Source organism: Panthera uncia, chromosome B1 (assembly GCF_023721935.1).
Source record: "Panthera uncia isolate 11264 chromosome B1, Puncia_PCG_1.0, whole genome shotgun sequence".
Lineage (NCBI taxonomy): Eukaryota > Metazoa > Chordata > Mammalia > Carnivora > Felidae > Panthera > Panthera uncia.
This window is the reverse complement of record NC_064811.1, coordinates 98,357,419-98,418,366: the sequence shown is the minus strand read 5'-3', so window position 1 is coordinate 98,418,366 and position 60,948 is coordinate 98,357,419. Positions and strand designations below refer to the sequence as shown.

The window sequence follows — 60,948 nt, the reverse complement described above, 5'->3', positions numbered from 1 at the left end:
TCTACTTAAGTATCTCTCAAATCCACTCCTCTTCAATCTTCACTCTCACTGTCTTAGTCCATCAAGTAATTAACACCTCTCCTGACTCATCTTCCTTGGACAATTGCAATCACTCATTATTTCCCACTCCAGTCCAACCTACATGCTATTAATAGTTTTTCTAACATGAAAATATGATCACAATATTCCTCTGCCAAGATTTTTTCAGGGACTTCCCATCACCATGGGGACCTTTCATGATCTGGCTCCAGACTGTTAACATCATCTGCCATTTTTGCCCATTTACTCCACACTAGCCACACTGAACTCCTTGCTTTTCTGTGATCCTACCAGGTTCTTTCAAGATCCTTCAGGTCTCATTTGAATTGAACACTTACCTCCTCCATTGAATTTTTCATAACTTTCTAAGACAGACTTGCCTTTCCTTCACCCGTTTTGGACTTACTTCTATGATAACAATTATATTGTACTATCATTATTTGCAAATGTAACTGACAGGGCAACCCCTATCTCCACTCTTAAAAAATAATTTGAACTGTGGATAATAAAGTCTCATACTATCTCCTTTCCTCACTTAGAGATTACAGAAGAATGCCCTTTAGTTCACCCTGCTTGAGAGTTTGACTAAATCCTGAATGAACACTTTTTTAATCCTGTAAGTTCAAACTTTCTACCAGTTCTTGGCATATCTAAGAACTGAGTTTTAAATTATAGGCTTGTAATAGGTCACAAGTTAAGCATCAAGAGAGCAGTCTGAAGCAAACAGATGAGAAAAAGGAAAACTGACATTGCACCACATATCGCACCCAGAAAACTTTGTAGCTAGGAATGTCTTCTCTTGTTTTTAATAATAACACACCCACAGGTTTTAATAATAACCACAGGGTGGGCATAGCTCCATGTCGGGCATTTTGCCTTTTCTAGCCCAGTGATTGGTGTATGGGTTGTTCAGGTTAATCAGCATCCTTTCCAGGAGTTTCAAACTGGATCTTTTCTCTGGTTGCAAAGCTGTAAAGATGGGAGCTGAGAGCTGCTTGTAACAATGTGTGTTGCCTTTTAGAGTCGCTGGTCTGAAAGAATAATGTAAATATGTAAATAATGTAATGTAAATATGGGAGAGAGAGAAGAGAGTCCCTGAAGGTCCTCTATCCTCTTCCAAAATAGGGAATTAAGGAGTTAAGTGTTCACTGGATTCCTCAAAGGTCTGCAGCATGACATTTTGTTAAACATCAGAAGATCAAATTCAATATCCTTAGTATCACAGCCAGCTCTTCCTTAGCCAAAACTTTACTAGCCCTACATCCCCATCCTTTTAGATCTCTGCTATACCAGAGTCAACATTTGCCTCCTTAATTTTTGCTGAGTTACTACCAGCTTAGGCAATTTCATTATCCTTGTATATTATTTCACCTTGAAACATTCTAATTTTCTTATCTGTAAAACTGTGATGAGAAATAATACTTATATACGATGTCTTTTGATACTGACACAGATAAAAGCAAGTAAAGTACTGTACTGTGTTATTATGGCCATTAGTGCTATTATTATGATTACCAATACTGTTATCATCAATGTAATGTGATGCTATAAGAACCTATATATTGTTTTTCTTGCTGCCTTATGTATTTCATTACAATCTCAAAGATGTGGGAGGCATTAGATTACATCTGGCCCAGCCTCCCACTCACTGAAGGATCATCCCCACCAGTGGTTGTCCAAGTTCTGTTCAAATATAGTAACATGATAAAAAATGTGATGCTTTGTGGGACAGCCTATTCCTTTTTAAGACTGTTAAGAACTTTTCATCACAGGGAATTGAAATCTAAATGTAATTGAAATCTACCTGTAATTTCCATACATCTGTCCTTTGTAGCAACAGAAATCTATATTATCTTTTCCATAAGACACTGTTTAACTTTGAAAACACTTGTTTTTTCAAGGTAAATATACTCAGTTCTCTCAATAATTTTTTGAGGGCCTAGTAAATATTAAGCTAATGAATTCATTCATTCACAATATTTGATATCATCCTACAAAGGATTTAAAATGAATTCTAAAAAATAATAATAATAAAATGAATTCAAACATATAACATAATGATCAAATATAAATAATAAGAATCAGAGCTATGAGATTGTAATACCAGTAGAACATAAAGAATGAGAGCAAAAGAACAAAAATATGCATGAGTCTGTACCTTAAACTTGTTTGGCTCCAATCTAAAAATCAAAAGTGGGTATGATATGGAAGTTATCAGTAACAGGAAAACATTTTTCTGTCATCATCTGCAATGTTTTTCCCCTCATGTGGGCCTTCATCTAAGGAGGCTCTTATCTATGTTCATGGGCAATGGACTCATCAACATGTCCCTGGAAAATGCAGTAACAGATTTCATATACCATCCATAAAACTGAATTCAGGATGCACTTTTGGTGTTAACTTCTGAAAAAAAAAAAAATGTGATGCCCAAAAATTAAAACAGATTTTTTCAATTAGCCCAATCATGGTTTGTGTGTAAATATAATTTTTAAAAATTTTTTATAAACAAGTTTTATAACATGTTTTACTTGTAAGTTTCTTTAGATGGAAAGAATAAGTCTCTTAGAAATGGAAAGGATCTGGAGCACTTGGGTGGCTCAGTCAGCTGAGCATCGGGCTTCAGCTCAGGTCATGATCTCATGGTCCTTGAGTTCGAGCTCCACTCCAGGCTCTGTGCTGACAGCTCAGAGCCTGGAGCCTGCTTTGGATTCTGTGTCTCCCTCTGTCTATGCCCCTCCCCCACTCCGCTCTGGCTCTCTCAAAAATAAAAAAAATAAAAAATAAAAAAAAAGGTCAGAGAGGGAGAGACCCAAAACATAAGAGACTCTTAAAAACTGAGAACAAATTGAGGGTTGATGGGGGTGGGAGGGAGAGGAGGATGGGTGATGGGTATTGAGGAGGGCACATTTTGGATGAGAACTGGGTGTTGTATGGAAACCAATTTGACAATATATTTCATATTTTAAAAAGCCAATAACCCAATAAATAAATAAATAAATAAATAAACATTAAAAAAAAAAAGAAATGGAAAGGATCTTAGAGATTACTTTGTTAAAGTCTCTCATTGTACAGATGAGAAAACTTAAGCTCAGGGAAGTAAAGTTACACAAGCTCACGCTAGATGCTGGTAGAACCAGGACCGAAACCCAATTCCTAAACACTTGGAATTGGTCTGGTGTGAAATATTTTCCCTGAAATATTCTGAGGTTTCATAAGAGATAGTACTCTTTTGTTTCTTAAAGTGCAATGAAATTTCTTCTAAATTCAAGTATGGTGATAAATATACTTGGCATCTTTGTACCCTTTTGAAAGACAAGGGAAGGGGCATATAAGAAGGAAGTCAAGAGCATTCCATAAGATTTTCCTTTTCTGAATTGTGGTATCTATGCTAGTACTCTGACTATGAAAAACACTAAGATGTTTGGAAATTTACCAAATTTATTTTCTCACCCCAGGGAGAAATCCAAGCCATGTATACACACACACACACACATACACACTCACACACACACACACACACACACATACACTTTATATCTTGGACTGACTGTGTTTAAAGTAGTTCTTAAAGAAATACAATAGTAGGATAACATTGTGTCTTTTGCTCATAGCATATTGGCTGAAGCACTGAACCCAAAGGAAGTTGCCCTGGAGAACACTTTTCTTTGTAAAGATGACAAAAATATTCAGGGCACCGGTGTTTTCAAGTTGAACTTCCTTATTGAAATTCACTTCACAGTCAAAAGAAAAAAGGAAATAAAACATTTTTTAATAGAGTAATAAAAATTGTTGGAAAATATTCAGTGATAGAAATACTTCAAAGAATTATAGGTATATCTAAAACAGAAAATCTAAAGTACTGAAATTATTTCTAATTCTCAACTATTATTGTTCTTGAGTCTTTCATTCTCTTATCTCTAAAACAAGCCCTAAAACTGAAAGTGTCCTGGGGAAAAACAAACAATCTAGCTCTTGGCAAATAATATCCCAGGAATGTATGTTAAAGACTTTGTACATTTTAAAATCAAAGTTTTCTGATTAAATTGTTTTCTACACGTTTGTTCTATTACTGTTTCAAATTCTTTTAATTCTGAATAACTCTCTTTATCTAATTAGAATACCTCTCTTTATCAAATTAGTATAATAGTTTTAATATGACAAAGAGAAGTCATTTCAGTTGTCAAAAACTGTGCTGACATTTCAGTTTCAAACGGCAGCTAGCAAGAAGTAGAACTGTAGGTCTCAAACACTGTGGACTGCAGCAGAGAGAAAGCAGTATATTTTACACTATGATTCAGTTCACATGGATATATAGAAAACAAAACCAGTAGGTTTTTTTTTAATATATTTTGATAATAAAAGTTTTTATTTTTTATTTTTTTTTTATTTTTTTTAATTTACATCCGAATTAGTTAGCATACAGTGCAACAATGATTTCAGGAGTAGATTCCTTAGTGCCCCTTACCCATTTAGCCCATCCCCCCTCCCACAACCCCTCCAGTAACCCTCAGTTTGTTCTCCATATTTAAGAGTCTCTTATGTTTTGTCCCCCTCCCTGTTTTTATATTCTTTTTGTTTCCCTTCCCTTATGTTCATCTGTTTTGTCTCTTAAAGTCCTCATATGAGTGAAGTCATATGATATTTGTCTTCCTCTGACTAATTTCACTTAACATAATACCCTCCAATTCCATCCACGTAGTTGCAAATGGCAAGATTTCATTCTTTTTGATTGCCAAGTAATACTCCATTATATATATATATACCACATCTTCTTTATCCATTCATCCATCAGTGGACATTTGGGCTCTTTCCATACTTTGGCTATTGTTGATAGTGCTGCTATAAACATGGGGGTGCATGTGTCCCTTCGAAACAGCACACCTGTATCCCTTGGATAAATGCCTAGTAGTGCAATTGTTGGGTCGTAGGGTAGTTCTATTTTTAGTTTTTTGAGGAACCTCCATACTGTTTTCCAGAGTAGTTGCACCAGCTTGCATTCCCACCAACAATGCAAAAGAGATCCTCTTTCTCTGCATCCTCGCCAATATCTGTTGTTGCCTAAAACCAGTAATCTTTTAAAACAAGATTATTACTATGAGTGACGCACTCTGATATTTTATTCTCTTCTATTTCATTTGAAAAGCTTCTGATCATAACCAACTAAATTGATTCCCAGACCGCCTAACAGACACAACTATAGTTTGAAAGCTGTAACCAAGAGGGCTTTAGTAGAAGGAACAGTTTATTCTTCAATATAGTGTGGAAATTTACTCCCATCTGGTTAGAACAAATATTCATTTTTGTTTGATATTACCACATCAACAATTTTTCACTGATTAAAAACTTCCTAACATTGTAAAAAGGCCGTTACTCTTTGGCTCCACATTTTACTAACATTACCCCTATTCACAGTTTTAATTCTCTGTGGTTAATAAATGAAATGTACAAATTATATAAGGCTGTATCTATATAGTTATAGATCAATATGAAATTATTTACAGTATGCTGCCAGAAGGTGTGTGGATGATGTCTATGGATTGTATTCTTAACTGAGATAGTAGAGAGAATATGATAGTGGAAGGAACGTGAGATCAGAAGCAGGATTCTTGGGTCCAAATTTTATTTATTTATTTATTTGTTTGTTTGTTTATTTTAAATAAATTCATTTTTTAATGTTTTTATTTATTTTTGAGAGAGAGATAGTGGGGGAGGGGAAGAGAGAGAGGGAGACAGAGGATCCGAAATGGGCCCTTCACTGACAGTAGAGAGCCCAATGCAGGGCTTGAACTCACAAACCATGAGATCGTGACCTGAGCCGAAACTGGACGCTTAACTGACTGAGCCACCCAGGTGCCACTTGGGTCCTAATTTTAGATGTGCAATGTGAGATTGGGCTAGTTTCTTAACTTCTCTGATCTAAGTTTCCATTCTGTAAATGAGGGAATTGATCTAGAATATTTTAAGACAGCGTCTAAAGTTCTTTGATGGTTGTTTATTAAAACCAAAGAGTGTTTTATTATGCTATTAACATAGAACTAGTGGATTAAATTTGGCAAAATAACAACTTGTTCATTGCTTATTCTTATTATTGTATCTAAAATATTAATATTCCTTTGCTATGCTAACAAGAGAACACAAGTAAATATCAAGATATGGAATTATACAAATGGCATAGTCTAATACATTCCAATAATTATGATCATTAATCATAATTGATACATTTATACATATATGCATCTGAAAATGTGATAATTTTTCTGTGTTGCTACACGTGTTAGTGTGTTTGGACTACTATAACAGAATATCACAGACTGGGTAGTTCATAAACAACAGAAATTTATCTTTCAAGTTCTGGAAAATGGGAAATCCAAGATCAAGATGCCAGTAGATTCAGTGTCTGGTAAGAACCCGCTACCTGATTCACAGATGGCTGTCTTCTCACTGTGTACTTACACAGGGGAAGAGGTGAGGGAGCTCTCTGGGGTCTCTTTTATAAGGGCACTAATCCCATTCATGAGAGCTCCACTCTTAAGATGATCCAATCACCTGCCAAAGACCCCACCTCCCAATACCATCACAATGAGGGTTAGGATATTAGCATATGAATTTTAAAGGAGACACTTACATTCAGTCTATACCTTAATAGGTTTGGTAAGTTTATGTTAAGTTTGGTGTGTTTTTATTATTTTGATCAGTTTGTAAGAAAACTGTAATCATATACTGTGTTCACATCTCTTTCTATATATCATAAGTAAAGAATATTTTTCTTAAATAAATGTGGCCCATGTTCACATTTGACTCTATGTTCCAAAGTAAGTGCTGAGCCTGGAGTGCTGTATGGCCCAGAACAGAGTCTTACTGAGGAGGCCTGGGACCTAAGGCAAATCAGCTATGTTGTAGAGTCTTCATTAGTCCCAATTTTTCACATAGGTGGAATTAAGGTAAAATAGATATTAAAAAGTGACTTTTAAAATTAAGCTTGACAGTGGAAATTGGAAAGTATTCCTGCTTGCTTTTTCAAGGTAAGGTGGAAAAGAAGAAAAGGTTATTTCAGGTAGATTGCATTTAGGTGAATTTTTCATTATTTTAGCATCAGCTCATAGGGGAATTAACTCCTTCCCCTATTTATGACCTCCAGATGCCTAATTTCTTTGAGCAAGACAGACTGTCTCAGCCCCCAAAGGGACTTGGGAGTGATTATTTTTATTAATTATATTCTAGAGATAATTGTGCCAAAACATTAGAATCCAGGGGCAATATGGCTCTTTTTTTTTTTTTTTTTTTTTAATTCTGTTTTTATTTTTAGGTAATCTCTACACCCAACATGGGGCTAGAACTCAGAACGGTGAGATCGAGTTCCAGGCTCCACCAACTGAGCCAGCCAGGCGCCCCAGGGGCAATATGCTTCTTTCTTTGAATATTCCAAACAAGAATTTAAATGAAAAACTCATTTTAGTTGGGGGTGGGGGGAAGGGTTATGTAGCCATCAGATCCATGGGAACTCCTTTTTGATTACGTAATATGTTTTCTGAAGAGGTAAGAAAGTATCCACCATATTGATATTTAAAAATTAATAATAGGCAACCTGGGGCCATAGTGAGGCTTTGCTGCCTGGGATGAGGACATTTCTCCCTCTTTTTTCAGCAAATTCGCTGGTCCCAGCTATCAGCTTACCCCCCACCCTGAGTGGGAGTGCAGCACAGAGCAGTCTCAAGATTCTACCAAGAACATTTTGCCATGATTGAATAGGAATCCCAGATAAAAATGTAAACCATCGACCTGTTCACTCTGATATCCCTGAAAATGAATCACCATTGAAGCAAAAGCTAAGAGAATTAAGGCAAGAAACAGAAGGATGGAACCAAAAGTTCTGGGCAAACCAAAATCTGACTTTTCGTAAGAAAAAAAGAACTTGTTCACTCAAGACCAAAAGCTTAAGGCCTGGGAACTGAAGCAGAATCGGGTCAAACAGCGACATTGAATGAGAGAGAAATGGCTGACTTTTACAGGAATTTTTAAGTAAAAATTTTCAGAAGCACATGTATTATAACTGAGACTGGTACAGCCCAATTTTGCCATCACCTTCTTCATGGGGAAAATAGGTGATTTGGAACAAGCTTAGATTGAAATAAAAAAGAAGACCAGAGCCTACCCTGACCCACCCATCCAGTGTCCGAGTTTCCACAAGAAGCAGCTGGTTTAGGAACTCACATTATGAGGGTTCTAAAAATCTGTAAGTGATCTGTGAAAACCTGTAACCCCCACACCTTCGTCATGCAGGCCCTGTGTCTTATGTCAGTGAAGGGTGGGCTGGGAGAAAGTGGGTCCTGGTGAGCCGTGGGCCTTCTGGCTGTGTGCTGACTGTGAATTCCAAGCTGCCTCTTGGTTACTGATGTGATATTAAATAGAGCCCAAGCACTGTGAAAAAAAAATCTTAATTGACATACAAAATATGTGAAGGATCACAGGAAATAAGACTACTCTATAAAGATCCTAAAAAAAAACTATCTCATCTGCAATTTTGAGTCTAGAGAATTGAGCTAAAGCTCATGCTTATCTTAAAAAGTAGTCAGGCCTATTTACTGTTTCTGACTATGTCTATATTTAATAAATTCCTTATTTCAACATATATTAGTTCCAAATCAGAGCCTACTCTATTTATCCCAAAGAAGTTTCAATGTAACCTCTAATCTAACTTAGTTCTAAATGCCTTTGATTTCTTAATGCATGATGTTGATAAATTTTTATATTCATAACAATAGCTAACGTTTATTGAGCACTTACTGTGTATGTGGTAGTATACTTTATAATGCATTTATTTTAATATAGATTCTAATATTATCCCCATAATTCAGAAACATTTATTCATTTAACAAATTTTTATTGTTCTGTACTACTCACCAGGCATAGAGGGTAGAGCAGTTAAAAAAAAAAGAGGAAAGTCTCTACCCTTGGAGAACTTTCATTCTGGTGGACGAGATAAACAGTAAAGGAACAAATACATATATTATATGTGGTGGCCATAAGAACGCTCCTTGCAGATCTCCAACAACATTACTGACCAAGGGTTCCAGTTCTGGTGCACTGCAACCCCCATCACTACATTTGTGCCTAGGCTGCTTTCCATGGTCGGCTGCCAGCCAATGACTGACTGTCACAGTGACACTAAAGTGGAACTGTTTCAGGGAAACACAGGGCCTCTCTTGCAGGTGACTTTGACTCCAGGATCTTCCAACAGCTTTGCTGCATCTTCCCTAGACTGTATGGCAGTGTGGGGCAAGTCCATGCACTTCCATTTGAAGTCTCTTCGCTCTCCCAGCCTGCTACACTCCTTCCCCTTCTTCACTCTTTTTTTTTTTTTTAAGTTTATTTATTTATTTTTGAGAAAAAGAGAGAGAGAGAGTGCAAGCAGGGGAGGGGCACAAGAGAGAGGGAGAGAGAATCTCAAGTAGGCTTAACACTCAGTGCAGAGCCTGATACAGGGCTCAATCCCATGACCTGAGCCAATGAGTCTGAGGCTTAACTGCCTGAGCCATCAAGGTGCCCCTGCCATTTTCACTTTTGAGGGCATTTTCCCATTAAATTCTTTCAGATATAACCCCATCTTGGCATCTGCTTTTCTGAGGCCCCAGACTAACATGTTATGTTAGGGGGTAACAAGTGCTATTAGAAAAAATAAAATAATAAGGGTTAGAAATAGATGCTCTTAAATAAGGATGGCAAGGGAAGGTCTCAGGCAGAGAGGTAGCACTTCAACACATAAAGAATTGGGGAAAACTGATGCACAGAGTGAAGTAAATTGCTTGAGATGACATCACTGATTGGTGGTAGATCAGTAGATAGCTAGCACCTTCAAACAACTGCTTTTGTATGTTATTTGTAGGTAAGTGATGATAAAGAAAGTGTAATGGGAGCATCAGTTTAGATGACATTTCACATTACACAATTGGTACATGCAGAATCAGAATCTACTTCCAAAGATATGAGGAAAATCCTGCAGAAACCACAGCATAACACAATTAATTCCTGTACAGGCTAGCCCATATTTCCTTTCATCCTGCTTCATTCTGGTGTTCCCATTTTGCCCTGTTCCTTTGTATTTATTTTGCTAGTGCTGTAACTTCTATACTAGTTTTTTCAATCAACAGTTTTAAAATAGGGTATGACATTGAGTTTATCTTTTTTCCTTCTTTTTCCGGTCTTGTTTCCTGAAACATCTCCATCTCCTTCAGTGCCTAAGTTGGCACTGAAATGTGTTTCAAAATATAACACAAGTTAGAAAAATAAGCACATCCTTTTTGGATCTTAGCTATATAACATCTTAAAATTAGCATATTCCCCCTTTTTGCCCATATGGGCCAAATCTTCCTATTGATGTCACATTATATTAAGAAAGCGGAAGAACTTTCTATTCTAGGTTAAAATCTAGCCCTTCCATCTAAGGAATTCTAAGAGACACACCCTTTTATTTATCTAATAACACTCCAGCTTAAGCCAGGGAAATCTTGACACAGTTTTACTTACTTTTTTCTTAGTTTTTGAAAGTTTAACTTTTTTATGTATTATAATTTTCTAAATATTCTTTGATATATTTATGAAGTGCCCTGATCAGTTACTTCAGAATCGATTCCCCTTGCTTGCTCTTTCGGCAAAAGCTGGCACTCTTCCATCTTTCATAGAAAGCGAAGTGCCCTTCTTCCTACAGAGTAGAGCATGTGGAGGTTGAAAGTATTTTTCATAAGAAAAGAATCGTTCAAAGCAACACTTTCCTAAGCTTAATAAAAAGCAGTCGTAGCTGAGAAACTGCAATGATGTCATGCAAGTTTTATCTTGCATAAGCAGCAGAGTGAGGAAATTCCAGAATTAATAAGTCTGCTGGTACAGCTGTGCCCTGAGTTGGAAAGTTCAGGATGTTCTTTTCATACTCACGACTGGACATTTTGCTCCACATTAGCCTTTGTGAGAATAATTGGCTCTCTCCATTTCCAAGCTGCTAAAACATTTATAAATGGGCCTATTTAGAAAATGTAAAAGTTTAAATGGATTCAATAAATGGTCATTCTGACTCAAAATGATTGTTTTTATTTGCCTTGATTCTGTAATAGCCAGTAATTAGTTATTTTAAATTATCAAGTACTTTTGAATATTGAGTTAAGAAATGCAAAATCCTGACTTTGAGAAATGATTGAAGAGAGTGGCCTTTTAACGATAACTCTAGTTATTAATGTGGCTGTAGTTATTATCTAGAGAACAATTGGCCAGCTGATCATCAGGAAATTGGCTTACATAAAATAGGAGATATAATTTCATGATCCGGAAGTCTGTTGAACAGTATAATGGAAATTGAGTGGGTTCCCTCTAAAGTTTTGAAAAGCAGAAAATATTTTCATTTAAAGGAATGGCTTTGGCGTATTATCACACTAGATGACTTCTTTCAACCTTATGGTTTCTTAGTGTCCTGCGTTTCTTTCCTCTTTCTTTCCTCCTTTTTTTGCCTTTATAGGGGAAAGAAAAGGAAGATGACACAGATTAAAAACAGAAATCAGCAAATTTAATCAGAATGCACTTTTGTGTTTCTCAAATTTCAGAATTAAACATGCATGTTGCTTGTTTTATTTAGTTCACTTTCAACACAGTCTGAAAGCTCAGCTTCCTCTGATCATGAGTGCCTGAAGGACTTTGGAGGGATACTTGGAAATTGCTCAATTTATAGCTATATTTTCCCCAATTGAGATAATGGAGATTTATTATTATTTTATCTAATGTAATAAAATAGTTTAAGGCTGAATTTTATTCTGAAAGACAAGACGAACAATGACTTTTTAGAGCATATATTTTAGAGCCAGACTTATCAAGTTCTCTCCCTTTTGAGCTAGAATTAAGCAAATCATCTGAGTTCTCTAAGACTTAATTTTTCTATATACAATTAAGATTACTTATAATACCTTTCTCACAGGATAATTATGCAAATAAAATATTTCGAATATATGTTAAAAAGTCTTTATAAAGCCATGAGTATAGTACCTGGCACTTAGTAATCTATCAATAAAAGTTATATTTATTCTTTTACTTTTTCTTTTAATTTTCTTTCTCCTTTCTTCCGTTTTTCATGTATACAAATCTGGCTGGAAAAGATGCCACAGTCTTTTTGCTGTTCTAAAAAGACTATTCTGTTTCTTCAGACTTTGAAATATTTAGCTGTTTTTCAGGTCAGTGGAAACCTAGTCAAAATTGCTTTCAAATTCTCGATTGTGTAGCAACCAGAGTGTGAAATTTTGGCATTTCTAAAGGTGTCAGACAGCTGAACTAGAATTAACAGATACTTCCAGGAAAGGAAGAAATACAATAGTGAACAGAGTTATTCCATCATTTTGTATCCAATCCTAAAAAAAATATTTAGGATTTTCCCTTTTTAAATATTCCTTTATGGTACTGGGGGGTCGGTACTGTTATCGCTGGGCCCCTTTTGGTGGTTGACAGAATGGGGATACTGAACATAGAGTTTAGTTATTTGGACATAGCTGAAATCATGCAACAAAATTTCAATTTAATGAAAAATAGTAACTCATCTCAAACTACTAATAAAAATTAAACCATTTCATCATAATGCATCATAGAATATGACTCATTTTTATTTTTTAAAACATTAAAAATGGACAAAAAATGGTATGGTGGGAGCCTCACATCTAGCTTATCACAGATGCCAACATTACTATTTTAAAACAGGTAAACACCAAGACATAAGTAAAACTAAGTTATATTTTAAATACACATTTAAAGATATATTTTAAATTATACAAATTCTCTACAACTTCGGTATATGTAAATACAATACTTTGATATTGCTACTTTCTAGGGATTGCATTTTTTCATAAGCAATTCAAAAAAAAATTCTCTGCCTTCAAGTCTAAAGGATGATTAAAACAAGCACCAATTCCAACACCGCATACATAGATTCTTTTGTAAATATGTAATGTTGTTAGGTGGCATTGCTTTGACTATGCACTCTCCTGCCTAAATTTAGTCTGGTGCATAGTTTTCTGTGGATGAGACATTCCTTCTTTGGTATAAACATCTATTACAGAACTCTTAACTAAACTAAAATGACAATTGATTTTTATTTCTTTTTAAAATTTTTTAATTTTTAATTTTTTAATGTTTTTATTTTTTGAGACAGAGAGAGACAGAGCATGAGCAGGGGAGAGGCAGAGAGAGAGGGAGACAGAATCCGAAGCAGGCTCCAGGCTCTGAGCTGTCAGCACAGAGACCAACGCAGGGCTTGAACCTACAGACTGTGATATCATGACCCGAGCTGAAGTCAGACGCTCAACCAACTGAGCCACCTAGGCGCCCCTGATTTTTATTTCTAAGTAGCTCAGTCTTATACTCTTCCTCTATCATTTTTAAAAAAATTTTTTTGATGTTTATTTATTTTTTTCAATGTTTATTTGTGTGTGTGTGTGTGTGTGTGTGAGAGAGAGAGAGAGAGAGAGACAGAGAGACAGAGACAGAGACAGAGCGTGAGCAGCAAAGGGGCAGAGAGAAAGGGAGACACAGAATCTGAAGCAGGCTCCAGGCTCTGAGCTGTCAGCACAGAGCCCAACGCGGGGCTCAAATTCATGAATCACAAGATCATGACCTGAGCTGAAGTCGGATGCTTAACCAACTGAGCCACCCAGGCACCCCTCCCTCTAAAATATTTAAGACACATCTATATATTAGTTTGAGCCATTCATACCAATATGTTCACATATATCAAGATTGATACGTTACTACATTGCTTTCAGATACTTTTGTGCTTATCCATTTCTTGTTTTCATTTGTGTTTTATAGCATATACTCCCTAGTACTTAAGGACTGAGTAGAATTTAAAGATTCAAGGAAAAAAAGTCACTAATTCTAATTATATTTTCTTCCTTTGTATGTATGTGTATATATATATATATATACATATACATATAGGCATATATATATATATATATAGGTATATATAGGTGTATATATATAGGTTATATAGGTAACCTGGTGATTCAAAGCCAGTCAAAAATTACAAGGTAGTTTAGAAATTTTAAGAATGACTAATGAAAAGACTTCATCCAGATGTGCTATTTTATCCTGGTCACCAGAAAGGAAGAACCCAACCCTTTCCTCCATAAAAAATGTTTGTGCATTGTCTTCCATAGCTTTCATCCATTAAATAAAACTCCAAATGAGTCTAAATATCTTGCACTGCACTTTGATTCTACATCATTTTGAAAATTTGTTCAGGAATAGCAAATATTAAAGGAAAAAGAGATGAAACCTTTTGTTGTCAGTTACTCTTCTGGACTTTCTCAATGAAAAGGCCGGATTATTTAGACCGAGTGAAAACAACATTATGAATGAAGACAAGTGAGTTGAAAGTTTTTAAAACAAGATTTCAAATTGTTTATTAGTGTTTGAGATGAGATCGAATTTAAATGTCATAAAAGGAAAATTGCTAAATTGCTATTAAATTATTGCTACTAATGAAGAGTGTAAGTGGCTTTGCCAGTAGGTAGAATAATAAAACAGCAACATTTATGGTTCGAAGTTTTTGTGGCACATACAACTTTCTTTTCATAGGTCTTCTGTTTCTGGTACAGTGGTATCCTCTGTAGGTTCAGTTGTTATCACTATAGGAATATTCTCAGATATCCATCCCTTAGGAGTCCTATTAAAGGACCGTCTGCCAGAAAGAGGATTGGCAAAACCCATAAACCTGGGATCTGTTAGGAGTAGTAGCTCAAAATCTGGAACCTTGAATTTAACCATCTTTGATGCTTTTTCAAAACCTCCAAATGGGGTAGCAACTCTGTGGGAAGTGAAAAGAAAAGGATATGTTAATTAATTTTCAAATTCACTTGCCAATAAATAGAAAACAATTTAATTCATGATTTTATGGGCATGTCGTTATGTTATATTCTTTGTATGATTTTCAGGTTTTCACCTCTGAGGCAAGCATTTTTTTTTAAGGACTATGCTTTTAAGATAATAAATTGGTGTAAATTCCTTTGTATGTACTTTTAGTTGATGACTAAATCATCTATTCCTTACACCCTGAACTCCCTGAAAACGTTTCTTGCCTTTGTGCCTTTGCTACCAGTGTTTCCCCTGCTTAAGATATTTCTTCCTTGCCTTCTCTCCACCTGTGTCCGTCTTGTGCCCTTTAAGTTCCAACTCCCTTCCAATTATTCCAGCCCACACACCCTTCTTTAGCCAAATTCCTGTAGCATCCATTGCTTTATGTCAGTTATTTGGTGCTTACGATATGGTACTTTGTATTGTTAGCTTTTTTTTCATCATATGATTTGGTTTGAGTTTGGGTTTTAATAATATGGTTTGGTATAATTTGTGAATTATAAACTCTTTGAAGACAAATAGTATGTCTTTTGTATCTTTCTAGCTCTACCTCAAAACTCTCAGTATTCTGTTTTTATTTTGAATAAAGACCAACTTCTTATCTTGGCATTCAAGGTCCAACATAAAATTCTAGCTGTGTTTGATTTAGCCATTAATTTATTTATTCATTTAGTGCCAGGCACATTTTCAATGTTAGGGGTATAGCAGTGAACATTGTAGTCAATGTTTGAGCCCTTATATTCTAACAAAGGAGACAGACAATAAAAAAATAAACATATAGACAAAACATTCAAGACTAATGAGAGCTATGCAGAAAATTAAGGTAGTATGATATAATAAAGCATAAATGAATGACTAGATAGTCAGGGAAGACTTCTCTGAAGAGGTGACATTTAAACTGTCATCTGAGGATGAGAAGTTAGCCATGGGCAGTACAGCTGAAGCACATCAGCATTTCAGGAAGAGGGAGTAGTTAATGCAAAGAATCTAAGGCAGAAATAATGTTCGGGGAAAGAAGGAAAGCCTACATTGGTAGACCAGTAGGTAAGGGGTTGGTAGAGAGAAGAGAGGACAGAGGGGTGTATTGTACGGGACTTTGTCCAAGTAAGGAATATGAATTTCATTGTCAGTGTGAAGGGAAACACCGTAAAATGTTAAACAGGGAGTAGTGTAACCTGATTACATTTTTGTAAAGTTTACTCTGGCTGCTCTTTCTCTGCAAATAGATTATAGGAGGACAAGAGTGAAAGGAGAGAAGACATTGTGACAATTCAAGTGAGACATGATGGTGGCTTGGATTTCAAGTGTTTTCCATGAAGATGTAAAGAAGCAGGTGGTTTCAGGATGTGTTGAGCAGAGTCAACAGGATTTTTTGATAAAATGGATAAAAATTGTGGGGGAAATAAAGAAACCAAGAATTGGTTTTGTGTTTAGAGTTTTAGCAACTGGCTGGTGGAATACAGAAAGGAACAGGTTGGGTGTGTGGGTGGAAAAGAATGTTGACATCCTAGTGGAAGGTCAATCATGCTGGTTTGCCCTCTTCTCTTTCATGCACCCTTTGTTCCAGCCAAACTGAATGCACAGCTTGCTCTTCACCTTATTCTCTCCTACCTTTACTCATACTCCTTTTCTTTGTTGGTATACTCTTACACTTCATGCTACATTTCTAAATCTCCATTAGGTTATAACTGTAAATTCTTTTTTTTTTTTTAATCTTTTTTAACATTTATTTATCTTTGAGAGAGAGAGAGAGAAAGAAAGAGTGCAAGAGGGGGAGGGGCAGAGAGAGAGAGGAAGACACAGAATCTGAAGCAGGCTCCAGGCTCTGAGCTGTCAGCACAGAGCCTGATGTGGAGCTCAAACTCACGAACCGTGAGATCATGACCTGACCCGAAGTCAGATGCTTAACTGACTGAGCCACCCAGGCACCCCTATAACATAAGTTCTAATCTGCACTTCCAAATTATCTAGTTCTTTAGTATGTTATTTAAGTAACATACGTAGCTTTCTTCTGGAAGCTTTCTCTGATCTCCCACAGCCAAAAGTAGTTCTTTCCCCTCTAAGTTTTCATGGATTCTATCTTTACCTCTCATCTCACCCCATTTCCTATTTTCCATTATATCCATTGATATATCTGCTTTATTTTTTGCCAAACTGTACTCCAGGAGGACTGGAATTCTCTCTCATGTATCTTTGTAACTCATTACAATATACTTGTGTAATGCATTGTACCTAGAAGATCCTCATACACATCTGGACAGTGCAACTGGCAAGACTATACAGATTCTCCAATAATGTGGAAATTATTTTAAAGCCTGGAAGAGATCTGATTTTCTTTATAGCTCAGTCACTCTGTGATCTTTCTTGAATATCTTAATTTCTGTGTGGCAATAGTGAGGGGCCATGGACTCTAGTTAGGTAAGGAGAAAGTGGTTGATGGACTTTGAGAGATGGGATGGCTTTAACGTGTGGGGCTAAAGTATTATTGAAGGAAAGATGAAGAAGTGAAAGGTAAAATTACAATGTGATAGAGAGTGGAATGCTTGAAATTGAGATTTTGAAAGAGACACAGGTATTGGTGATGACAAACTTTAAGAAAAACCAAGAGTGACTGAGGTGGGATTGAGAAAGCTATCCTTAAAATGAAACAAAGTCTTGAAAGGGAGGAGAGTTCAGTGGCTCGTACATGGATCCTGAAGCCACAAAGAAGTAAGACAGGAATAGTACTGGGGAGGAAGACAGGGAGCCAGACACTAAAATCTTCAGTGAGGGGAATGTCTACAAAATGAATAGATCACACTCAGATATCACCTCACACCAGTCAGAGTGGCCAAAATGAACAAATCAGGAGACTATAGATGCTGGAGAGGATGCGGAGAAACGGGAACCCTCTTGCACTGTTGGTGGGAATGCAAATTGGTGCAGCCACTCTGGAAAACAGTGTGGAGGTTCCTCAAAAAATTAAAAATAGACCTACCCTGTGACCCAGCAATAGCACTGCTAAGAATTTACCCAAGGGATACAGGATTACTGATGCATAGGGGCACTTGTACCCCTATGTTTATAGCAGCACTCTCAACAATAGCCAAATTATGGAAAGAGCCTAAATGTCCATCAACTGATGAATGGATAAAGAAATTGTGGTTTATATACACAATGGAGTACTACATGGCAATGAGAAAGAATGAAATATGGCCCTTTGTAGCAACGTGGATGGAACTGGAGAGTGTTATGCTAAGTGAAATAAGCCATACAGAGAAAGACAGATACCATATGTTTTCACTCTTATGTGGATCCTGAGAAACGTAACAGAAACCCATGGGGGAGGGGAAGAAAAAAAGAAAGAGGTTAGAGTGGGAGAGAGCCAAAATATAAACTGAGAACAAACTGAGGGTTGATGGGGGGTGGGAGGGAGGGGAGGGTGGCTGATGGATATTGAGGAGGGCACCCTTTGGGATGAGCACCGGGTGTTGTATGGAAAACAATTTGACAATAAATTTCATATATTGAAAAAAAAATGAATAGATGACCTCAACAATGGCTGAACAGATAGTACATGGTGTCACATGGTATAGAATCTCTGTCTTGTTTCCCATAATTTTGTCTTCCAGTAATTTTCTCCTCTGAAGAGCAGCATGTTTTATTTTCTATTGCATCTATATTCAAGATGACTCACCTTATGATATTTTCCCCAAATTGCTGTGGAAGATATGGATAACAACAGGTCACTGATTGGTTCAGTAACCTCAGCCTAAGTTAGTACTCAGCAATCATATCAGTATAGACTTTCATGTCCAGAGTAAAACTGTTACTCTGGAGGTATAAGAGAGATCGGTTTAGAAAGAACTTGAAGAACTTAGATTATCATTCAGGTCCTTTATGATTATTGAACTTCAGAAGGCATAGTGATGATGCAAGCTAATATTTATTGATTGAGTACTATATACCAGACACTTTTTAAAGTGCTTCTCAAACTCTCTTGGTAGGGGAGTCACATTGGGATCTTGTTACAGTGCATCCACTAATCCAGTCAGTCTAGTGTATATCCTGAGATTCCACATCTCTAACCAGTTCCCAGGTAATGCCATTGATACTGGTCTGTGGATCATACTTTGGGTACAAAGACTTTACATGATTTTTTCATAAATCCTCACAACCTTATAAATTGGTTCTACTTCTATCCCTATTTAATAAATAAGCCTGAGACACAGCTAAGCTAAATGACTTGCTCAAAGTCACTTTCTATTAAGTTATAGAACTAGGATTTATACCCAGGCTGCCAGACTCATGGGAGGCCTGCTTTTCTAGTCACTATCCTATACCACACCTTGACAAGAAAATTCTTAAGGAAGATTGGGCCTTCTGAGATCACTTTCTAAGTAGAGATGTGTGTTTAGGAATGTCAACCTACCTGGGCTTTGTCTAAGTGATATAAAACCAGGTTGCTGTCACATTCACGATGCAACTAGCTGATTCAATATCCCACATTTTGTCATTTGATTTACTAAACTGAAGGGTCTTTATGACTCAGATTTGATTTAAACTTCTTATTCTTGGATGTCCAAGATGTCCAAGACAATATTTTATCATTTTAGAAGCTGGCTATTATATAGCAATAGTTTGTTCATTTGAGATTCATTCATTTATTCATGCAACAAATTACTGATGGTTTATTATGTCTAAACACCCTATCTGTGCTAGGAGTTCAAGGATGGAAAGATTACCATAGGTCTTACAGACAAGTAAAAAGTGAAACACGGGGAAGAAACAACACATCATTGAATATGACAGTTGCTCCAAGGGAAGAGTATCTATGCAGAGAAGCTTAGGGTAAAAGCACCTTAGTCTGCCTGGTTGGTCAGTAACCACTTCTTAAGAAGCCTAGGGTAAGGACCAGCTACATTAATTTGTATGGTCCAATGCAAAATAAAACCTTAGAGATTCTTATTAAAAAAAATTGTTAAGAATTTCAAGGCAAAGACAGCAAAGTACTGAAACCCAAGCAGAGCCCTTCAAAGCGTGGGCACCCCAGGTGACTGCACAGGCTTCACATCTATTCCTGGGAGTTTGAGAATATGCACATGCTCACAAAACTTAATGGGTAATCATTTCACAGTATATACACATATCAAGTCATTATGTAGTACACCTAAAACTAATGCAATGTTATGTGTCAATTATATCTCAGGAAAAAAAAAATGATTAGCCATGAGTTGACTGTTTAAGCAGAATGGCTGTTACATAGAGGTTCATTATACCATCCTCTCTTCTTTTGTATATGTTGCATATTTCCCATTACTAAGTTGTTTTGCTTGTTTGTTTAAAAAAATATATATGTTTATCCATTGGATGCAAGAGGCTGGAGTTGAACATTTCCAGAATTAGGCTGAATTTGGCCAATTCTTAAAAAACCTTAATTTCAGGGGCACCTGGGTGGCTCAGTCGATTAAGCCTCTGACTTCGGCTCACGTCATGATCTTGCAGTTCATGGGTTCAAGCCCCATGTCAAGGTCTGTGCTGACAACTCAGAGCCTGGAGCGTGCTTCACATTCTTTGTCTCCCTCTCTCTCTCTGCCCCTCCCCTGCTCACACTCTGTCTCTCTCTTTCTCAAAAATGAATAAACTTAAAAAAAATCTTAATTTCAAATCTTAATTTCAGAATGAATTTTGCTAACATTTGAGTTTGACATTTAATGCATCACTTTTTACCTTTTTATTCAGTTCAGTTTTGTTTTTCCTTCCCAATTTGTAGGTCATTTTCTTCTGTTATAAATGAAAACATTCCATTCTGGTCCACCACCCATCTCCTACCTCCTACCAGTGATCCAGTGAAAGATTGTTGTTTGAAAAGCTGCGTTTTCTTTTCTTTGGCACCAGAGAGACTGTATCCTGTTTGTTTGAATGTTTATTGCCCTCAGCATACAAAGTAAAAAAAAAGTCTATCAACAGAGATGTTAAAGAGTCAATGTGAGAGATCATTTGTAAGATTTTTTTTTTTTAATTTTTTTTTCAACATTTTTAATTTATTTTTGGGACAGAGAGAGACAGAGCATGAACGGGGGAGGGGCAGAGAGAGGGAGACACAGAATCAGAAACAGGCTCCAGGCTCCGAGCCATCAGCCCAGAGCCTGACGCGGGGCTCGAACTCACGGACCGCGAGATCGTGACCTGGCTGAAGTCGGACGCTTAACCGACTGCGCCACCCAGGCGCCCCTCATCTGTAAGATTTTTAAGATATCTGTAAATAGTGTCAAGTTTTAGTCAAAGGTAGTGAAGCAAAAATTTGCACTTAAAGATTTGGAATATTCTATTAAAAGATGACTGTGCACCTCTATAATTCTTGTAACATAAATTCTTCAAACATAGATCTGACTTAAAAATGATTTTTACACTTTGTCATCTGTGCAGTGAATAATAAGCATGTTTCACTCAGATTCACAGTTAATAGATGCTTTCTTGATTATTTTGATCGATCAGTAATAGGGTTGCATTTGTTAAGACTAATAGTGCTTGACATATAATATGCCCATAGTAATTACTGATTATTCTATAAGGTAAAGAATTATGTAAAATGGTTGTATAGAAATTAAAATAAATATTCTACTGAATACACATGCATGTAATACATTTAAAGCCACTTCTATAATCATAGATATATACAGATGAGGAAACTAATATAAGGAGGGTTTAAGTGACATACTCAAAGTCATACAGCTTTTTTAAGAAGAGCTGGAAAGCTCCTTGTTCCTAGTTTACTTTTCTTCACATGTTAAGAAAGCTTAACATAGTATTACTTGAATAAAGCATAATATTTAAATAAACTAAAAATGAGTACAAGAATACAAAGTTGTTTTAAACCATGGGCCATTTTGAATATATGATTAGACTTCGGAGCCAATTCTTACCCAGTTCATTATCACTGCTGAATGATGTTAGACTGTGTCTTAACCTTATATGCTTTATTAACAATATCCAGGGATTGAGCCCCACATTGGGCTCTGTGCTAAGCCTCTCCCTTCATGTGGCCCTTCCCTGCTCTCTCTCTCTCTCTCTCTCTCTCTCAAACACACACACACACACACACACACACACAATATCTAACAATTATGTATAATAATATGGTGTTACCAAATAATATTATTTTACTCTTTGCAAAGGAATTAGGGAATATTTGGAGACTGCTTATTTCCCTTCCTTCCTGTTGCTCTATTTTATTTTTGCAAAAGTGAAAGAAAAGATATATTAGAAGTCTTATAATAACATTTAGTTAAGAAACAGAAGGGAAATGATATATCTTATTACATTTTATTTTTAAATAAATGTTTTTTTTTCTCATAATCTTGAGTTTTGTTAAAATAAAGTCTTGGTAAATAACCTATAATAGAAAAGGTATTAACCCAATTCGTACCTGGAAATTATTTTAACCTCTCTATTACATGGCTGGAATGTGTTCTAGACTAATTTGATGAATGGCTTTTATCACATCTAATTTATAATAGATACCTATTGAGATTATTTTGCCTATGTGATTTTTAAAATTTAGTTGAAGTGTAAGATACACTAAAAAAAAGTATACAGATCATAAGGCAAAATTTAGTGAATATTATTTATTTTCTAATTATTTGATAGTAGTATAAAAATATAATTTTTATGTTGACCTTGTACTCTGTGGTTGTACTAAATTTATTTACTAATTCTGATTACTAATCTGCTGCTTTTGAATTTCCTATGGACATAATCCTGCCATTTGTGAATAAGGATAGTTTTATTTTTCCTTTCCTATTCTTACACCTTTTGTTTATTATTATTATAATTTCATTGTCTAAAAAGTGTCAAAAAACAACTTTTCTGTCTGAAAATGTGTATGTAAGTGTGTTTTTTATTTTAACTTTTACCTTTAAAGAATATGTTCACTGGAAATAGAATTATAGGCTGGCAGTTTTTTTTTTTTTTTTTTTCATTTTTAAAGTGTTATTCCATTGTCTCTTATAATTCCAGTTGCCTTATTTTTACCCTATCTGTACTATCTGTGCAAAGCCTGATGTGGAGCTTGAACCCAGGAGCCATGAGATCATGAGCCAAAGTCAGACACTCAAACAACTGAACCACCCAGGCGCCCCCAATGTTTTGTATTTTTAAGTAATCTCTACACCCAATATGAGGCTTGAACTCACAATTTTGAGATTAAGAGCTGCATGCTCTACCAACTGAGCTAGCCAGGCTTCCCAATTTTGAAAACTTCTTAGCTATTAACTCCTCAGATGTTGTTCTGGCTTATTTTCTCTCTTATTCCCTCATAAGACTCTATTGGCATTTTTTATTACTGTCCCAAGTGCATCTTCTGCTATTTTACTGCATTTTGAGTCCTTTTGATCATTTTCTGTATCAGTTTATGAATCCACTCTTCAGCTGTGTTTCATCTGCCATGAAGGCTATTTGTTTAATCTTTAAAAAAATTTATCATTAAATATAATGCAAATATAGAAAACTGATTAAAATGTACAATAGCTTATTATAAAGCAAATAACCTTGTAACTACTACACATGTGAAAAGTTTCTCCAGAAGCCCACATGTGCCTGCTCAATCCCAATCCTCTCCGGATGCTAGTAGTAGTAAATGTTTTGACTTTATGGTAATATAAGTTTATAAAATATAAAAAAAACCTTTCTTTATATGTTAATAACCCACATCTGTATCTCTAAATACTCATGGTTTAGTTTTGCCTGTCTTTTTAAAATGTCTTTTAAATCATTTTTACATATGGGATTTTTCTTTAATCTGTTCCTTGCATTTATTTATTGAAAATACTGGATCATTTGTCCCATAGAGTTTCCCACAGTCTGAATTTTACTGATTATATTCCCTTGGTATTTTTAACATGTTTGTTCTTTGTATTTCCTATAACTTTTATATGGGGCAGAGGGAGGAAGAGAGAGAGAGAGAGAGAGAGAGAGAGAGAGAGAGAGAAAGAGACAATCTTAAACTATGAGCTCAGCACAGAGCCTGATTCAGGGCTCAATCTCATGACTCTGATATCATGACCTGCGCTGAAATCAAGAGTTGGGCGCTTAACTGACTAAGCCACTCAGGCACCCCAGTCCTTTGACTTCCTCATTTCAGTTATTATATGAATACTTCATTTTATTTTGCTTCATTTTACTGAGCTTTGCAAATATTGAATTTTTACAAATTAGAGGTTTGTGACAACCCTGTGTCAAGAAAGTGTATTTTTCCAACAGCATTTGTTCATTTCATGTTTCTGTGTCACATTTTGGTAATTCTCACAATATTTCGAACTTTTCATAATTATTAAACTTGTGGTGATCTGTGATCAGTGATTACGACTTGCTGAAACCTCAGATGATGGTTAGCATTTTTTATCAATAAAGTATATTTTAATTAAGGTAGTACATGTTGTTTTACACATAATGCTATTGCATGCTTAATATTTCATAGTATAGTGTAAATATAATTTTATATGCACTGGGAAAACAAAAAATTCATTTGACTCGCTTTATTGTGATAATTTGCTTTATTAACAGTGCTCTAGAACTGAACCCACAATATCTCCAAGTTATGTCTGTATATTTTCACTTTTGTAGAATTTCCATTTGATTCTCTTTTTAAAAACATTTCCAGTCTGCTGATATTCTTTGTCTTGTTATCTATTTTCTTGAACATATTATTCACAATTATTTTAGAGTATCCAACATTCCAATAATTGGATCTTTTGTGTGTCTGTTTCTTTTGTTATTATTTTTCTCTTTATTTTTAGTCATTTGGTCTTGTCTCATAGTATGCTTGTCTCATACTATGTCTCATAGTAATTTTAATTGACTGATAAGCATGTGTACAAAAATTGTAGAAATAATTTGAGTATTGGAATGGTGTTCTCTTCCCTCCAGAGATGATTTACTTTTGTCCATGGCAGGCAGTTTGACATAAAGGAATTGATTTTTATCCAATCTAGGATAGGATATATATCTTATATCTGCTAGGCCTCTCCCCCTAGCAGACCCTATATTCCTATTTTTGGCCTTCCCAGATTCAAGATTGATAAAGGTTTGCTCACTATTTCTGCTTCTTCTTAGTTGTTGCCAATAAATCAGCAAATGCCTTAAGAGGAAAAGTGGTACCAAATATTGGGTTTATATCTCTAAATGTCCCTCATATCTAGGATTTTGGCCTTCAAGTCCTTACTTCGTTGGTAGCGCTTTTTTTTTTTTGTTTTAATGTTTATGTATTTTTGAGAGAGAGAGGCAGAGCACGAGCAGGGGAGGGACAGAGAGAGAAGGAGACACAGAATCCAAAGCAGGCTCCAGGCTCTGAGCTGTCAGTACAGAGTCCGACATGGGGCTCAAACCCATGAACTGTGAGATGGTGACCTGAGCCGAAGTCAGACGCCCAACGGACTGAGCCACCCAGGCTCCCCTCTTGGTAGCTTTTTAATCACTTTATAATAACTAGATTTTCTACTTATTTTTATGAAGTTGTTCTAATATAAACTAGTCTTCCATAGCTGGAAATAGATTTCCACTTCCTACCTATGTAACTTTTTATACTCATTTATTTAGCAAACATTTAAGACAAAGATCATGATTATGTTGTTTGTTTCTTAAGTAGGCTTTTCAAGCAATGTGTGAAATAGACAAGGCCTTAAACTTGTGTAGCAAGTTACATATACTTTAAGGACAAAAAGAATCTTAAAGCTACCCGTTAGGGATTGCCTACATATCATCCTATTTTGTTTCATCTATTATTTGACAGTAATAAAGAATCTAAGAATATTGCAGCATTATTTACAACAGCCAAGATATAGAAGCAGCCCAAGTGTCCCTCAATAGATGAATGAATAAAGAAGATGCGGAATAAAATATACACAAAGGAATACGACTCGGTCATAAAAAGGATGAGATCTTGTCATTTGCAACAACATGAATGTGCCTAAAGGGTATCGTGCTAAGTTAAATGAATCAGAGAAAATTCACTTATATCTGGAATCTAAAAAAACAAAACAAATGAATAAACAAACAAACAAAAAGCAGAATCAGACATATAAATACAGAGAGCAAACTGATGGTTGCCAGAGAGGAGGGAGGTTGGGAGCATGCGCAAAATGAGTGAAGGAGAGTGGGAGATACAGGCTTCCAGTTTATGTAATGAATGCCATGTGAATAAAAGTACAGCATAGGGAATATAGTCAATGGTATTATAATAGCATTGCATGGTGACAGATGGTAGCTATACTTGTGGTGAGCATAGAATAATGTATAGAGTTGTTGAATCACTATGTTATACATGTGGAATTCACATAACACTGTGTATCAACCATGCTAAAATTAAAAAAAAAAATTATCATTACTTATTTTCTATCTCATAAAATCAGTGAAAGTGACTAAATATTGGCATATGTGTATGAAATGACATTTGTACACATTAAAATGATGTAGATGCACATTTACTTATATCAAATTATGCTCATAAAAGAATCTAAGAATACAGTAATATTAACATTAAGCTGTAAAGTTTTTATTTCTATATTGATGTATATATAACAAAATAAAATTTTCTCAAGTAAAGGAGAAATATTAAGAGGTTCTCTCTCTCTCTCTCTCTCTCTCACACACACACACACACACACGCGCACACACACAATGTTACATTTACAAAAGCCTTGATTTAACACAGGAAACTACAGTTCGTAATTGGATGGTATTGTGTTCCCTGAAATAGCATTCACTTGGTATTTATACAATCAGTAAGCATCTGTTTATAGCCAGCCCAAATGTACCAGTGTGTTTGTAAAACTGGAAAACAAACTGTTCAGCAGGCATGGGGTGGTAAAGCCACAAAATACACCAGAAGTCACACAGCATCTCTAAAGCACTAATCTCAAAAACAAACCTCAATTATTTCATTATTTTCCATTTTCCCTTAGTGTTTTACTTTTTATAATTTTCTACCCTCCCATTTTGGAAAAAAGTTATATCATTGATTAGAAAGGGCCTCCAATCTCCTTTCCTTGATACATCTCAATCCCTCCTTAAATTCTATGGTATACCTCATTTATGCAACAGAAATATACTACCTACTATTAGTAACATATATAATACTATTAGTATTACTAATAATGCTAATAAGTATTAATAATGGTAATAATAGTAATAGTAGTAATAATGCTAATGTTAGGTGTAATCCTAGTAGGTCTATTACTAATAATAGGCATAATATTAACACCACTATTATAGTAGTGTGTGAAAACTAAGTATAATTTATAAGTACTGAGGAAGGTCACTAATTAAATGCAGGCTTTGTGGTATTCTTTTGTAAATAAAAAAAGTTACTCCTTAATTTATTAATTTTCAAATGAATCGTCATTAAGCAGTCTATTAATTGGTTCTACTTTTCTGTGGGTCCAAAACAGCATACTGGATATATTTTACTCTAAAATGAAAATCAGGGGCACGCTCAGTCGATTAAGTGTCCGACTTCCGCTGGGGTCATGATCTCACGGTTTGTGAGTTCAAGCCCAGCGTGTGGCTCTGTGCTGACAGCTCAGAGCCTGGAGCCTGCTTCAGATTCTGTGTCTCCCTCTCTCTCTGCCCCTCCCCCGTCACACTCTGTATCTGTCTCTCTCAAAAATAAATAAACGTTAAAAAAAACTTTTAGACAAAAATCAAATGATCAAAGAATGGATTATAATACCATTAAAAATATATCTAAAATAGCCATGGGAATTATTAAAATTGGGTAGCAGGGAGAAATAAATATCTATTGTGAATACTATCATGCAGATATTATTTGGCAATAATTTTGGTAGCATAAATTTTGGTTTATCCATGTGCTGGAGTCTTGAACCACAAATCCTTAAGTTACCTTTAATCTGGTTTAAAAAGTGTAAATTGGGACCTAGAGTTACACAGTAATTCTCATTGTCCTATATGTAATTTCTGAAATTCTTGAATAGCATTGTCATTTGAAACAACACATAAACACTAATATCAACCTTTGAGTGAGAAATTATTAGTTTTTGGAAAAACTTTTTAATAAAATTATGTTAATAAAATTTTTTTTAAAAACATTCTATAATGTGGGAAATAATCTTGATGTTGTAACAGTGATAGTTTCTGAATCACTGCCTTCATTTTTATAGTAAAAAACCAAGATTTGCCATATTAATAATATTGCAAAAATGAGTCCTTGCCTAGGCTTAGGAGTTACCCTATATTGCCATTTTGAGTCTCTTCTTAAAAGAAATTTTCTTTTTCTACTAGAAAATTCAGTTCTCCATACCATGATATAAAAGCCTTGGTGTTACACGCCAACAGCGTCACCCAGGATAATTGGATTACCTGTTAAAGCTCCTGTAATCAGGCAGTTCTGCCTTTCCTTCAGGCTTGAAAAATTTAGGGTATAAAGCCTCTAAAAGCTCCGGATCACCGCTAATGGCTTGTTCCCAGGGAGACTGATAGTACTTAGGGACAGCCGTGGTGTTGAACTTTTCAGGAGGAATTTCCTTCAGTGGTCCAGAATATCCTTTGGAAAAATATAGCAAGAATAAATAAACACCGAGTGCCTAGGATTACAGAACTCCACCTAACATTTTACCATGTTTAATTTTTCAAGCGGGGGTGAATTTACGAAGAATGCGTCCTTTTTATGATCTCTCAGACAACAGTCTGAAACTGTAAGACATTTTTAACCCCTTTAAATTTGTGGAATTTTCAGAAGAAACCACTTTTGTCAACATTTAATTATACCAAATCATACAGTTATTTCTTTCTTGATTATCTTTAGTATGTATTTGTTCAATGAAACTATTCATTTAATTTTAAAAAGTTGTTTCCCTTACATTAATTTATAGTAGGCTTTAGTTACCACAGTGAATGAATTAAGTTAAAGTTATATATATTGAGTGCCTACTGTGGTTCAAGTGCTGGGGAAATAGCCGTGAAGAAAAAACCTCCCTCCTCTGGGAGCTGATTCATTAGAGGTAATACTTAGGTCTTGTCTATCTTAAATCGCTGAGTGATCTGCAAACCGTTTAAGGTTCAGAATGGTGAAGTAATTTGTTTTCACCATCTTAGTCAGACCCTGATCTTATTCCCTGAGGAGTCCATCCCATGATTACTTTGTTCCTCAAGATTTCTTACGTAACTTTTCTGCTTCCGGTCTCACTTCCTCAACTTCTCGCGGGAGCTGGACATTTTTTATAAGTGCCGTTTAAAAATCACACGAATTTCTGGCATAAACTTTAAATCATGTTCACATGCATCAAGTGACATTCTTCAAGTTATTCAAAGGCAGCTGTGTACTCTCCATCTACACTACCATACCACCTCATTGTGTCGTTTGCATAATTCTCTTTTCCACTGTCAAAACCCTTTACCATTTGGTCACTCTTACTTTTTTAAGTTTCTCTGATTCTCTTCTCTAAAATGTTTTCTATTTTCTTCTGTCAAATCACACCTATCCTTTCTTTACACTAAAGAGTTTATCTCCTCCAACAAATCTTGCAGTTATTTGTTTGCACTATTAATTTTCTTCTGATTGCCTTCAGTATCTCATGATAATCTCTTCTAATAATCTTTTTTTCTGCTTGCCACTTAGTTACTCAAAGCTCTTTTCTTATATTATCCATGCTGCCTAAAAAAATTCCATTTATATTCATGGCTTTGTAGCCTACATATTGATGATTGCACATTTTTAAATCCCCAAGACTTTCTGTTCAACCACCCATTACATTTGTCCAAACAAATATTCCCCTGCCATCCTTTATAACCTGTCTAGACCTATATGTGCCTGTTTCTAATATATTTAGCTTCTTCTTCTATACTGGTTACCTTAATGCTATCACTACCCTCAGATGCCCAAGACAGAAGCATTATGCTAAACTTTCCCTCATTCCCACAATAAATCACTAAGTATTACCATCTGTGCTTTTTAAGGACTTCTAAAATAGTGGCTCTTAAACTTTGTTGCTGAATAACTTTGGGCACATATTTAAAATGTGGATAGTGGGCTCTTCCCTCCAGAGATTTGATTTCGGTAAGTCTCAAGTATGGCTTACAAGTCTTAGGGAAGGGATTTGCAAAAAGAACATTGGGAAACCTTGCTCTAGAAAATTCCCTCTATCTTCTTCATTTTTGTTACCACTGCCTTGGTTTAAGCCTTGACCATCTCTTGCCTGGGCTTTCACAATAGCCTTCATACTAATCCTTTAGATCCCAACCCTTCCCCCATGTCCCACACTGCTGCCTGACTGACCTTTCTAACTGGAAAACCTGATCCTGTCACTGACTTCCCTTTCTCAGGGTGCTAAGATGGCTCCCCATGACAAAAGTCTAAATTACTCAGCATTGCACATGTGGCCTTAGCCCCATCCAGGGTAATGTCCTGCCATTCTCTTGTCCCTTTAATGCTCCAGAACTTGGGTCCACTCTACCTGAAGCTTGTTGTGTCCCCGTATGATTCCCTACTTGTTCCATTAGTTCCCTGTGCCTGGAATGTTTTTCTAATTCTTGCCACCTGCAAATTCCTATTTTAAGCCTTAGCTTGAAGTTACCTCTTCTATCTAGACTTTCCTGTCTCCCTCAGAAAAGGAGAGTTACTTTCCTGGCATTTTGCATTTGTATTGTAAACATAACTCCATTATCATAACTATTACATTTTAATGTCCTCTTCCTTTCCTAAAAGTGATCAAATGTCAGCCATCTAGAAACTGGAAATTTTAGAATTTTATATTTTTAAAAATTCCTTGAAATCCCACTACCCCAATACAGTTATTTTATCTGTGTGTATTTTGTCTCAGTATTTTTCCACCAATAAACATAATGATCACATAACTATAATTCTAGTGTACATTCTAGTGTATTTTATTCCTAACCAACTTTGCTCAGGATACTTTTGAAGTTTCTACATCATGTTTGTAATAATTTTAAAGGTTTTATAACCTTTATTACATTGAAGGATGACAAGGGGTCTAATCTTTTCACATTTTTTTAATATTCCAAGTTTCCCAATTTCTTTTTATAAATAGAATTAACTAATAACTCTTTTCTGATGTGCTGATTTATAGGAAAGAATGTGCATATGTTTAAGCTCTCAGATACATTACATTTCAGCAATGCTACACGATAAAATTTCTTGTTTGATTTTAAAATAATGTCTTTAAGATAACATTTCAGTTCAAAGGAACTTAATTCCTGCAGTATTATGGCACTGTAATACTCTTATTGATTCATGTTTGAGAAAAGTTAGATTTTAGATACATGGCATGTTAACCAATAAATCTTTTTGCTAAATTAGGATAAACTGAAGTTTGCTTCCTCAATTATCAACCAAGGAGGAAGGATCCATTACTCTTGCTTCAGGACAAACTATCTGATAACTTCCAAAATCCTCCTTTTCTTAGTCTGTGTTAGATAGACATTTCCTAATATTTAATAATTGGATATATAGATTTAAAGAGCTCTATGAGTTTATACTTTTAAACTTTCTCTTTATATTTATTTATATTTATATATTCATATATATATTTCATTTATTTTGAAATAAATAAAATGCATATATGATATTGAATTATATATGCAGAGGCAAAGTGAGACCACAAATATAATGTGAACTTTTTCCTGTCTCCCTATGCATGAATTCCTGGAGGGTAGAGACGAATTTTTTTTTATTCCCTTTGTAATTACATAGTTTATAAAGATGACCACATAATAAAAGTTCTAACTTCGTGCTGAGAGTACTGGATTGAACCAACATAATAAGCCTTTCTATATGTCTTCTCTTTGCTATTTAAAAAAATAAACAAAAAAACACTCCAAACATTAGAAGGCAAGTAGTTGCCACATAGTGGTTGGAGCTAAAATAATATGTATGTATTCTATTATGTTTTAAGGATATAAAGTTGATAAGGAAAGGATTAACTTTAGCTAAGTACAATGGTACCCCACTTATCCTTTGTTTCACTTTCTGCGGTGTCAGCTAAAGGCAGTTATCATGGTCCTATCCTGTCCCCAAGCGGGTGCTCCTCCTTCTGATACATGGTCAGAAAGTCAATAGTAGCCTAACACAAGGCCTGCTTCACTCACCTCACTACACCTCCCCATGCAAACATTTTATTATCTCACATCATCACAAGAAGACAGGAGAGTACAGAATAATAAGATATTTTGAAAGAGAGACGGAGACCACATTCACATATGTTTCATTATAGTATATTGTTATAATTGTTCTACTTTATTATTGTTGTTGTTAATCTCTGACTGTGCCTAATTTATAAATTCAACTTTATAGTAAGTATGTATGTATAGAAAAAACCATTGTATACATAGAATTCACTACTGTCCACAGTTTCAGGCACCCACTGGGGTCTCGGGCATATTCTTGTGGAAAAGGAGGACTACCATACTTTATTATATGTTTGGGACTATACTTATCAAACTTAATTCTCACAGCCCTGTGCAGTGAGATTTGTTTTCCTTATTTTACAGATTGAGGGAACTGAGATTCAAAGAGATTTACTTTATTTCCCAGCACAATTTTAAAATAGGCGGGGATGGAAGGAGCTAGGAGGCTGAACCCAGGTCTGTCTGATTCTAAAGCTTGTTTTTCTCCTGTGTGCTTAATGCTGTATATGTAAATCTGTTACCTGCTTTCCTACCATGAAAAAGGCTACTGGAAAACTAAGAACTTTATCACGATGCTTTACTTCAGAATTCTATGCATTCTAATTGTGTATTTGGTCTCCTTCAGTGTTATTTTATTGTATATATCAATACTTTTTCTCATTGTGGTGTTCAATAAGAGTGTCAGTAAATCTAAGGTCATCAATGACTGGCATTCAATTTACTTTTAAGTAAGATTAAATGTGATACAGTTGCTTTACTTACATATTTTCAAAAACTATTGCTGTTGTTTGAGGAGAATTCTAGAATTACTTTTCCTAAATTTACTGTTTATAAAAATATGACATAAGTATTGCTAATTTCAAGATAAAAGTATTTGAACCTTTAAAAAATCTATACATTCTCTTGAGGAAATACTTGAAGGTACTTGCCATCAATTATTTTGAAAAGATGTTGTCTAAATAGATAATTTTTGTGATAGATTTAGTATTTCAAAATCTAACAGAATTTCTAAATAACATATACTGACTGGATAAGGATTTGGTTCTCTTTTAAGATATTAAACAAATATGCAATCTTAAAGAATTGCATTTAAAGTCCTCTAAGAAAGCAGAGAATAATAAAAGCAATCTCCACAAGGTCACCTTACAAGAGGCATCTGTAAATTTGGTGTCTGGATTTAATTGTTGATCAGTCAATATGAGCTTATAGCCATTCATAACCTCAGTTTCTTAATTTGTACAATGAGGATTGTAATAAATGTGTCAGAGTTATTTTGAAATTAAAGAAGACAATATATATCATAGCCCTTGATAAATTATAGTCCTATACAAATAGAATGTCAATATCATTACAAGTGATTCAATTTTTAATATAACAGATGATTGCCAACAAATACAACAAAACTTTTGAAAGAACATAGGAAATGTTTTATATGACTTCTTAGAACTAAATCTTTATGTTCATATTGAACTTAACCACAAAATAGACATATGATAACCAAAGCCATGTCATTTAGATACCATTCATTAAAGGGTCCAAATGACCTGAGTCATATATTTAAGTACACACCAATTTTATTCTATTTATTTTATTTATTGTCTGTAAGGGGACAGTTACCTGGTGCAATGTTTTCTGGATTTGGGGGACTTCGTGGATCCGGGGTGTTGGGAGGAGTAAATGGGGCTTGTTGTGAGCCACCTTCCAAGTTGCTTCCATCCAGTTTCCCGTTCTGCATGGCAATGTTGTGCTGTATTTGATCAAAAGTAAACTCTGCTGAAAACTCAAAAATGTTGGACACACTAATAGGAGATACTGTATGTGCAAGACTCCATTTATATATTTAAAACTTAAATACAGTGCCACTTTCTTGTTTCTTGGGGCTTCAATAATTTATATGTAGTTGGTTAAGTTATTGAATGAGAAATTTGACTGACACTAACCTAGGATCCGTTTTATCACAACACTTCAGTTAATAATAATTAATTGAGGGGTGCCTGGGTGGCTCAGTCGGTTAAGCATCTGACTTCCACTTGGGTCATGATCTCTGAATTCGTGGGTTTGAGCCTGGCCTCGGGCTCTGTGCTAACAACTTAGAACCTGGAGCCTGCTTCAGATTCTCTGTCTCCTCTCTCTGCTCTTACCCTGCTCGCCCTCTGTCTCTCTCTCTCTCTCAAAAATAAATAAACATTAAAATAATTTTTTTGAATAATTAATTGAGCCTCACTATGTGCCAGACACTGTGTCTAAGGCTTGGTATCACTTATTTAATGTACTATTCACAAAGTCCCTATAAGGTGAATCTATTTCATTTTTAGGTCTTACAAATCTAATATTATAGAGCATACCGGCCAAAGATTTGGCTTAGTCACAGTTACATTACTATTTTGTTTATACTGAGATTTAATTATATTCTTTAATTTGTCTTGTTTAAAAATTTAATCTAAAATTTGAACTCTAGTTGTGTATAAAGAATATACTTGGAGGAAGGAAGAATCTGGGATTTCTAGGAAGTAAAATGCTTAAAAGAGATGTTCATCTTTTAAGTTTTAGGTGAATTTGTTTTACTATTATAATTTAGGATTTATTCTATGGCACTAATATAGCACCTTTAAAAACAGTTAATTTGCATTTTAACAGAGAAAAAGACATTGTAATAGGTGATGTCTTCAGAAGCAAGGCTAGGCATTATCTCTATAATAAAGCATTGTTGTAATTTGATATGAGAAATATGTGTGTTTTAAGAAGAAGCCAATCTAAGAAGTACCTAGTCATTTTTTTTAACTTTAGAAAGAAAAATTTAGTGAAGAGCATAGCAAATAAAAGCCAATTTTGATTTTATGTGACAGAGGCAGAAAACCTTTTTAAATGCTTTTTCACTTTTACATGTATTTCTAAGATGATCTGGTGAAAAATAATTTTACACTTTAGTACTTAAATAAATTTTATCTTCGTTTTCAGGCTTTCCCCACCCACAGCCACTCTCCAGGTGCCTTTTACATTCACCTTACTCTCTGCAACACCGTGGATAAAGCTGCTGTGGAAATGAATAGGGCACATATTAGCAATGGGAAGCTGGCTTGTGGAAAGGAGCAAAGACATGAGAGATAATGTTTATTAGGTGAGCACAGTGTCTTGATTACTGAGCAGAAGAGTTGGCATTTTATTCCATAGGCAACAAGGAACAATTTCTAAAGACTAGAATAATGTTATACTCAGAAATATCAGTATTTAGCTTTTTGAATGTAGCAATTATCTTAAGTGTTAGACATTTAAGTCTAGACTAGACTGGTATCTTTTCTCACTTCTGAACCTACATCACCTCTCAAAACTTTAATTATAAATAAAAAGCCAACTGAGATAAATATAGGAACATCACGAATTTAGAATTCTTTTTCTAAGTACCTGAAATTTGTCCATGAGATACATTTCACCTAAACTTGCAAACCATTCTACCTACAGTAATTTAGGAATCATAATACTGATGTTCTTTGAAGACTTCTTCCTGGGGATTATTGAACAGGAAAATCAACTGTGTCTAGCTAGTCATTAATTATCAGGCGACATCCAGTACCTCTATTGTCATCGTTAAATATACAAAGAAAGCCTAATAATAGTTGAGTAGCAACTTACTTTAGTTATGATATAAGCCTTAAATTACAGAGTTCCATCCTGTGTGATTCCCTTCAGGAGAAGTTGAAAAGATAAATGAAAATCTGTTTCTTTTTATTTCAGTTAAGTTGACCCTAAACAAAGTAAAACTAGAGCAGCATCTTACGGGTCATAAACATAGAAGTTATAAACACATGGATAATGTCTATTACATGATTTCTGTTGAAATATCAGTAGAAATAAAAGGTATTTAAAAAAAACATGTTTCTATAATTTTTGCCAAATACATAGAAGTTATTTTTTGCACAAAATAAATATATGTGAGGAATCTCAGTATATTTAGTTTGGTCTTATTTCAGAATTATTTTTTATTGTACACTTCCCCTTTCCCCAGTATTATTTAAGATTTCTAAGGATTTAAAAAAGTCCATAGTTACCAAAAACATATGTAGTCTTCACCATAAAATGGAGATTGTTTTCCTCAATATCATTTTATAATGATTTATAGAAGTTAATTTTAATTATCATGAATCATTCTTCTATTTTATTTTTCCTTAAATGCTTGTTTTCTTCATCCATTTCAGTTTTTGCCTACTGGTGTAAGAATTTTATCAATTCATGAACTAGGGTTTCAAAATTGGCTTTGTAGCAAGGAGTGTATTTTCATTTCTTTTCAAGACAGCACATTTTCTGCTGTTATTTATGTCATAAGGTTTGTGTGGCTTAATTCTGACGGTTTCTTAGCAGTAGAGTAAGCTCAAAGCTGCCGTTCGCTTTTTCATTTTTAAAATGGTACTTAGAATTTGGACAAATGGCATTAAATTACCAGGGAGTTGGCTTATATTTTCATCTAATGATGTCCTAAAGATTATAATAAAATAAGACATTTATATAGAGTTAAACAATTATTTTGACAATATTTATTGCTTGAGGGAACCAGTAAAAGTAAAAGCTCATTCCAGAAAATGTAGTTAATAAATTAGGAAAATGTGATATAAATCATATAAAGATGATTCAAGAAGTAGATTATAAGTAATAGCTGTTTTCTTTCAATGTTACTTTGTTTCTTCTTCACTACACAAAGGCTGTATTTATTTATCTATGAGTTCCCAGCATAGTATCTAGAACACAGTAGACATTCGTTAAATATTTGTCAAAGTATAAATAAATGAATGGAAATAGACCTGAGCCTAATATTGTTTTTAAATTCCCATCATATGAACAAGGCTTGCTCCAAGTTGCAATTTAGTGCCTTGATTAAGCAAATATATCATTATATAATGTGGCTCACTCTCTCTTCCTCAATGATTTATTATGCAGGTCATTTTTAGAATTAAATACAGATCATTAAAGAATGCACTTTAGAGAACATTTTAGTCCATTCTCTTATTTTCTAAATGAGAAAAGAGGTCCAGGAAAGCTAAAAAAACTTTTAAGTGGACTCCAAATTGCACAGCTTGTGGGACAGCCAGGACGGAACCCTGGTCTTCTGGTTTCTAGCCCAGTTTCCTTTAATTACACCATGATAAGTGTCAGTGCCAAGAATTCTAAAATTCTGAGAGCTGGATTTCAATCTTATTTATTATAGTGTTGCTTAAGACAAATTAATATACTTCCTTGAACATTACTTTCCTCATTTAGAAAAAAGAGAGAGTAGATTTCAACAGACTTTGGAGTGGGTTATGTAACTCAATGACATACTAGTTCATTGCATACGTTATTATTGTTTATTGCTCTAAGTTACTTATTGGCATTTGATTGTTTATTTCAATATGCTTGTTATAGACTATTTTATTTATTTAATGTTCAACCTTTTAGGAATACTGAAAAACTATCAAGGCATATTCTTACCTTTTATGTATAATCAAAACATTTGGCTACAGGCTATTGTCAGTAATTTGAGATACTAGTGATGAAAGACTATATTGTGTTCATAAAGACATTTAAAAACTCATTGTGCCTTCCTCCAGGATTGTAGTTAAGGCATGGACTTAGAGATGTAAGTACAAGTTACGAAAACTGGATTTATTCATTTATTCAGGTGCCTAGACTTGTAGATGACTTTTCGAAGAATTTCCTTAAGCCACCTCATTTTATACTACTCTTTAAAGCTGCTCCTCTGTTGTCATGAATGAAAGAATATGATTATATAATTAGACATCATCAGCTGTGATAGGGATTATTTTAGGCTCACACTGTATTACATCCACATTTTTGGATGTAGATACTGGACATAATTATAGGGTAACATAACATTATATTTATCCATGACTTCAAGTGAAAAATCATCCCTCACAAATGTAAACATTATAGTTCAGTAAGATTTGATGTCTAACCAAATTCATAGTTATAACTAGACTTAATCCATGGATGTTAAATGATGCTCATTAATGTGAAAAAGAATTTATTTTATTTAAGAAGTCCCCTCACATTTATTGTTAACCAGGGAAATAGAAATTTCAGGAATGAATAAAATTTTAGTGTTTGTGGGTGTGGATGTTAGTTCTGTAATGTATTTTAGTAATTAAATAAAAGATCTCAGTGAAACCAGTCTATTTGTTGTAAAGATGTGAGATGTCCATTCAAAACAACTTATTAGTGGGGGCAGCTGGCAAATGTTTGGGTTGAAATGCACAAGTAAACTTACAGACTTCCCATAGTTACAGGAAGAAACCTTTAGAAAATAAAACGTATTTATTGTAGTCTCCACTACTTCTTCAAATTTAGAACCAATGCTTTATTCCTTTTTGATTCTTCATGACTGGTATTTTATTTTTAAAGCCATTTTCCCAAAGCTAGTTGTTTTCCTACTATGAACTTCTTCCTCTATAATCTCCCCATAGAATATATTGTGTTCATAAGGACATTTAAAATATATATAATATAATAAATATGTATATATATATGCACACATAATATAAATATATGGAATAATGTAATATTAATATAATACATAAAACATAATTTAAGTCATTAGTTTGTTCATTTGTTTATTAACTTTAAGCTGAGGGAAACTTTTGCCTGAAGAGTTTTGTCTACCTTGGTTTGTTGTTAATAGGAATCAGACTTCCCTACACAATGTGGAATAAATGCTTTGAGTGAGAGGAGCTCAACTGTGTCTGTAGTCTTCAGGCGCGTTTCAGTGCCAGGATGTATTCAGCCAATAAAATGCTTATACTTACTTTGTGGAGTGCTGTGTGCTTTGGAAGTGTTTCCATCCCAAGCATTTAACTAGCAGTGATAAGACCATGGAAACTTTTAGTTACACCAACCTCCACTCCCTCTCCCTCTCCCTCCTCTTAGTGAGCAGACCAGCTTTTCAGTGCCAAATTTACAGGTTTGCAGTGTCCCTACTGAACTAAAAAGATACTCATAACATATACAATGCTTCTTTTGTTTATTCACCTCAACTATTTATTATCATGAGAAAAAAAAAGTCTAACAGCATCAATGGGAAAATATGTCAAATAAATATGTAGAACACTTGTTTGGGAATCTAGTGATACATATACACTTAGAAATGCTGCCCATTTATTTAGATACCACACGATCAGGTTATACCTACATTTATTTGTGCTTTAGATTCATACTGGAAATTTTCAAATGTGTATTTATCAGATCTTCTTTGTCGCATCTTAAATAGTCTGGCACCACGGTTACTGAGGTGGGATAATTCTTCCAACATGATGTCTCTGGGGATGCTGACTTTTTTGCCCAGGTGCATGCCATCTACATCTGTAAAACAACATTCATGTGTATGAAAACCCCAAGGTAAGCATTTGTAAGTGCTTTGCTAAATTCCATAATTTATTGCCTGCTATGTAGTGGCTTAAATAAAGACTCTTTATTCAAATTGCTTTAGGTTGAATCCTGGCTCCCTTATTTTCTAACTGTATGATTATGGATATGTTACTTATTTTTCTAAGCCTTGGTCTCCTCATCTGTAAAGGAGGGCTAATGGTAATAATACCCACTGAATAGGGTTGATAGGATTAAGTAAAATGCTTCATATAAATCACTTAGCAATGGTAACTGGCACATAGAAAGAATGACTGAAAGTTAGCTAATAACACTGTTATTATTTAGTGTTTCCAAATTTAATGAGTTTTCAAACAGCACTGCTTATAGTTGTTTTAATAAGTTTTACTTGGCACTCCACATTTTTATGTGTTGGTTTGAATTATCCCTATCACTAGAAGGCCTACCCTTCCACTCATGCCATCCATTTCCCCATCACTGTCAAAATACCATTCATTCTGCAGCCACTACCAAGGAGCCTAGTATAAAGTAGGCAGGTGGTGAGTATTGAGTGAAGAATCCTTCCCAACCCAGCTTAAGTGCTATTTATGTGAATTCCTTCACTAAAATCTGTGTTCATAATTATTCATGCCTTTTCTGTATTCCCATCACACTGAATCACAATTACTTGATTCCATTTTACTGATTTAATAGTTTGCAATTTTTGTTTTGTTTTGTTTTAATCTTTGTGTCTTCCATGCCTTAAATATGGGAGATGTCCAGTAAATGCCTGTTATTTTTTGTTTCTAGTACTGGATTTTTTTAAAACTCAAAAGAGATCAAACTTTTCTCTCTACTTTCTCCTTTAATCAAGAATATATTTCTGTGTCACGCACAGAATACTCTTGCCACTGTACACTGTTGGTAAATGCACAGGAAGAAAAACTGGGCCACTAGTAAAATAAATAATTATGCTGATTGATTGGGATGACATTCTTTGACAATGGGACAAATTAACCTTAGTAGTTGGGCTTTTGGTGGTATTTAAGGATGAAACAACAGAATTACTTAAATTTTCTCCTTATTTTACTTTGGAAAAAAAATCAGTTTGTTTACATATTTTGATGTTACATGAAGAAGAGCTCCACTAATCATAAAACTAATAATATAAAGACTTCTGTTTCTGAGAAAGTGGATATACTTTCCCTATACCTCTGCTAAATACAACTAAATATCCTGAGCATTATGTATAAAACAAACATGAGATGACTCTGAAAGATGGGGAGAAGAAGGCAACTAGCTAGGGACCTCACAACTCAAGGAACAACATGGTGGTGAATTCTCTGAGTTTTCTTTTAGCTACAAAATCCCAGACTTGGAGCTAAGATGCTAGCAAGCCAGACAGACCAAGTGCAGACAAAAAAAAAAAAAAAGCCCTAATAAAAGACTGTTATTGGCAAAAAGACCAGGAAAGGAGCAGCCTAGAAAAAAGAAAACTTTTAGACGATAGCCATTCTACCTCAGCAAAATACCAAAGAAAAAACTTTGGTCCTACCCACATCAACAAAAGCTAAGTGGGGAGCCTAGAATTTTACCCTTCTGAGGCTGTAAAAAGGTGCCACAATACTCCCACTGGGGTGTTGTCAGAGAAGCCAGGGAAGAAACTGGGACTTTCATTATTATTGGCCATTAACAACCTTCCCTCCCTGCAGTGTTAGTGGAGACCATGTGGGGATTTCAAATGACCACTCCCCCCCAGCAGTAACAAAGAGTTCTTCCCCTCAAGTTTCAATGGAGGACAAGCGGGAAACCTATATTACTACTTCCACCTGACGGTGATGAGGTGGCGCTCTCCTTTCCCGCTGAAGCAGTGTTAGACTAAGATAAATGAAAAAGAAGGCTTAAATAAGAGCAAGGGTCTTAGAACATAAAACGAAATTTTCTAAGTTCAAATAAAAAAAATCTCTTATCATACGAAGAACCAGGAAGATCTCAAACCAAATGAAAAAAAGACAGATGCCAACATGAGATGACTGAGATGTTAAGATTACACAACAAAGATTTTAAAGCAGCCATGATTAAAATGCTTCAAAGAGCAATTACAAAGCTCTTAGAAACAAATGAAAAAATAGAAAGCTTCAGCAAAGAAATAAAAAGTCATGGCAGCAAAATAAAAGATGTAAAGAACCAAATGGAAACTTCAGAACTGAAAATATAATAACCAAAGTAAAAGTTCAGTGGATGGAATCAGTAACAGAATGGAGGGGAGAATGGAAAAAAAAGTCTGTGAACTGGGAGGTAGAATAATGTAAATCACCCAATAAGAACAACAGAGAAAAAAAAATAGACTAAAAAAGAAAACAAAGAAAGCCTTAGGTATTAATTGGGCTAGAACAGAAGATACAGCATTTGTATCATTGAAGTCCCAGGAGAAGAGAAGGAAGTAGGGCTGGAAAAGTACCCAAAGAAATAATGGTTAAAAATTCCCCAAATCAGGCAAGAGACATAAATCTACAGGTTCAAGAAGCTAAGAGAATCCTATACAAGATAAATTTATAGAACTTCACAACATTATGTAATCTTCTAAAAACTAAAGCAACCAGGAAAAATGACAACTTACCTTTAAGGAGGAAAAAAAGGAGAATGACAATGAATTTCTCACCAGAAACCATTGAAACCAAAAGGAAGTAGCACAAAGGTACTGAAAGAAAAAGTTGTCAACCCAGAATCTGATACCCAGTTAAAATATCCTTCAGAAATAAAGGAGAAATTGAGACATCTTCAGAAGAGGGGAAACTAGGAGAATTTGTTTCCTGGAGTCCTATCCTAAACAATGGTTCAGGCAGCTATACCAAAATACAAGACTAGTGGTTTCTAAACAACAAATTTATTTCTCACAGTTCTAGAGGCTGGAAGTCTGGTGAAAGCCCCCTTCTGGGTTACACACTGATTATTTCTTGCTGTGTTCTTACATGGTGGAAGGGACAAAGTAGCTCTCTTGTACTTCTTTTATAAGGGCATTAACCTCATTCATGAGGACCCCACTGCATAACCTAATCACCATCATGTAATACCATCACAGGGGCATTAGGATTTCAGTATATGAATTTGTGGGGGACCCAAACATTCAGACCATTGCAAGAAGCTAAGGAAAGTTCTTTAAACAGAAGGGAAACAATAAAAGATGGAGCAAAGAATACAGTAAGCAACATAAGAATAAGAATGCAATAAGCTTCCCTTCTCCTCTTGAGTCTTCCAAATTATGCTTGATATTAGAAGCAAAAACTATAAAAGTCTCTGATATAACTATAAATGTACGCATAAGAAAAAGTTAAGACAATTATATTATAAACAGAGGAGGATAAAGGGACATGAAAGTAAGTAAAGTTTTCATACTTGAACTGATAAAGTAACAACATCAGTAGACTTTGAAAAGTTAGGCATATGTAATGTAATTCTTAGTGCAACTACTAAAAAAGCTATTACAGATAGACTTGAAATCACAAAGATAAATAGAAATGGAAATATTAAAAAATGTTTAAGTATTCCATATAAAAATAGGAAAAACAAAGCAGAAATGAAAAACAGAGGCAACAAAAAATAAAATGATAGAGTTAAGCTCTAACACATCAATAATCACATCAAATATAAATGCTCTAAATATACCAAAGGACAAGACTAGTAGATTGAATTAAAAAATATGACCAGACTATATGATGTCTACAAAAAACTCACTTCAAATAAGTGAGTTGAAACTACAGGTAAATTGAAAGTAACAGGGTAGAAAAATATATATCAAGATCAAATATTAATCAATGGAAATCAGGAGTGGTCATATTAATATCAAATAAACTGAACTTCAGAGCAAAGACAATTACCAGAGACAGAGAAGGCATTATATAATGATTAAAGTTTCAATACACCAAGATGACCTAGAAATTCTAAATGTGTATGCACCAAACAGCAGCAACAACAACAAAAAGAACTAAAGAAGTGAAAGGAGAAATAGACAAATCCATAATTATAGTTGGAGACTTCAACATCCCTCTCTTAACAGGATGGAGCAACAGACAGAAAATCAGCAAGGATATAAAACAACTCAATAATACCATTAACCAGGAAGGTCTAACTGACACTTATAGAATATTTTACTGAACGACAGAAAGCATGTTCTTTTCAAGTGCCCATGGAACATATACCAAGGTAGACCATATCCTGGGCCATTAAACAAACCTCAACAAATGTAAAAGAGTAAAATTGTACAGAGCATGATCTCTGATTACAATGGAATCACACCAGAAATCTGTTACAGAAAGATAATAGGAAAATTTCCAAACATTTGTAAAGTAAACAACATACTTTTAAATAATCTATGTGTCAAAGGGGAAGTCTCAAGGGAAATAAAAAATTCACAGACCTGAATGAAAATAAAAATAGAGTATGGCAAAATTTATGGGACACAGATAATGCAGTGCAGAGAGGGACATTTATAGTACTAAATGCATACATTAAAAAAAGTCTCAAATGAATAACCTAAACTTCCACCTCAAAAACCTAGAAAAAGAAGAGCAAAATAAACCCAAAGCAAGCAGAAGGAAACAAATCATAAAGATAACAGCAGAAATTAAAAACCTGTTAAGCATGGAGTTGGCTTTTGAAAGATCAATAAAATTGACAAATCTCTAGCTAGACTGACACAGACAAAAAAATAAAAGACACAAACTACCAATGTTAGGAACAAAACAAGGGATATCACTACAGACACCTCAGATAGCAAATGGATATTAAGAGAACACTATGAAAAACTTTATACATAAATTCACATATATTTGAAAACTTAAAAAAATTCACCAATTTCTGAAAAGCACAAAGTATCCCATCTCACTCAATATGAAGTAGATAATCTCATTAATCCTATAACTATAAGGCAGCCAAATTTATAATTTTAAAATCTCCAAAAAAAAGAAATCTTCAGAACTAGATAATTTCACTGGAGAATTCTACCAAACATTTAAAGAATTAACACCCTATGCTACATAATCTCTATCTGGAAATAGAAGATGAGAGAACAGTTCCCAATTCATTATTAAGCTAATATTACCCCCATACCAAAACCAAAGACAACACATAAAAAAGAAAGCTAAAGACCAATTTTCCTCATGCAAATAGAAGCAAAAATCCTTAACAAAATATTAGTAATTAGAATTAATATATAAAAAGAATTCTATGCTATGAATAAGTGTGATTTATTTCATGGATACTGGCTGGTTCAATATTCAAAAATCAATGCATTCCATCATATTAACATGCTAAAGAAGAAAAATCACATGACCATAACTTTGGGATCTAGGGCTCGGCAAAACACTGTTAAACTTGATGACACAGGTACAATTCATTAAAGGAAAATTTGATAAATTTGACTTCATCAAAGTTAAAAATTTGTACTCTGAGAAAGATTGTTATGAGGATGAAAAGACAAGCTACAGAGTGGGATACAGTATTTGCAAAACACCTATTTGACAACAAGTTAGAATATATAAAGAACTCTCAAAACTTGCCAGTAAAATGCAAACAATCTAATTAGAACATGGGCAAAAGACATGAAGAGACATTTCACCAAAGAGGATGTACACATAGCAAATAAGCATACAAAAAGATGTGCAACTTCATTAGTCAATGCAAATTAAGGAAATTCAAATTAAGACCACAATGATATGTCACTACCAGAATGGCTGAAATGAAAAATAGTGACAGTTCCTAATTCTGGGGAGGGTATGGAAAAACTGGATCATTCATATATTCTTATTGGAAATGTAGAATGGTATAGCCACTGTAGAAAGTAATTTAGTAATATCTGTTAAAAAATGAACATAGAACTAACAGTAATAATGGGCATTTATCCCGGTGAAATGAAAGCTCATGTTCACACAAAAACCTATGTACAAATGTTCATAGTAGCCAAATTCTTAATTCAAAACAAAATGGAAACAATCCAGATGCACCTCAATGGGTAAATGGTTAAAAACACTGCAGTCCATTCATACCATGGTACTCAGCAATAAAAAGAAACAAACTATTGAAACATACATAACTGTAGAAAATTATAGTAAGTGAAAAAAGCCAATCTTCAAAGGTTACATACTGTATATACACATATGGTGTCTATATAATTTATATAGTATTCTTGAAATGAAAAAATAGAGAGAAAAAAGGAGTAGATTAGTGATTGGTCAGAGTCTCTTATCTGTATTAATGACAATATTCTGGTTGTGACAGTGTATTATAGCTTTGCAAGATGTTACCTTGGGAGAAATTGAGAAAAGGTACATGATGGGAGAACTTCGTATATTTGCATATGAACTACAATTTTCTCAAAAAAAAAAAAAAAAAAAGAAAGAAAAAGAAAAAAAGAAAGCTACCAAGCTATGAAAAGACATGAATAATCCTTAAGTAAAAATTGCTGTAAAGTCTGTAAAAGCTACACACTGTCTGATTCCAACTATATGACATTCTGGAAAGGGCAGAACTTCAGAAGACAGGAAGAACAGAGCAAAGTAAATGATGGTGTTTTATAACAGTTTCCTAGGATTTGTTTGCCAGCCCTGCTGAGTTCTACAGGGAATATTCACCTTCATTTATTTACAAGTGTTTGGAATCTTTGTTACTGTGTGCTTGGAACATGGAAAGAGAAGCCAGGTTAATTTTCAGTGTATTTTTCAGTATACATATACATATATATATATATATGCATATTATATACTGAATATATATATTCACTCATATATATTCAATATATTCTAGAGGGAGTGACAGGGTGGGCTGTTTCAACTTTTTGTTTCTATAATCAAAACAGCAATTCCCTTTAGATCACAAAAGACACAAGAAACAGTATTGCTTATACTAACATAGTGCAATCACTATGGGAGGGGGGGATCGCCTTTAAATGCTTCTCAAAACAATTTAATTAGCAATGAGAGAGACAGAGAGAGAATGAAATAATAACACAAAAAATTGAAATCCACAGATTTTTTTCCATTAACCTTTTCCAGAAATACATATTCCACATAATATAATTATATATTCCAAATAATGTTTTTAAACAAATTTCGGTTTTTCTGAAAAAACTTTCAATGGGACATTTTCAGGAAATGAAAAATGCTCCAAGGCAGGCAGCCACTAGAAAATGCAGAGATGACAATCTTCATAGTAACGGAATCTTTCTTCTTACAATTAAGACCACAAGGCTTTTCCATAAAGAAACCAAAACAGAAATGCAACTTTTTTCTTCCTCCTCATTTCTGTTACTGATTTGTGTCATTACAAACAGTTAAATGAAAATAGAGGTGTTAGGATAAAGGACTGACATATTATTATTACCTTCTGTACCTTCTAAAATTTCAATCTACGGCATAAGTCTAATTTTGTGACTCCAGACGCAAATTTGAGAAAATGTTTTTTATCTTATTTCCCTTTTCCTAATGGCCCCTAATATTAGCTGATACCATCAGCCTTTCTGAAATAGCCACATGACAAATTAGATTCCATCCTGCTGGCCTCTGTATTTGATGGTAGTCTTCTAGGGTGGGTTTGACAGGAGTTGATCCGCTTTGTGATTGATTCAGAAGCAAGTATGTGACCTGACTCAGGCCAATGAGAGTGAATATCAGGACTTGTCTCTGTAAATATGCCAAAGATGCTTTCTGTATCCTGCTGCATGAAAACATGGAAGTATATCATCCAGGAAACTTTTGGCAGGTACATGGTAGAGTATTGAGCCAGGCTTGGGATGAAGCTTATCCCAAGGAAATCAAAACAAAGACAGAGAAACAGGAGAATCCTTGGTGGCATACTTGAGTTGCTAGATGAAGAAGCCCTACCAGATCACCTCTGAACTTTTCAGATATGTGAGCCATAAATTACCTTTATTGTTTAAGCTAGTTGGCTTCTGACTAAGAACCTGCTGGTGTAGTTATTCTCTCTAGATTTTCATCTCACTGATGTAGGTCCAAAAAGTATATTAGGATTGGGGTCATAAGGATGAGTGAGGAAGGCCAGCCAGAGAGCCCAGAAGTGGGGGCCTCAAAGAGGAAAGAGAGCAGAGAGCAGAGCTATAACAAAAATGGATATACCCTGGCCACAGACTCATCTGGTTTCTAAGAAGCATTCACTCCTTTTTAGCAAAGCACTAGAACCATCATTCAAGCTGCTACAAGGAATAGACGTTCAGTAAGAGCCACGAGGAGCTTTCAGGGTCAGGGTGTACAAAGAAATAACCAGCTGATACAGTCTGTTATTACTAGCAAATTTATACCACGAGAGAGGGGAAGTAAGAGACAAAAAGGAAAAAGGAGGAGAAGGCACACAAAATAATAGCCCAACCTCTTATTCTTCATGCTCCATTCCACTTCCTCTAAGTCTACATTTTCTCCCTTTGAGAACCCATCTGTGACTTTGAGTGACCATCTGACAATATTAAAGATCTCTGGAGCCAGAAGTACTAGGTGATAAGTCAGTGCTACAGCAAGCTTGTATGTGGCTCAGAAGAATCAAATGATAAACTTTCAAGAATTCTGTGAGCCAGTAGTTAACTTCAACGAACACAACCATATTAAAATTTATATAAATAGTATTTAGATAAAGTATATTTAAAACAAAGCAATAAATACTCAAAAAGTATTACTTTCTGCCTTTGTCTTTTATTGCTTTTTGCTATTATCTGTGCTCCTGATGTTATTTATATCTATTTGTATGTGAATAGTGGAAATACTATATAATGTATTACTGCACATCTTTTTCTAATTCTGCATTCAGTGTCTTCTTGATGGTAGCTTGAAATTGGCCGTTGTGGGAATATTTATACCATAGAAATTGGCAAACTCTACAAACCAAGGCATTCTACCCCCTAAAGAACCAGTTTTTAAATATTTACTAACAAAGACCTAGATAAAGGAATATGTTAAGTCAACACATTCTGCATAAAGAAACAAACAATGAAAGGCATATCTAAACTCTCCAAGGTTTTCTTCCCTTCCCTTCCAATAGCTAAATTTATTAGGTAAATGGAGCAGGAGTTCCAGACCATCTGTGAGTTGGGGAATCTAATATATGAACACTTTCATTACTGAAACTTTCAGAGTGAAGAATACTGTCAACTGAGCACATAGAATTCAAGTTCAGCTGTTCTCTGCCCTTTATCGCAAACCCGTCTGCAGGGTCTTAACAGTGTGTTTAATCTGGATGCCTGATAAATGATATAACTTGTTCAGGATACATATCTTTGCCCTGATGGATTAGAAGCTTGTCTTTGTGGCATTAGATCATCTATTGAAAATAATATTACTAGGCATACTTTCCTATTGATGTCATTTATAATCATCCAGAATTTTCCCTTTATTCTTTAAAGATTTTATAGGATTTGGAATATAGTATTTTGCTACTATTTCAATTATTTATGAATAGTTGATTATTTAATTATAATTTGATATAGATACATAACTGGAGGGTCTTCACCATAATCAAATTAATTTCCACAAAAATCCTACAAGTTTTAATCTGCTAGAAATATTAAATAATTGTTACTAATATTCTTCCTCAGTAGTGTCCTCAAATGTAAAATATTTTGTGGTTAAATTAAGATCCAAAATCTTACATTAAAAAGTTCAAATATTTTGGGGCACCTGGGTGGTTCAGTCAGTTATGCATCCGACTCTTGATTTCAGCTCTAGTCATGATCTCACTGTTCCTGGGATTGAGCCCCAAATTGAGCTCTGTGCTGACAGTGCAGAGCCTGCTAGGGATTCTCTCGCTCTCTTCTTCTCTCTTTGCCCCTCCCCTACTTGCGGGTGCACACGCTCTCTCTCTCTCTCTCTCTCTCAAAATAAACATTTTTTATAAGTTCAAATATTTGGTTTTTGAGTATACTCTCCTACTTTTCATACTGAGGAGCTCCATTACTGTGAGTATTAGAAACCAAATGGAAAATTGCATTTTATTGAGAGAATATGTAATCTTCCAAAACATGAACAGTTCCTTTTTCAAACCTTCTGTCAGTGCATAGTCTTATGAACAAAACTGGACTTCAGTTCCTCCAAAGGGAAACATTCTTTTTTTTCCACATTTATTTCATAGGTTGACATTCTGAAACTTCATCAACAATGATTGATTGCGCACAGGTAGTCCTACATATTTAAGACGAAATTTTGATCATACCAAAAGCTACATATTTAGTTAGACCCATGAATCTAGATCATAGTCTATAAAGATACCACTTATACATAATTGTAGTAAGACAAAAGATCTTTTAAAAATCTACTTCCCCACGATTCCCTGGCAGTTGCCATTCTGGTGGAATAGACAAAAAGAGTGGAGGGAAGTTAATGGAAATTGACTTGCTTTAGGGTGGTCCTATTGATTTACTAAGAAGCCTGAGGCCATATATTTTCTCTGCACTTGTACAGGTCTCTTCTGACTGCTTATAGATGGCCTGTTTTAATTGAATATAGTCCATAAAATATACTTTATTTTAAAATGTAACAACCATATATACATATTACATGAAAGATAATAGTCCAGACTGTGATTTTGAATAATGCTGGAAAAGTCTGCAATTGATAATGTCAGTAATAATTTTCTTTACATTAAAAAGTTGATTTTTAAAACCTCTGAGATTCTTTACTTTCCTATTTTATATCTCTTTGCCTTGATTTGAGTTCTAAGACTATTTTGTAAAGTTTTCAAAAACTTGCCATTAAAATATTATTGTTTAATAACTATAAATTTATAAACATTTAAGAAATGAGATTACCAATGTATTGAATTCTACAATTTGAATTATGCAACCATTTAGGACTGTTTATGAGATGTACTTGTAGAGCATTTTAGAATGAAAAAGACAAGAAGGAAATTCAGATGATAGTATACATATAGTGTGGCTGGATTTATTCACTGTGATTTCAATTTGGGTATTAGCTAAAATTTAGCCTAGCTCTCTGCAGCCACTTCTCTGAAGGGTCTTATTAGAAAATTAAGAACCTATGGCATGCTCAGAAAATCTATGAATTTACAAGATGTTACTGCACACAACTTTTCAAAATAAAACATGCTTTTTTCTTGGAGTTTTGGAATGTTAATGTCAAAATTGAAACCAAAGAAAACTAATAAACTTGTACACTGAAGCATTAGGTTAAAATCTTTTTCTCCTGCATACTTTTTGTATTTTGTCTCTGGTATTTAAGGCCTTCTTGGTGTCCTTATTTTGACACTGATGACTTGGTTAATTACAGTTTAAGATAGGCTGATACAGGAAAAGCAAAAAGAATCTTCACAGTCTTCCATCTGAATTTCTAGATTTTACACTCTGTACTTTTCAAAGTGCCCTTACAATTTATGTCAATATTATCATCGTCTTTGTTATTGGTGGAGAAACTCAAACACACTGATGTTTGACTTTGGCACAAAGTTCAGTAAATTAGAATCATGGAATTTTAGAATTAGATGTATTGGTTGGGGCATCTGGATGGCTCAGTTGGTTGAGAGTCCGACTCTTGATTTCAGCTCAGGTCATGATCTCAGAGTTGTGGGATCAAGCCCTACATCAGGCTCTGTGCTGACAGACACTGCTTGGGATTATCTCTCTCCCTTTGTCTCTGACCCGCCCCCCCCCCGGACTCTCTCTCACTCTCTCTCTCTCAAAATAAATGAATAAAAGCTAAAAGAAAAGAATTAAATGTATCAGCAAATCCAACCTCCTCATGTTCAGATGAGCAATCCAATGGCTAGTCTGGAACCCAGGGCTCCTGGTACCCTATCAACAACAGCACTCCCTTTAGAACCTGGGCTTCCTGTTTTCAGACCACAAAGCTAAACTCTTTTCCTGAAGTCACCAAAACAGTCTGCTCAGTCCTCTTTTGTGTGCCGGGAAAAGCTATTCACCAATCATGAGGGGAAAAATAAAGAACATAAACAGAAAACATACCAAAAAAGCCTTCACGGCACCCCAGTGAAAAAACTGTAGGGTGACTGAAGCAGCCTTCTGAGGCACTGTGGTCTTCCCTGTTTCTGAAGTTCTTCTGAACTGTCTGTTATATCTGTGTGTAAGACCAGGGCACAGCATATGCGCAGTTCTGCTTATGGCTATTTTAATTACAATTCTTTTCCCACCCCTCCTCCCACTTCTGGTCAGATGCCAGTTATTCTAGAGAGCCTCCCCTTCTTTTATTCTTATTCCCCCTCCTCTTTTCTCTGTCAACTTATTACTCCCTTATTACTCACAACTCATTTCATGCTTCCCTATCTCTCTTTCTCCTCTCCAGTAAAGTCTCAAATGAGTTCCTGAGTGAGAGAAAAACATGATTTATACTGAAGAATATTGACCAATTAGGGATAAACAACACAGGGCTGTTGTCCATGAAACTTTTATAAGCCAAGTTTTCTTTCCCCCACAACTAATTCATGCACAGATAATGGCAAAATATTTTTGTGTTTTTGTCTGTCTTTTAGAATAGCACTTGTTAGATGGCAGCAACATGGCTCTTCATACTCCTGTAAGAAGCACAGAAGTTTTGTATCACAGCAGTAACACAAGACTACTACCACTGTCAACTCTACTCCTTCTAACATTGATGATGATGGTCATGATATAATGATAAGGATGGTCAATGTGAAAGTACACAGCCTTAGTGTCAGGGAATACTCTCTATTAATTATTTGTTGGGAGTGTGGTAGATTTGCTGCTCATGCATAATTTGACACCACAAATGTAATGGATTTATACTGAGTAAAAATTTAGGGCATAATCAGTAGAGGCTGGAAGCTATCTACATTTTTACTTCTTCTATCCAGTTCTATGTATCTTAGTCTACAGGGATAGGATTGCTCATCAATTCTTTGAGGTTGATACTTCTTCAGATGAAATGAGTACTCTGATATAAAACTCTCCTTATTTGATTCTTACATTTTTCTACTGTTTTAATCTCAAAGGCTCACTAGCTATAGTCTCTCCCAGACAACAAGAACTGGAGTGAACTTCCAGTTCATGTTAAAAGACAACACATTTAGTCATCTCATTGCCACGTTTCATTCTCTTCCAGGCTAAATGTTTTTGAAAAGTGATGTAAAAAAATAAAGAAGTTATAACACACAACAGAAAAAAGTCCTGATGCACAAAGGGAAAAGGAGGTGGGAGAAGGACTTGAAAATATCTTTCTCTGTTCAGTTTTATAAAGGAAAATGCAATCCAAGTTTGATTTACTTAGTCTTATTATTAAGATAAAAACAGTTGAATGTTCTATCTTAAATTATCCAGATTTTTACTGCTGTGATGTATTTGAAAATTTGGAGGATTATTCCCAAGAAAGCTTCTCCGCAGTCTATGTCGCATCTCTGTATCCAGGATACTTTCCTAGCTCCAGATCTCTAGACGCTGTATCATATACAAATAGTAAAGTTCCACATAAGATATCAGAGGAAATAAGAGAGGAAATAAAATAGGGAAATTATTTAAGCTATTTCTTAACGTACTACAGCTATTTTATCTGAGATGAGTTAGGAAAGTCTGTGATCATCCTGTGTTATCTGGATACTTGACCTCCAAACAAAGGCAGAGCATGTGACTCCACTTAAGGGGGCTGGAAATCTACCCGTGACTTGGGAGGAGGCTTCCATAGACTTTTCATGGCCAGGACCTACTGGTGGTAAGATAATAGTTTTGAGGGTCTTTTCCCCTTGAGATATAGTTGTATTTTTTGTTTATATTTCATAAACATAAAAGTTATGTTGTAAGAAAAAGAAAAAGATATTCTTACCCTTGTAGGTCTATGGCAGGACTAACATAAAGTAGAATCCAACACATGATTTAAACTGGGAATACATTAAATGGATCAATTGATTAATTATTGTGCTGCAATTAGAAAATAACTTATCTCAGCTAGTTGTAAGGTAAATAATTTATTCTCAAATTCAAGTGTTCACCCCTTTTTCCTTATTGATCAGGAAAACTATAAAAACAATTTCAAGTAAACTACCTGAAGCAGGAAATATAAAGAAGCACAAAAATTTAAAAGAAGTATGAGTTTTTGAACTGAACTGATACAAGTTTAGTTCTGGAATCTGATTCAGAATTATTCTCACTGTATCCCAAGCTAGTCTAACATCATAGTAAAACTAAATTGAATCCAGTATGGTGATTGTGTATTGCAAAAGATAGAAAATGAAACTTAACAAGACTGTTTAGATATGACACTGTGTGGGGAGGGGAGTTCAAAAAATCTTTGATTCTATTCAGTGTGAGTTATGGAAGGTAAAATATGAAAACACTATACTTACCCCTGTACCCAGCTGCCCTCACCAGATATCATGTCTTTAGGTCTCGATAGTGTTCAGGTGAAAGGTTACATTCCTTATCAATGGAGGGGAAATAAGGAGGCATTCTGAAAACCCCATAGATATATCTGGAATGGCTCAAATCAGCCCTTAAAAGCCTCTGAATACTTTACCTATTCACTTTTAATTGATACTATCCTTTGCTCATAAAGTTGAATTTCCTTTATAATAATCAAAATGCAATGTATAAAGAATTGCTTTCCAGAGTTACTTGCTAGAACTTAAGGAAAAGGAGAGTAGAATATCATCTTGTATCTAATTTATATTAAATTTTGGGGGGCCGTATGCTTTGAGACTACATAAACTTTACATTTCCTTAAAAATTATAAATAAAAGTAGATTTCTACAGAAAAATGTCTTAGTAAACCAATTACTAAATACGAAGACTGGTTTCAGGGTTGGAGAAATTCACAACATGGATTCCAACTTAAAAGCTTTCATACAAAAAAGATAATAGAATATATTTTGAATGTTTTATGCAGTATAAGGTAAAAGAAATCAAGATATGCCATGCAGGTTGGACCATCAAGATAAATATGAGACCTGGCCAAAAAAAGGAATTGAGAGGGATATTAATTTATAATGTGAAATGTGAAAGGCAAGCCAAACAGAATGTACATCAGCTGTCAGATTGCTTCATTCCTTTAGAGCAGTTGTTCATCTGAAAATAGCTTTCAAATGAGAAAGGATGACTACAAAAGGATTAGTTACCATAGGCTTTTCTACACTCCCTAGAGCTCCAGGTTTGTTATGACAGAATAGCAAGGATTTAAAGGAAGTAAACTATAGAATATTAAATAACATCAGGAAGGATCTATGTTAATGGTGAGCTATGTTAATGCTACAAAGGATTTTTATTGATACCATTTCCATGGATTTCCTTCATGATGGCTGATGCTTGCTGTTTTCTCTGCTTCACCATGGTATTATGTGAAAGCATGGTTTTTTGTTCCCTATAGAAAATAAAGGAACATTATTGAAACATCATGAAGAACTTGTCTGGAGTGTTTTATAATCATCCTTTTGAAAGACAGCATCTTTGTTCTGTATTAGGAATTTATCATTGCTTCCTACTGAGTGACTTTAATATGTATTCTCTATCTAGTGACAGAGCATGTTACTCATTGACAGGCAAAGTCACACTGTACAGAGGATAATACTCAGAGTTTCAGGCCCAGTCTTATCTATACACTTGTACAATGGTCACCAGGCAATGAGAAACAATGAGAGAGCTGCCTCCTTTCCCCTCCCTCTCTCTTTTCCACAGTTTATTTTAATCTGTCATTATTTCCTTATTGGCCTTCACTTGTACCAGCATCACAGTACATCAATTCCAGCAAACTGTAAGAATGAAGAAAGGACACTAGATTAAACCAGGACTCTTTGGTGGTGACATTTTAATATTGACATCAACAGCTGCCCTTTAAAGCAAAGAATGCCCATTTATGAGTCACAACTCTGAACCTCCTTGGACAACTGACTAATAAAACATTTTAGGAAACAATATACTCACCTTGTTCTTAGACTGTGCTTTTCAGCAGGGTTGAATCCCAATTTGTGGAGGAAAGAGTGGAGATGGAGTATGGATGGCACTTGGGCCCGATGGTTTTTATCCCTGAGCCTGGGACGGCATGGTCCCTAGCTCTGACTCAAACTGGGGACTGAGCCTTTCTGAAGAGACTGGCATCCAGCTGACATCAACTGACTATATATAGCACCAAATACTTCAGCTACTCATATCTTCCTGGCGAAAGGGAGGAACAGAGAAAGATTAGGTTTTCTCCATTGTGCTTCTAGTTTGAGAGATGATTGAATGAACATACAGAAAGTTTTTATGGAGCACCTTCTCTTTGAGAAGATAGTAGCCAAAAGGGATTTTGAAAACTTTTTGACATGTAGATCTCATGCTACCTCTTAATTGAGGCGGCAAGAGACACATAACATGAATGAGAACAGAATGATCATTAACTATTAAAATAAAAGTCTGGACAATAATATCTACAGAGTTTCAAGAATAAAGAAAGGAATGTGGAGCAGAGTCATCCCTTAAGCAGGAGTGAAAACAGATGCTGGGTTCAGAAAAATGGGTAATATTTGAATGCTGAGGCAGGTGAGCACTTTGAAATGGTGTTAAAGTTGAGCCATGAAGCTATTTGAGTAAAAGCTTAGACTCATAACTGGGTCACACTTTTTGAAGAAACCCTGTGAGGAACAGTGCCTACAAAGTTGACTAATCTTTGCAAGGTCTGGAGTCAAGGAATCCTGTTTGGGAGAATGACAGGATAACAAATTTTGAAGGTGGGCCTTGTTGGCCTCCTTGCTGGTCTTTGAACACAGAAGAAGCATGTTCCCATTTCTGGGCTTTTGCTTTTACTATTTCCTGCTTGCTGTAACATGCTCTTCGTCTATGCACATGGCTCACTCTGTCATGCAATCAGGACTTTGCTCAACTATTGATTCTTTACAAAGTTCTTCCCCAGTCCCCATGTCTAAAATATCACATGGTGCCACTCTCTGTTCCCCTAATTCGGCTTCATTTTTCTTTATATTTTTGTATTAAAATTAAAGTCGAATGGAAGTGAAAGAAAAACCCCTAAAACAGAAATTTTAAAAAGATGGAAGTTTGTTTTTCCCCACATGTAAACTTAGTCCAGAGGTGATCATCTAGGATTAATGTGATTGACATAATCAACAAGGGCTCAATCACCTTCTAATTTTTTGCTCCGTTTTCCCTAAAATGCAGGTCCTTTGGGCCTATGTGGCTGCTTCAGCTCTAGCCAGCATGTTCATATTTCTGTTAGCAGAAAAAGGAAAAAGTAATGAGAAAGGCACACTATCTCTTCTTCGGAACATGTCCTGATGTTGCTCAGATCTCTTTTGCTTATATCCATCTATCCAGAACTTAGTCAAATAGCCATGCAGAGAACTTCAAGAGAAGTTGGGAAATGTAGATTTTCTTCTGTGTGGCCATTTGCCTGGCTAAAATTTAGAGGTTAACTTACTGGCAAGGGAGATAAATGGTTATAATATCAACTCTCAAATTTTGACACTAGAACATGTCAACATTATTTTATCTATCTAGTGTCTCTTTTTCCTACCAAAAATACAAGGAACTCCATAAGGGCTTGGGCATCAAGAATTGTGTCTAGTGTGTGGCAGGCACTCAATATTCATTGAATGTATGAAAAAAATGAGTGGGCTGGAGATTAATTGTGGAATGCATTAAAGGTTTGGCATGATTTTGGAATTCCCTTCCTGTTATGTCAAACACTTGGGGAAAAAATAGAATTGTAATACATGAACAGTCACTTGAATATATGATGGTGGCCACGTACGAAAGAAATTGTTTTGTATGAGATTGAAATAGGTTATACATTTTGGTGACTGAGCATGGGATCGATGGTTCAAGGGAGTAGGTAGTAGATTTAAGCTGACCTATTGCAATTGCTTCTAAGCAAATGTTTGTATTGAAGATTTTAATTAGACACCAATGAGAAACCATTTTGCTGGAGCCAAATCAATTTAAATTCCCTCCTAAGATTCTCCAATTGCCCTTAAATTCCTGGCTTTGGCATTTATTGTAGCATGCTATTAGTTAAGTCTCTTAAACTCTTAGCTTTCTTATCTGTAAAACGGGGATTACAGTTTCTACCACATTGTGTCATGAACATTTTACATGTAACAACAATTTCAGAAACTTCTGATACTTAATAAAAGTTTAATGAATGTTAATTTTTGTCTTTTACTATTATTATTCCTGCAATATGAAAGGATTAGAATAATCAACTGCATTATTCAGTAAAAAAGAATATACTCAGAAAGCCCCAGTTTTCCTATTTGGTCACCTTAATATGCTTCCAATTTTCTGTTATGTGGTTCTACAGGTTGAACTGGTGTCCTCAGTAGATAATAATTGTTATGTTAATTTTGGCTTCCAAAATGAAAAGAGGTATTTTAAACAATTTTTAAAGTTTTAAAGAATATAATGACTTACTTATTTTTGTTTATTTTCCAATTATACTTAACATCGTTTTGCCTTATTTTTAAAGCTCATTTATACATATCTTTGACAGGTTTCTGGTATCTGAGTTATTGTTTGTTCTCAAAAGAAGAAAGAACAAATCACTGGTATTGTAACTTTTAGGCAGTGTATGCTATCCATGTGCCCCTTGACAAGGCTAAATTTTAAAAAAGAACATTAAGGGTTATATTAAAGCATTTTAATATGGTCCATTCTGAAAGCCAATGCATTTAAATTTTAAATTGAGTCATAATGTCATCTGCACAGAGATCTGACTCTAGATTAAACTTCCCTCAAATTTGTCATATTGTGATCTCCCTTTGTCCTCAACTCCAACTTTTCCATTCCCAAGACACAGGACTGTCCCCTTGCCACACACACACACACACACACACACCATATACTAAAAAATTATCTCTCCTACCCCCAGGATCTCCGTACTTACACTTGCCTTGCCCTAATTATTCTTGTCTTTGATGCTTCTTCCTAACCCTAACATAAGCAGAGTAGTCTTTAAGTTTCCATCAAGGCCCTAAGTATTTTAGATTAATTGGAGCTAACAATGACAGATGAGATCTTTTCTTGTAAGCAAAATAATGGGATCCTAATGGTAGAGTCTGGTGCCTTGGGAGACTAGTGAGGAAGAAGTTTTTGGCAGAACTTCTTAATGCCCCTGTAATCAAACTATTTCTTTTGCTTGGGCTTCCAGTTGTGTTTCCAACTCCTTCACCACTTGCTAAAAGAGAAAAAGAGATTAAATAAGGTGAGTTTCACTGCCAATATACCACCTAACAAAAATTCACACCATGAAGACCCATGAAAGGCAATCTTATTTAGCCAGTGCAGTAAACATGAGCCCTTTAGCCAAGTGGTAAACAAGGTCTACATTGATCTTCCTCTCACTGAACACTTGTTTTTTAGTTCTGTGTTTCTCCTTGTCCCATTTTCAGTCTATATTAGGTGACTGTGGGCAGTTAGAGATTAGGGCAGGATCCGGGGGTGCCCAGGATGTGGGAACTGTCTGCTAGATGGGCAGACAACATATCACCATTATTGAGGTTCTGGTTGGATGCACACATAACTCAAAAAGGGCAGCTGCCAGGCTAGTGTTTAAATGACAAATCCAATAGGATGATCAGTTATTTACCAGCCTTCAGGGCATCATATATGGTGCTAACCCTCAGAAGAAAGAAAGGATAACAAATGTATAAAAACTTACAGCTGGTAGGGCCGTCTATGGGCGCGTGTGTTTTGGTTTGTGCGAAAGGCTTATCCATTCTCGATGGCTAACTGGTTTGCCATATTTTCTCAGTTTCTATTTTCCTACATCCAGGAAGGTCCAGCTTACAATCAATCTTATTACCCAACCACCGCAAGGGCAGAATAGTTGTAAGCAGTGCTGTGCTGATCACCCCACTGGCCAAGGTGAGACAGTACAAGACAAACAGATGAGTTTGCAATTGGTCTCACTGTAGTATAGGCTTGAGGGCATTTACAGTATTTGAGCGGAACTATTACAGCCACCATTTAGTTAATATTTGCTAGACATTGCTCCTGTTTTACAGATGAGGAAATGGACATTCTGAGAGATTAAGTAAAATCCCCCACGCAACATCATCTTTGTAAATTATAGAGATGGGATTAAAAATTTGTTCTGTCTGAGCCACAGGCTTCTGTATTTTCACTATACTGTGCAGAAATCTCTGTCTTCCTAAGATAGAGGAAGATATCTCTGTGTTGATATCCTCATAACAAAAATAAAGAAGCAGAGTTGAAAATTGTCAGATTAATTATTTCAATGTGCTCCTTATTGATTCCTTTTAGAATGTAGCATCCCAACACTAGGTTTATTTTGGCTGAGGTACTTTTTACTTGTAACATTTGTGGCTCTTTTCCAACTCATGTTTTTCTCATTTGCAAACTTGTACAGTTCCTCATGGTGTCTGTTCTCAGGGTGCTTTCCTTTCCTTCAGCTGTGCAAATACTAAAGTTATTAAAATGCTGAACATAAACAAATGGAAACATGTGCCATTTGCTGTGTAGACCTCTCCTTCCTTTCCTGGCCAGTAAACCACACACTCAAACACACTTACCACCTTTAGGGCCAAAAATAAGAATCAAATCCACCTCTATGAAAATAGTCCATTTATAGGCAAACCAGTGTTTTACCTGTCTTCCTCTGAAAATTTATTTCTTTTGCTTAAGCATTTCCTTCTAGGTTCTTAAATTAAGACTTAAGGTAAACTGGGGTGAAAAGGAGAGTTAAACAGAACCCGATGACCAGCTTGTCAAGGACAGCTAACGTAATAGGGCTGGGAACTTGGAAAGAAATAAAGTTTCATATACAGGAATATTAAGAAACAAGTTGCCAAAGCAAACCCGCAAATCATTTTTTTCCCTTTGCTTGCATAATCCCAGCATTTATCCAGAACTTTGTCACATTTCCTTTCATGATTCTAGCCAGCCTGTATTTTTCCTACAGTCTATGGAAGCATTTTCTTTGACAGTTCTCTCACCTGCAGGAAAATTTACCCCTGCTTTTATATACAAATTTAGCATGACCTAATTAAATAAAAGTTTATTAAAGAAAACATGAAGGTTTTTAAAGAATATAGAGTCAACAAATGTAGTGACAGAACCTGGATTTCACAGCCATGTATCACATGCTAGAGTTATCAGCAGCATTGACCATAAAATAAGGACAATCATAGCATCGATGTTATAAAGCTGTTACAAGGCATGGTGCTTATCACAATGCCTGGCTCATATTAAGTGTGTAATAAGTGCTAACCATTATTATTATTATTATTTATTATTATTCCTATTGTTAATATCATCATCATCATCAAAAGTTTTTAAAATTTTTTTCAATGTTTATTTATTTATTTATTTTTATTTATTTTTGGGACACAGAGACACAGAGCATGAACGGGGGAGGGGCAGAGAGAGAGGGAGACACAGAATCAGAAACAGGCTCCAGGCTCCGAGCCATCAGCCCAGAGCCTGACGCGGGGCTCGAACTCACGGACGGCGAGATCGTGACCTGGCTGAAGTCGGACGCTTAACCGACTGCGCCACCCAGGCACCCCTCAATGTTTATTTTTGAGACAGAGAGAGACAGAGTATGAGCAGGGGAAGGGCAAAGA

General features: G+C 35.1%; 1 protein-coding gene across 2 annotated transcripts; it reads right to left on the bottom strand.

Annotated features, from left to right (window-relative positions):
- Window positions 1-14,421: 14,421 nt before the first annotated feature.
- On the bottom strand, window positions 14,422-55,443 carry MYOZ2 (myozenin 2). Of its 2 annotated transcripts, none has more exons than XM_049631097.1 (6): window positions 55,295-55,443; window positions 54,646-54,734; window positions 39,230-39,399; window positions 33,673-33,802; window positions 28,273-28,456; window positions 14,422-14,872 (listed from the first exon to the last, which is right to left on the bottom strand). In XM_049631097.1, the coding sequence occupies exons 2-6, from the start codon at window positions 54,719-54,721 to the stop codon at window positions 14,638-14,640; spliced, it is 795 nt and encodes a 264-aa protein (XP_049487054.1). In that variant the 5' UTR covers window positions 54,722-54,734; window positions 55,295-55,443; the 3' UTR covers window positions 14,422-14,637. The 2 variants fall into 2 exon arrangements, with proteins under 2 accessions (XP_049487054.1, XP_049487055.1); XM_049631098.1 differs by lacking the exon at window positions 55,295-55,443 and adding an exon at window positions 53,205-53,259 and having other exon boundaries at window positions 54,646-54,693.
- Window positions 55,444-60,948: the final 5,505 nt, after the last annotated feature.

Excerpts from the sequence above, each read along its gene's own strand:
- MYOZ2 (XM_049631097.1), bottom strand. The coding sequence starts at position 54,721 with ATGCTTTCACATAATACCATGGTGAAGCAGAGAAAACAGCAAGCATCA. Across the intron at positions 39,400-54,645 it reads GAAGGAAATCCATGGAAATG|ATGTAGATGGCATGCACCTG; the intron begins GTATCAATAAAA and ends GTTGTTTTACAG. Across the intron at positions 28,457-33,672 it reads TCCAGAAAACATTGCACCAG|GATATTCTGGACCACTGAAG; the intron begins GTAACTGTCCCC and ends ATTTTTCCAAAG.